This window comes from Anopheles arabiensis, chromosome X (genome assembly GCF_016920715.1).
Source record: "Anopheles arabiensis isolate DONGOLA chromosome X, AaraD3, whole genome shotgun sequence".
Lineage (NCBI taxonomy): Eukaryota > Metazoa > Arthropoda > Insecta > Diptera > Culicidae > Anopheles > Anopheles arabiensis.
Genome location: NC_053519.1, coordinates 21,692,650 through 21,755,874, shown reverse-complemented (window position 1 = coordinate 21,755,874; position 63,225 = coordinate 21,692,650). Strand labels below are relative to the sequence as shown.

At 41.7% G+C, this 63,225-nt stretch overlaps 3 protein-coding genes, 1 long non-coding RNA gene and 1 pseudogene across 9 annotated transcripts in view; 3 read left to right on the top strand and 2 right to left on the bottom strand.

Annotated features, from left to right (window-relative positions):
- Positions 1–21,970: 21,970 nt before the first annotated feature.
- LOC120906067 lies at positions 21,971–23,164 on the top strand. The gene is made up of 2 exons (XR_005740012.1): positions 21,971–22,062; positions 22,435–23,164. It is a non-coding gene; the product is annotated as an uncharacterized LOC120906067 (long non-coding RNA).
- Positions 23,165–24,451: 1,287 nt separating this feature from the next.
- On the top strand, positions 24,452–27,157 carry LOC120906434. 2 transcript variants are annotated; one of them, XM_040318117.1, is made up of 4 exons: positions 24,452–24,938; positions 25,011–25,425; positions 25,540–25,847; positions 25,903–27,157. In XM_040318117.1, exons 1-4 carry the CDS (start codon positions 24,758–24,760, stop codon positions 27,090–27,092), a joined length of 2,094 nt encoding a protein of 697 aa, XP_040174051.1. In that variant the 5' UTR covers positions 24,452–24,757; the 3' UTR covers positions 27,093–27,157. The 2 variants fall into 2 exon arrangements, with proteins under 2 accessions (XP_040174051.1, XP_040174050.1); XM_040318116.1 differs by having other exon boundaries at positions 25,008–25,425.
- On the bottom strand, positions 27,135–36,215 carry LOC120906435. 4 transcript variants are annotated; one of them, XM_040318119.1, is made up of 11 exons: positions 35,519–36,215; positions 29,237–29,347; positions 29,038–29,145; positions 28,925–28,978; positions 28,809–28,862; positions 28,636–28,749; positions 28,464–28,577; positions 28,292–28,405; positions 28,119–28,184; positions 27,882–27,938; positions 27,135–27,816 (listed from the first exon to the last, which is right to left on the bottom strand). In XM_040318119.1, exons 2-11 carry the CDS (start codon positions 29,343–29,345, stop codon positions 27,281–27,283), a joined length of 1,326 nt encoding a protein of 441 aa, XP_040174053.1. In that variant the 5' UTR covers positions 29,346–29,347; positions 35,519–36,215; the 3' UTR covers positions 27,135–27,280. The 4 variants fall into 4 exon arrangements, with proteins under 4 accessions (XP_040174053.1, XP_040174054.1, XP_040174052.1 ...); XM_040318120.1 differs by lacking the exon at positions 35,519–36,215 and adding an exon at positions 29,730–29,944; XM_040318118.1 differs by lacking the exon at positions 35,519–36,215 and adding an exon at positions 29,555–29,643.
- Positions 36,216–43,875: 7,660 nt separating this feature from the next.
- On the top strand, positions 43,876–45,798 carry LOC120906767 (annotated as a pseudogene).
- Positions 45,799–51,158: 5,360 nt separating this feature from the next.
- LOC120906133 (surfeit locus protein 4 homolog) overlaps positions 51,159–63,225 on the bottom strand; it is a 20,877-nt gene continuing 8,810 nt past the window's right edge. For both annotated transcript variants that reach the window (XM_040317598.1, XM_040317599.1), the window contains one exon: positions 51,159–52,179. In XM_040317598.1, coding sequence (XP_040173532.1) covers positions 51,418–52,179 — 762 coding nt within the window. In that variant the 3' untranslated portion in view covers positions 51,159–51,417. The remainder of the gene's footprint in view (positions 52,180–63,225) is intronic.

The following is a 63,225-nucleotide window of genomic DNA, read 5'->3' as shown; positions in this document are numbered from 1 at the left end:
GTCGCCAAAGGTTTCACACAGCGATATTGTTTCGACTTTTCGGAAACTTATGCACCTGTAGTAAAAATGTCGACTGTACGCTCAATGCTTGCCATAGCAAACCAATTTGATTATGCTGTTCATCAAATGGACGTAACATCTGCCTTTCTCAACGGAACATTGAAAGAAGAAATTTACATGCGCCAACCTAAAGGATTTGAGGAGGGGGATAAAGTATGTCGACTCAACAAATCCATTTACGGTCTAAAGCAAGCATCTAAGGCGTGGAATGAATGTTTCAATGAACACATTTCACGTTGTGGTTTTCGTCAATGCTTGGAAGATAGCTGTCTATATATACGAGAAAGCAAACTTGGTCCTGTCTACGTGTTGTTGTATGTTGACGACGTGCTTATCATTGCAAAGAACCTTCAGGCAATCAAAACCGTGAAACAAATGTTAATCAATCAATTCAAAATGCATGATCTAGATGAGGCTAAAATGTTCTTAGGCCTGTGCATTGAAAGACAGCCAATGAATGGAATCATGAAACTGAGTCAGCAGAAATACATCAATGCTGTATTGAAGCGTTTCGGAATGGAAGAGTGTAACCCAACATCTACTCCAATGGAACCGAACCTACAGCTGAAAAAGTCAGAAATCGATCAAAACCTAAACAAGCCGTACCAGGAGATGATCGGCTGTCTCACTTATTTGACAATAACTTCTCGTACTGACATAAGTGCTGCGGTTTCTTACTTCAGTCAGTTCCAGAGTAATCCCGGGGAAGAACATTGGAAACATGCTAAAAGGATTCTTCGCTACTTGAAGGGCACAATTGACTATGGGCTAATTTACAAGAAAAGCGATCCTACATGTCGTCAAATAAATGGATTTGCAGATGCGAATTGGGCAACAGATGTGATGGATAGGCGTTCCACCTCAGGTTGCTTAATTAATGTCGATGGGGCAACTACTGCTTGGAGCACTAAAAACCAGCGGACGGTAGCATTGTCATCAACTGAAGCAGAATGTTCAGCTCTATCCGACTGCATCTGTGAGGTACTGAGGACATGCAAACTATTCGAGGAGCTGAGCCTTCGAGATAATCTACCTGTAGAAGTCTTCGAAGACAATCAGTCTGCTATAGCTATAGCAAATTCGAATGGTTCGTCGAAAAGGCTCAAGAACATTGAAATCAAATTGCACTTTATAAAGCAGTGTGTCCATGAAGAAAGAGTGAAGCTGTGCTACATCCCAACCACTGATCAACCAGCAGACATTTTAACAAAGGGACTTCCTCAGGTATCGTGTATCAAACATCGAGCCGTCTTGGGAGTTGAACCGTTATATGTTTGAGGAGGGGTGTTAACGGACAAACATATAACGCACGTGTATTTACTTTGCTCCGCATAGCACATTTTCGTTCGCTCTGCTTTTATTCTCGAGCTGCAGCTCCAGCCATGAACGGATCTGACGACCGAACACTAATTTTGAAGGTGAAAATCCGGTGGCTGGGTGAATCATTTTACGGTATGAGAGCAGTATATTGCAAATTTCACTATGAATTTCCCCTCGATCACATTGTAGCGACATTAGTTTAGATTTCATTGTTTGTATAAATCTTTCAGTCTGTCCATTAGTGGCTGGATGGTACGGAGCACTAAGTTTATGAGCAATTCAGTTTAGTTTAAGAAATCTTGAAAATTCTGTAGAGGTAAATTGAGGTCACTCACAAAAACAGAAGGTAATCCATACTTACTTACTTACTTATTCGGCGCTACAACCGCTTTGCGGTCTTGGCCTGCCTCGGGAGTGTCCGAAACCGCTCACGGCCTCGCGCCTTCGTCTGCCAGTCCGTTATCCCGGCCCTAATGGCGGACGCCTCCACGCCATCTTGCCACCTCAATTTGGGCCTACCACGCCTCCTCTGTCCTTGTGGATGGCCTAAAAAGACTTTACGGGCTGGGTCGTCCGTTACCATGCGTATAACATGGCCAGCCCACCGGAGCCTGGCGGGCTTTATACGCTGTACGACAGTGAGGTCGCCGTACATCTCGTATAGCTCGTCATTATAGCAGCTCCTCCATTGTCCTTCCACACATACGGGTATCCTTCTGAGCATCTTCCTCTCGAACGCGGCTAAGAGGGTTTCGTCAGATTTGGACAGTGTCCATGTCTCAGAGGCGTATGTGAGTACTGGTACCGTATAGGTAGTATATAGTCCCAGCTTCGTCCGTCGCGACAGGTTCTTTGAGGTGAACTGCTTTTTCAGGCTGTAGAATGACCGGTTGGCAGCCAGCATCCTTGCGCGCAACTCAGCTTCCATGCTGTTGTCGTTTCTGACCTTTGACCCAAGATAGGTGAATTGTGGGACGACGAAGAAGGTAATCCATAAGTACTGAAAAACTCCCGACACAAACAAATTCACGTTTCCGTAGTCATGTTTTTCACAACGTAGACCATAGGCCACTCCGAGTATGCGTCAATGAATATGAGGTAGTAAAGTCCCATGAATGGGCCAGCATAGTCCGCATGAACACACTGAAACGGTTCCGTAGGTGTTTCCCAACAATGAAAAGTGGATTTGGGAGGATTAGCCTTTGCAGCCTGACAGGAGGCACAATCGTTGACCAGGTTTTCGATGTCTCTGTATATGCCTTCCCACCAACAATAACTCCGAGCAAGTGATTTGATTCGTGTTATAGCGAAATGTGTTGAATGGAGTTCTTCAAGCACCTTTCTTCGCAATGCAGGTGGTATGTATACTCGGCTACCACGCATCAAGCAATGTTTATGTAAGTTGAATTCTTCCTAATTCACACCAAATCTATGTTTCCCTTCAACTGAGTTTCCAGTTCTCAGGGCACGTAGCAATTCGCGAACATTTACATCCGCTAGGGTAGCTGCACTCAATTCATCTACAGTCAGTGGGAGTGTTTGTATTGCATTTACCTCGACTACCTCCGGTTCTTCAATTTCCGATTCAGGGTCAGTAGTTGAAACCGGTAAGCGAGACATAGCATCGGCATTGATATATTCCGACGAACGGCGATGTCGTATCTTGTAATCGAACGCCTGTAGGAATGCCGCGTAATGCTGCATGTGCATTGCGGACATAGTAGGAAGTCCTTTAGATTCCGAAAAGATCTGGCTGATAGGTTTATTGTCTGTTACCAGAATAAATTTGCGACCGTAAAGGTATTGATGAAACTTGTGAATACCAAATCTGATCGAGTAGGCTTCCTTATCGATCTGAGAATATTTTTGTTGCGTTCGAGTAAGGGTCTGAGAAGCGTACTGTAATGGCCGTTCAGTTCCATCAGGATAATGATGACTAAGAACTGCCCCAACCCCGTATGGGGACGCGTCAGTAGCTAAAACTACCGGAAGTGACGGGTCATAATGTACTAAGAACCTATCTGATTGCATCTCCCTTTTTACCAATGTAAACGATTTATCACAATCAGCACTCCACACAAATGGAACGTTATCTTTAAGTAAGTTGTTCATTGGGTACAAAATAGTAGAGGTTAAGGAAAAATCTACCATAGTAGTTAATGAGTCCAACAAAAGACCGTACTTGCTCCTTATTTTTAGGAATGGGCATGTTTTGTATTGCATCAATCTTTTCGCGAAGTTTGTGGATTCCTTGCTTGTCCACCATGCACCCGCAGAACTCAATTCGATCAGAGAAAAAGTCACACTTTGCTCTATTGACACGTAACCCATATTTATCTAATCTGTTAAGTACTTCCTCAAGTCTAAGTAAATGCATTTTTGTATCAGGACCAGTAACGCGAATGTCATCAATGATGACAGTAACGCCAGTGTAGTGAACTTGTCATCACTTAGTGCCGTTCCTGACTTAAGACGGATTGTATTTGCACTTTTATATAAACTCACTTTTATTTTGCCACTTTACTTGTACTTAATAGCGTGGTTGGCTTCTACGGATTTGCGAACTTATTTTTGCGCGGCGGACTGGACTGCGTGATTTTACTGATACAACAACTCTAGCTACGCGCGAGCTTCCTTTTATACGAAATAATTACATTGCGCTTATGGCAGTGGCGGATTTTCCTATAAGCGGACTGAGCGGCCGCGGGGGGCCCCGGCATAAAGGGGGCCCCGAGCTAATCCTCCACAAGTTAGTTCACTTTTATTAGCGATTGATGTTTTGTTAATAATGCACAAATGAACGGAAAACTAAATCATTCTCAAAGTAGAAAATTATTTAAAGTAAGTGTGTGGAATGTGTTGATAACGTTTCTAGCAATTAAAAGTTGTTACGATCTTTGGAGATAATTTTTGAAGGCCAAAACAAATTGTACATACTTTTGCACTCTTCCATATTAAAAACAATAAATCTTCTTCTGACAATAAGTCATAAAGCAGCTCCTAGAAGATGATTAATTTATATTATAATAATAATGTATAAGAAACGGTCTAAACGGTCTCGATTGCAAGGACGAAAAGACTACAAGTACGCAAGTGCAGGATAACCATTGTCGGACGCTTTGATTTCAGGCACATTTTTGTATCTGTAAAACAGGTAATCTCACAAGCTTTGTGTAGCGGTTTTCACTGCTCATGTACATGAATGAGCAAACAAATGTATTGCAAACTCTGCTCTAACAATACAAAAGTATAAATGGGTAAAATTCAGATTTTTTGACAGGTTTTCCAGATATGCCTTTATGTAGATATGCCTAGATCTGTACTGAAATTCGGAAAGTCTGGAGTTTTAATAACTACAGTTTATCATTTTATTGTTCATTGATTCATTTCAATATAAAAGACTCCTAGCTTAGAAAAACGACCTAATGCGAACTTGTGTTGAAAAACTACTACAGAAAATGAAATGCTTCTTTACACCAAACACTAGTAACTAGTTTAGCTAGTATTTGAATATAGTTTTGATTTTTGCACTACTGGAAACAACGATGATGCACATCCTAAAAATATGTAAAATATGTTAGCCTGATTACACGAAGACTGTAGATGCTTTTAAAATAGTTAACTAACTGCCATAAAAAATGACAAAATCAAATTAATCCCTAACGAAATCAGGATGACATGTTTAGTATTCGTAACAAGATATTCATAAAAATACGATATAATTTTTTGGACTTTTAGGCCCGTGTTTAAGAAACATGTTGCGGCAACATTTGTACAATGGCAACATTTATTGATTTTTCTGTTTATTTCAAAAATTGTGCACGTATTTCATCACATATTTTTTTCTAAATTAAGTTGAAATTATGTTTTATCCGTTTTGATATGCAAACAAGTCCGAAAATGTTCCTACAACACATAAACATGAAACAAATCGATTTGTTTCTCTTGCCACAAAAATGTTCCCGCAACATGAGTTTGACAGTTCGTCCATACGATTTGGCAACAAATGTTCCCGCAACATTTTCATAGACCTGGGCCTTAAGGAAATTAGGGTGTAGCATATCTGCTATACAGAACATATTGTAATACACACTATCAACCATAGACACATAGTAACACACTTTGGAAAGCCAAGTCACACCATTGTAACACATTCATTATAACACATTCAGTAAATCAGATCATACCATACACACCCGGAAGAGCTCAGGCCACACTGTTCATATAAAAACAATTGTGACACATTTAACAGAACCAACCGAAACGTACAACATAAGCAGGAACAGTTTATGCTTTATAACCCAAAGCAGGAACAGTAGAAGCATTAAACCCAAAACAGGAACTTAGTGACAAGAACCATTGTTCTTGTCAACAAAAGACAAACGTAACTAGCTTAGTGAAAACAATAACATTCCAACATACAACCCGGAACCAAATGTGAGAAACCCTTAACTTCATTTGAGTATAAATAAAACCAACTCCGATCATGGCAGGTCAGATTCGTTCGGACTGTCAGGATAGGACTATGCCCATCCTACATCTATCGAGTTCTCATTTAAAGAGTTTAGATATGTCCCCCTGCCCAAGGTAAGGCCTCTAAACTCCAACGTTTCCAGTAAGGGAAACCTCCTAAAGGTTTCTATGATCGCCTGGACGATCAAGTGTCGAACGTCCGCTTCGAAGCAGTATCCACCTCAGTTCTACTTAATTCGGCAAACGATGACGAAGGCCACCCTGACCAACGCGAGTTCAAAGTTACTACATGGCAACCGTCCCAAAATCGAACATACCGGGACTATCTCAAAACATACCACATGACGACCGTAACAGTCATCAAACATATTACAAGGGGCCCCAATTCTATCCCCCGCTTAGGGCCCCGAGATGGATAAATCCGCCTCTGGCTTATGGGCATATTTAGCTTATCCGCTCCGTTATGCATGATTACAATTTATTATCCTGCTCTATCTTCTGCATTATGCGTACGTGACTTTTTGCGTACATTAGGTAATATCGTCCTTCCATGTGTGTTATCCTACTGCGCAATTGGATGAACTCTATTAAATTTTCCCTATTTATCTAGTTGGTTCGGATTAGAACATATTGCACTTTTATGTATAATATTTGTGTGTATCTAATTACAGTAATTTATGTTACGATAATGTTTAATCTAAAATATTATACTTGTAAAAACTAATTCTTTTGAGTGTGTTGGTGAATACGATCACGCCACTTATCATGCTATTTCATTCTATCATTAGCTGTTTCATTCTAGCCTTAGTGCGGTTTGTGTCCAGGATGTAATGAATTTACTGCAGATTATTATAGCGGATGTTATACTAATAATTGTGTCTTTGCTATTCTAATCTAATTCTAATTTGTTAAGTCTAATAGTGTCGGGTGTCGAACCTATGCTACACCAGGTATACTCTGCAAAATTTCCTCCATCAGGCGTTGAAAAATTGCAGGTGCGGATGCAACTCCATACATGAGTCAAGTGGGACGAAACAAGCCTCTATGAGTGCTCAATGTAAGTAAGTCCCTATCCTCTTGTCGAACTTCGAGTTGTAAGAATGCTTGCAAAAGGTCCAATTTTGAGAATGTCTCCCCTCCTGAAACAGTAGCAAAAAGTTCTTCAACCGTCGGAAGAGGATGTTCATCCACAAGTAAATTTGGGTTAAGAGTAATTTTGTAATCGCCGCACAAGCGCACTCTGCCTCCAGCTTTCAGTAACAACAGGTTTTGCCCACTCTGAGTGGTCCACTTTTTCCCATATGCCTTCTTTCACGAAATGATCAATTTCCTTATCAACCGTACTGCGTACTGCAAATGCCACTGGCCTTGCTTTTATGTATACCGGTTTTGTATTTTTCCTAACAGTAAGTGTGGCTTGTATTCCTTCAATTTTACCTACACGTTCATCAAAGACACGTGAAAATTTTGTAAGTAAGTTATTCAATGCATTAGTGGTAGACTGATTTTTGCTACTACAGTAGGAAACTGATTGTGTACCTGGTTGGAATACACGATTGAAATCTAAATTCAAAGCAAGTAGCCAATCACGCCCTAACAACGGATGTCTACTAGATTCTGCGACATGTAGAGGCAATGTGAATTCCTCACCATTTGCAACTACTTTTACCGTTATTTTCCCAAGCACACCTATGTCATTATCGCAGTAACTCACGAGTCGAATGTTAGTAGGGGAAATGTCAAAATTGTTAAAGTATTTTCGTTTGTCTTGTAGGTTGATTAAGGATACGGGTGAACCAGTGTCGACCTCGAACGTTAGCTGTTTTTTATTTATCCACAGACTCAACAAAAACTTACCAGCAATACCTTGGATCGCGTTCAGGTGTAACACATCCTTCATAACATACGGCTGCTCCTCCAGGTGATTTGTGTCATCCGTCCCCTTATCGTTGGTCTTGGTGAGACACATCCTCTCAAGATGCCCCGTTTTCTTGCAGTATTTGCAGATCGTAGCTTTATGTTTGCATTTGTCTGCGTAGTGGTCAGGATCCCCGCAACGATAGCATCGTTTATTTCCACCATTCTGCTTGTTCGACAGGCGACCGGAACTTAGACTGGAACTGGCTTGGCTTGATGACTGGAGACTTTTTTTAGTTTTGTTTGCTCCATGCTCGATGTACTGAACCTCACTTTTTTATGTGAGTTGTGCATTTCATCGGTTCCACGATGAGACATTTCCATTCCACATGCGATCTCCTTTGCCTTTGTCAAGGTTAAATCGCGCACTTCCAGCAATCGAGACTGTATCACACGATTCTGGATGCCAAAGACGAACTGGTTCCGGAGGGCCTTGTCCATGTAGTCCCCGAAATTGCATGTTTTTTACGAGCTTCTCCAAATGCATCAGATAATCGCTTAGAGTTTCTTGTTCTAGCTGTTTACGGCTCGCGAATTTGAAATTCTATTTCCAGTATTTCCAAAGGAGTAGGACTGTAATGTTCCTTCAGTAGAGCTACAATCTCGTCGCACGTTTTCGTATGTGGCTCAGCATTTTTCAGCTTATTGCACAGCACATCGTATGTAGTGTAGCAGAAAATCGCGTTTATCGGCTTCACGCACGTGGTAAATCCGGAATGAAATTTGTAGTCCATTTAACCATCGGTCAAATTTAGATGTAGCGGGATTGTATGGCTCGAAATTAAATGTAACTGGTACGTGCGACGTAAAATACACGTGCGTTCGGTTCAGTTAACAAAACAAAGAGAAATATATTCTGTCAGATTGACATATTGGTGTATGGTATCATTTGTTGTGCAGGGTTCTTCGGTGTACAACTACGTCGTTCTATGTTTGTCCGTTAACACCCCTCCTCAAACATATAACGGTTCAACTCCCAAGACGGCTCGATGTTTGATACACGATACCTGAGGAAGTCCCTTTGTTAAAATGTCTGCTGGTTGATCAGTGGTTGGGATGTAGCACAGCTTCACTCTTTCTTCATGGACACACTGCTTTATAAAGTGCAATTTGATTTCAATGTTCTTGAGCCTTTTCGACGAACCATTCGAATTTGCTATAGCTATAGCAGACTGATTGTCTTCGAAGACTTCTACAGGTAGATTATCTCGAAGGCTCAGCTCCTCGAATAGTTTGCATGTCCTCAGTACCTCACAGATGCAGTCGGATAGAGCTGAACATTCTGCTTCAGTTGATGACAATGCTACCGTCCGCTGGTTTTTAGTGCTCCAAGCAGTAGTTGCCCCATCGACATTAATTAAGCAACCTGAGGTGGAACGCCTATCCATCACATCTGTTGCCCAATTCGCATCTGCAAATCCATTTATTTGACGACATGTAGGATCGCTTTTCTTGTAAATTAGCCCATAGTCAATTGTGCCCTTCAAGTAGCGAAGAATCCTTTTAGCATGTTTCCAATGTTCTTCCCCGGGATTACTCTGGAACTGACTGAAGTAAGAAACCGCAGCACTTATGTCAGTACGAGAAGTTATTGTCAAATAAGTGAGACAGCCGATCATCTCCTGGTACGGCTTGTTTAGGTTTTGATCGATTTCTGACTTTTTCAGCTGTAGGTTCGGTTCCATTGGAGTAGATGTTGGGTTACACTCTTCCATTCCGAAACGCTTCAATACAGCATTGATGTATTTCTGCTGACTCAGTTTCATGATTCCATTCATTGGCTGTCTTTCAATGCACAGGCCTAAGAACATTTTAGCCTCATCTAGATCATGCATTTTGAATTGATTGATTAACATTTGTTTCACGGTTTTGATTGCCTGAAGGTTCTTTGCAATGATAAGCACGTCGTCAACATACAACAACACGTAGACAGGACCAAGTTTGCTTTCTCGTATATATAGACAGCTATCTTCCAAGCATTGACGAAAACCACAACGTGAAATGTGTTCATTGAAACATTCATTCCACGCCTTAGATGCTTGCTTTAGACCGTAAATGGATTTGTTGAGTCGACATACTTTATCCCCCTCCTCAAATCCTTTAGGTTGGCGCATGTAAATTTCTTCTTTCAATGTTCCGTTGAGAAAGGCAGATGTTACGTCCATTTGATGAACAGCATAATCAAATTGGTTTGCTATGGCAAGCATTGAGCGTACAGTCGACATTTTTACTACAGGTGCATAAGTTTCCGAAAAGTCGAAACAATATCGCTGTGTGAAACCTTTGGCGACTAAACGTGCCTTTCGTTTTCCACGGTTCCATCCGGTCCAAATTTGAGACGAAAAACCCATTTACAATCCACTGGTTTGCGTCCGATTGGTAGGTCCACCAATTCCCACGTGTTACTTTCAGCAAGCGATTTTAGCTCTTTATCGATAGCTAGTTTCCATTCAGGCCAATCTGCTAGCTTTTTCAACTCATCAATACTGTCTGGAATATTTTCAACAAAATTTTCAGCATTCAATGCATAGGCAAAACACAAATAATCGTCCAATTTTGCAGGAGGTTTACAAACTCGACCACTGCGTCGAGGAAGATCGCTTTCTTCCTCTTCAAGAGGATCTTGGTTTACGTTGAATGAATTATTTTCTGCATCATCAAATGTATCTTCTCCCGTATCGATTTCTACTGGTGAGAACGGCAATGTTTGCTGAAATTCTACGTCACTTTCAGCGAGATCAATGTCAGTTGCGATTGGCATAACCGATGGTCGTTGAATGGATTCCATTACATTTTCAGCATGATTGGAGGCAGCCAAGGGGGTGTAAGGTCCAAGTAATTGACCATGATGGAGATTGACATTCTGATCTTGGGTATTATTGGCTTCATTGCTCATATGCCGCTGTTTAACTGATATTTCTTCGATAACAACATCTCTGGCGATAAATATTTGCTTACCATCCCATAAGCGATAATCACCACCGCCATAGCCAACAAAGTGACTGGTTTTGCTGCGAGGGTCCAGTTTGCTACGTTTTTCTTTCGGGATGTGGCAATAAGCTTTGCTTCCAAAAATACGAAATCGAGATACATCCGGCTTATGAACATACCAGAGTTCATACTGCGTTTTATCGGAATTCAGTGCTGCTGTGGGGCTTCGATTCAGGAGATAAACGGCCGTCAGAAACGCCTCGTTCCACATGTTTTCTTCAGATTCGAGTCAGCTATCATAGCTCTGGCTTTGTCAAGAATAGTACGGTTGAATCTTTCGCTGACCCCATTTTGCTGGAGAGTATATGGCACAGTAAATTCCATTTGTATGCCCTTCATACGGCAAAATTCCATAAATCTCTGACCCACATACTCTCCTCCGTTGTCACAACGTAAACGGCTAATGGTGCTGTCGAAATGAGCTTCTGCCATGGCAATATATGTTTGAAAACAATCTAATACATCGCTTTTCGCGCAGATGAAATAAACTACACAGGCATGTGTGAAATCATCCATAAATGTTACAAATGTACGTTTTCCGTTCCATGAGGTTGGGTTCATATAACCACACACATCCCTATGTATCAATTCAAGCGGTCGGGAACTACGCGACAGTTTATGCTCCTGGAAAGGTTGGCGCGTCTGTTTACCTTCCATGCAAGGACCGCATATACTACCCAGTCCATCTGTTGTGTTAATAGCCTCTTTCTTCAGTGACAATCCTCTGACCATTTCGTCAGAAATGACCTTCATTAAACCATGCTTGCCTATGTGTCCGTATCTTCTATGCCATAGCTGAGCATCATCCATTCCATTCTGCGACACTAGCGCTTTTGAATTACTTGGTTTCATAACCTCAACATCTAATTCATATAGACGGTTTAATCGGTTTCCCGTGCACAATTCATGCCCATCGCGCTTAATAACCACAACATTTTTCGTAAAAATTACTTCCAATCCAAGCTGTCCAACGCGAGGAATCGAAAAGAGATTATACTTCAAATTGGGGACATATAGAACATCGTCAACAACATAATGCATCTGACGATCGCCGATTTTTGCTAGTATGTCCACTTTTCCTTTACAGTTGCTCTGTATGATTTCACCCGATGCGACCTTAATCATAATCGGCTCATGCAGTGTTTTGACGTCTCGAAGAAATTCACAAGAATTGATCATATGATCGGAAGCGCCAGAATCTAGGATCCATTTGAAACCATTTCTATCGCTTTTCTTTGATAGGTTTTTGGAATCACTACATAAGAAAGTGACAGCTATTTCACTTACATTCGCTCTTTCGCTCTTGTTGTCAAACGACCTTCTATTGTTTTGCATCGCAGCAGTTCTTTCTTGCAATAGAGGACAATGAACTCGTCTGTGCCCAAACTTTTTACAGTAAAAACACTTCATCTTCGGTTTGGCACCTGTTCCAGCAAACGCCATGGAATTCATGCTGTCTCTCATTTCATCAATATTCTCACGTTTCATACTTTCACTTAGAAGACGTGCCTTGACAAAGTCGAGCGTGCATTGCTCCGGTGCCAGCGTTTCTAGAACTGTTACAAGCTGACCATACGAGTTCGGCATTGTTTGTAGCAAATAAAATACGATCAAGCTTTCTTGCAGCTTTATGCCAGTAGCTTCCAGATCCCGCACCATCCGCTCGAACTCGAGTAGGTGCGCCTGGAGAGAACCGGACTTACATTTCACGTCTCTCTTCTTTCTATCTTTCAGTTTAATCTCCTTAGCCAGCCGTACTGCATCCGAGTGACCAAAACCTGATAATCTTCTACCTTTTCCGCTTCCTCACGAACACAATCTAAAAGATCCAGTACCTCCAGGAGCACTTCCATTCGGAAGCTCCAATTGTTGAAGTTCACACCATCAAACAGATATACCTTCTTTTCCTCGTCCATTCTACTTTCTCCGAACGAGCTTAGAACAGCTACAACAAGAAAGAAAAATTAATCGCTTATAGGGTAAACGTACCTATAGTGGTGCTAGTACCAATAGTTGTGGTATTGCACTAAAATGCGTCTCATACGATAAATTAACAGTAGTTAAGTTATTTATGATAGTGTGAAATGTTCTCTAGCCTTTTACAAAAGATTTTAAAATGAAATGGGGCCATTCCGTTTCTTAGTGACTGAAAAATCCATTATTTTGTGAAAGGTATCAACATTTTTCCAAAATCCTTAGGATTTCATAACGATGCTCATATATTTGTTAACGTTCTAAATGACCACATAACAACGCAATTATTATTTTTTAACATAATTGTTATCAAATGATATTGTTTTATTCAAATTCATTGGCTTTTGACCATATTAACGTATTTTTAAGTGTTGAAAACTCGTGAGTGCCCAACAATCTGCCAGGTCACAGCGCGAAAGAGGAATTAGAAAGATGAAGAAAGAGTGAGAGGGAAGTCAAGCGAGCGAGAGGAAAGATAGGGAAATCGATAAGTTTGGCGATAAAAGAGCAGGATGCGCCTGTACTCGCTCTTTTAGTTGAAACGGAAACCTGTAACAGTGGATTAATTTTTTGATTTCACCATCAGCACAATAAAAGCACAGTGTTATCTAAAAAAATCCACACCGTTTTCAACATTAAGTGTTTTTTACGATAGTGCCATTATAGGTACACCAAACAGGCATGTTCTTATAGTGGTCCTGGTTCTAAAATCAATAAAAACAGCTAATTTTAGATTTTTTCGACGACATTTTTGACATGTCGTACTGTTTTTATTAAAATAAGCAACAAAAATTAGTTTTCGGTAAGTAATTTATCAAACAAAGGCCAATATTCGCTTATCTGGCTGAGTGAAAAATCGACTTCAAATCAAGCAAACTCTTCTGGGTATGGGTGGACGACAGGTGTTATTCAAAACTTCAGTCAATATTTTCATCAACCTAATTCATACATTTTTTTACGATCAAATTACGAAAGATATCATTATTATGGCAGTAATCCATGCTATTCATACGAAAACATTTTCAAAACTAAGCTATATTGATATTATACACTGTTTTGAGGCATCTTTGTTTACCACCTCTATAGGAACATGTAGTATCGTGATAAAACACGTCTTGACTCCTCGTAGTTCCACATGCGATTGCTCTTTATTGTTTATCCATCTTTCATCGGTCAAGCAACATAACAAGGTTTATATATACAACGTATCTATAAGGTTGCTATACTACATTCACTTTCCTTTTTTATAGATAATGTATTGCTTACTAATTAATGGATTTCTAACTGCTAATATAGTCGTTTAAGTAATTTGGTTTTTGAATAGTTCTTTTAGATCTTGTGGTCTCATTACTTGGCTTATAGCTAAGACTTCTATCAGTTAATTTGCTTGTGGTATATTTGCAAGTAACATTCTTTTCTTTGTTATTTGGATCTACCATTTCGTTGTCTACTGATTCTGGTGCAAGGGGATTACCTTCTTCTGTAGAAACTTTAAGCAAATGAGATACGTGCCTCCGGTATTTCAAACTGGATTCTTTTGGTGCTATTAATACATCTCCTCCTTTCCTTTCAACCACCTTAAAAACTTTTGTCCCAAAGTTAGATGATAGTTTGTTGGTTTTACGCATTCGTTTGACCAGAACTTCGTCACCCGGGCATATTGAGCTAACTTTTGCGTTTCTTCGTTTATCTGAATACATTTTACCTTTGTGTTTAGCTTCCTTATCTCTGTCTGCCACTTCTTCATGTTCAACTATTGGATTAAATATAGATGGTAATTTATCTCTTATGTTATAATTAAAAAGCATCTCCGACGGTGTTTTCTTAGTGACTGAATGAGGAGAAGATCGATACATTAATAGGTATTTGTTAAGCTCTTCGATCAAATTTGCATTCATTGATTGACTGATGGCAAGTCGTTGAAGAAGGGATCGGTTTTGTCTTTCGACTTCACCATTTTGTTGCGGCCAGTATGGGGTGGTACTGATCAATTTAATGTTATTGGTGGTGCAAATCTGTAGGAACTCTTCGCTGGAGAACTGCGGTCCATTATCTGCAGTAATAGATAGAGGTAGTCCGAATCGTGCAAAAATTGAGTTTAACCGTCCTATAGTCTGTATAGAATCTGTCTTTTTCATAATTTCTACTTCTATGTAGCGACTTAAATAATCGACTACTACTAACAACGAATGGCCTGATGGGAGAGGTCCTAGAAAGTCAATGGCCACGTGTTGCCATGGTGCTGATGGCAATTCTCTTCGCTTCATTGGTTTTGGAGCGGGCGCTGCAGAGACCAGCATACATCCCCGGCAATTCCTGACGTATTGTTCTACTTGTAAGTCAAGTTTTGGCCACCATACTTTGGCCTTTAATCGCTGTTTCATAATGCTCATACCTGGGTGACCTTCATGGGCTAGATGTAAGGTCCTTTCTCTTAATGAAGCAGGCATAACTATTCTGTTTCCTCGCAACAGTATGTTGTTAGCAAAGCATAGTTCAGTAGAAAATATTTTGAATGTCGAAGTATCTTCGGTCCATTCATTCTTTTCGATTCCCTGACGAACCGCTTGAATAGTTCTATCGGCTTCTGAAGCTTTTTCTATCTCTGTAAGCTTTAGCGCTACTGGTGATGCATTGGAAATAATCCATGCCACATACTGTTCAGAAAACTCATCTGTCTCTGTGATCGCGAGGCGTGAAAGAGGATCAGCAATATTGGATTTACCTGGTCTATAAATAACAGATGCTTTGTAAGATTGCAGCCGAATTACCCATCTCTCGATCCTGGCACATGGTTTCGATTTTGTACTAAATATTTTTTCTAATGGTTTATGATCTGTTATACACCTGTTCTCACTTTCCTCTGAATCGTTATCCGGTTGCTATAGATCGCAATCCATGAGAATGGATCGCAATCAACTACGTCTGAATCGTTGTCAGCTACGTTTGGATCGTTTTCAGCTACGTTTGGATCGCTCTCAGCTACCTTTGGATTTTGCGGTAGCTCGCGCAAATTTCATTGCAGCGCAACCGTTTATTCAGTGACCGCGGGACACATTTGCATTCCAAGGAAAGAATTTAATAATTAATGCATTCAATTGTAAAATCTAATCACTTTTTTATGTGAAGCTTACATCACCATTCATACTTTATTGATTATTTGACCAAACTTTTCCAAACAAACATGCACAATCTTCTTTTTGGCGTGACGACATACGTAGTCATTCAGTCCTGTTTAGGCTTTCGAGATTTAGCCGGATATTCCTTCTTTGCTATGGAGGGACGGTCTGGTTGGGAATCTATTCTGATGCATAGAAGCCGATAAATCTGTCAAATGTTATTCATTGCTTAAAAATGGGGTTTCAGAATTCAATGAGAAGCTCTCAATTGGGTTCAAACATAGAACAATATGAAATTGTTGCTTTTCATATCGTCTGTTATGATGTGAATCGTGAGGTACGCTAAGCGGTCACTAAATAAACTATGCGCCGCAACAAAATTTGCGCGAGCTACCGCAAAATCCAAAGGTAGCTGAGAGCGATCCAAACGTAGCTGAAAACGATCCAAACGTAGCTGAAAACGATTCAGACGTAGTTGATTGCGATCCATTCTCATGGATTGCGATCCATAGCAACCGGATAACGATTCAGAGGAAAGTGAGAACAGGTGTAAGTTCAAATTGACGACCATATAGATAAAAATGGAAGCGTTCTACTGCCCAGACAAGCGCTAGGGCCTCTTTTTCAATTTGTGCATAGCGTTTTTCTGTATTAGATAGACTTTTGCTTGCGTATGCAATTACTCTCGGATTTCCCTTTGAATTTATCTGTATTAATACCGCTCCTAACCCAACAGGACTTGCGTCAGCAATTAACTGTGTTCTATCTCCAATATCAAAAAAACCTAGTGTTGATGGGCTTATCATAAACGATTTGAGTTTCTCAAACGCTGAATGATGCTCTGATTTCCATACAAATTTTTCCTTTTCAACTGTTAGTTGTCGTAATGGATGTGTAATGGTTGCCATATCAGGGATACATTTTCCTACATAATTTACTAAATCTAAAAAACTTCGAACATCTTCTGCTAATTTTGGTGCCCTGAAGTTTCGTATCGCATTTCGTTCATCTTTGTCTTTTTTACTCCTTCTGCAGATATAACATGCCCTAAAATTCTCATTTCTGATACCCCGTAAACGCATTTATCTGCATTGAGCACCACGTTCCACTCTTTGAGCCTTTAGAGAACCTTTGTCAGTCTTTTGTCATGTTCATCTCTATGCGATCCGTATACAATAATGTCATCGATGTAATTCAAGCATCCTTCACAGCCTGTAAGAATTTGTTCCATAGTTTTCTGGAACAGCTCTGGTGCACAGTTTATCCCAAACATAAGTCTGGTGTAACGGAACAACCCTCTACGTGTGATGAACGTAGTAATCCCCCGAGATTGTTTTGAAATTTTTACCTAAAATGAAACTCATTAGGATTAGTTTCTGATATAATATATTTCGATTGAGTTATAAGCAACGTAATTCAAATAGATTAGGTTAACAAAAGAATTTAAATCGCAATCAATCCTTAATCAACCTTCGTTTGCACTAACCTGGTGGAAAGCATTTTTAATGTCCAGACGGGAAAATACCTTTGCCTTAGCTATATGTGGTAAGAAGTCCTCAAAAGTAGGTAGTGGATGATTTTCTCTCTCAACCGCCTCGTTAGCGCGCCGCATATCTACACATATGCGAACATCGTTGTTTCCTTTAGGGACAACTACTACAGGTGATACCCACTTAGATGGCTCATTTACTTGCTCGATAACTCCCTGAATCAGTAGTTCATCCAGCTTTTATCGACTAGCTTTTCCAGGGCAACCGGTATTCGACGGTATGGCTGAGCGACAGCTACTGAACCTGATTTTATTGGTATATCTACCACAACATTCTTCAAGGTCGACAGTTTATGGTTTTCGTTGTCAACCGTATTTACAGGAACGGTAATTTTCAACGCTCCCATGAGAGTAGCCGTATCACGCCCAATTAAAGTTTTGCCATCACCCTTCACAACATGGAAATCGGCAGTAGTTTCTGCTGAGCCTAAAGTGACTGTAGCAGTAAACACACCTACGAGCGGCAGTACCTGTCCGCCATATGCCTTGAGTGTAATTGTGGCATCACGGTGTTGATTTGATACAACAACATGTTGGGACTTTAGTTGCTCCCAGACAATTTGGCTGATTAAGTTGTATTTTGATCCCGAATCGTTCATAGCGTTTATAGGGATACCACCTATTTTACAACACATTTCGCTGCTGTTATCATATGGCGTGAGATGGAAGACGTATTCCGTGGTATTGTTATCAATATGTTTCACTGTGTCATGTTTGTACTCTCTATTTCCAGCTTCTGTTGCCTCTCGTCGATATTTCTTGGTACAGTATCGGACATTAAGATAGAACCCTGGTGTTTTCAACGCACCGTGCTCTTGTTTTGCCACGTTACTTGTGTTTGTGTGTGTGTATGTATGTATGTGTGTGTGTGTGTGTGTGTGTGTGTGTGTGTAGTAGTAGTAGTATTATTATTATTATTATTATTATTATTATTAGTAGTAGTAGTAGTAGTAGTAGTAGTAGTAGTAGTAGTAGTAGTAGTAGTAGTAGTAGTAGAAAGAGAGTATGCTTTTTAATGTGTATTTGCAAGTGCCCGGGTTTGTGTCTGAAAAACGTTGCTTGCCATGTTGTCATATTGCGTTGAAAGTATTCTGATAATGTGTGTTATCATGTGAAACATCGTGCGTTTACACTTGGATAAAAACTCAAGTTTGCATCGACAGCAGCGCTTGTTCCTCGGACGACAACGCAGGTGTGCTGTTTCATGAATGTGAATGCGACACCGGTGCGAAATGGACACGCGCTCAATAGCAATGAACTCGGCATTCCCTCACAGGTGTTTCTTCAGTGCACGCCATTGAAAGGCCTTCGTGCATCTCTGCGTTGAACCTTGTGGGCGCATGGAAAACTTGGTGCGTGCATTGAGCTGGTGCGCAGTTATTCTTTTCAATGGGCGTTTTGTTTCATGAGCGCGGCAGTATTCTGTTCTCGATTTTGAAGGGAAGACGCTTACTCGCGTACTCGTTGATAGTTTTTATCCATGCGATGTTTTCGCTGCTCGACAACGATGTAATTCATCGTGTATAGAAGTAGAATGCAGGCAGAGCACGGGATCAGCCGTGTCCAAGTTTTTAACCACCCCTTTCTTGACGGTCCAAGCAAGCAATGTTAATAACAATGGGTCGAGGTAAACATTGTACCGATTATCAGCGCCATATGATAAAGCGAATGGCGGCTGCTGACATTAAGCGCAAAACGATCGAGGTCGTAATGGAACGATCGCGCACTTTTGTGGCAAACGCGCTTCGGTCAACTGAAACGTGCTTAGACAAACGAAACGCGCTTGGACAACCGAAACGCGCAAGTCAACCGGACGTCTTCAGAAGACCACAGTGAAAGAAGACCGTAAAATTGTTATTATATCGAAAAAACACTGATCGCGAGGGCAGTGGTCCTGCTTATTACATCAAAAACCTAACCCAAAACACAAAAAACTACTTACAAAACTATCCGAAACGACCTACTTGTGAAACAAACACACACACCAATACACATTCACACATACATACACACACATGCACACACACACATGCACACACACACACATGAACACACACACACACACACATACACACACACACACACACACACACACACACACACACACACACACACACACACACACACACACACACACACACACACACACACACACACACACACACACACACACACACACACACACACACACACACACACACACACACACACAAACACATAAACCACACATAAACCTGTCCCAACGGGTGCATGCTGCGTTGAAAACACTAGGGTCCTATCATTCTGTCTGATACTGTACCAATATGGGTTACTATCACCGATTGCGTACTATCACGGGCTACTATCACCTGCTTCGATGTAAACAACTTTTCTAAATACATTGCGAATAAATTGCGAAGGAAGTGTCAGGCAACATTTTGTGAGAATTATTGGACAAAACACCTGGGAAAATCTTTTTATAAGTTTCCAAATCAATGCAAAAGATGTGAGAAGTAAATTAAACAATGCGCATTGGAATTTAAAGAAAAACAAAAAAGAAGTTCAGCAGTTTCTCGTCTGTGTCAGTGTAGTAAGCGAATCATTATAGAGATGGCGCTAGTGTTTAACGTATTTTCATTTGAAGGAGGAGACAACTTTTGAAGCTCATTTTGTTCGAAGTGTCAGAGCGTTTCTACATACACCGAGACTGCAGCTGAGAAAAAAGCTGACAGCATGCTTTGACAGCGAGTGACTGCATTTTCGGTGAGAGAAATCTCCTCAGCATGCAAAGAACGATGGAGCTGAGAAAAAATTTAATTCGCAGTTTATGGCGAACGATCAATTATAGTTTGCATTTTTGCAGTGTAATAATCGTGGAAATATTACTAAAAAGTAAAAGAATTTTTTTTTACTTCATTTTAGCGATTCAAATAGATTTTTTGAACATAATTTTAAAAGTCTCATCTCGGCGCTTTCCGGAGCTTCTACACACACCGGCGTGAGAAACCGGTTGTCAATTCTCTCACAGCCATCTCTCAGCTGCAGTCTCGGTATATGTAGAAACGCTCTCACGTCGGTTTGTCGGTGCTACTATTACCTTACGCCTCTTTGGAGACCATGATTCAATTTCTTTGGCAGCACTGGCAAAGAAACGCATTTCCTCACTGCCCTCATCATTAATTGAATTCAACAGAGTTTGTGATACTGTTGAAACTGTTTTTAGGGTCTGAAGGACTTCTTCATTATACGTCCAATTGGCCTCTACCCGACGCTTCCTCGTTTTTCCAGCCTATTGGTGAGGCGTAATTGCGGGCAAAGGTGGCTCAGGGACAGCGGTTTGCTCATTGTTGGCTGGTGACGAGGGTGACGACTCGTTGGCCGTTTGTGGGTCCTGAATAGCCGAACTCGAACGATGCAATGAGTCTTGCGTGTTGGTCTATTTGTTTATTGAAGATCTCCTCTGTATATATTCCTTTCACTCACTTTCGTACCCCTTGGACTGCAAGTTGGATCATTCTCATCAGAAGGTAAACAAACGGTTTTCAAAAAAATATGCTTTTTTCAACTAATTTATGTATTAAACAGCTTGGAGAATGATTATTAGCTACTTTTAGGACTTTTAAGAATGAAAAATTGAACCCTGCGGCACACTGTGTAAACAAAACAAATGACAGCTCTACAGTATAACCGAACATGTCTACACCTACTTCCGAACAATTCTATATCTCGCTGAAAGAGTCTATTATATGCCTGAACGAATCTACAACTCGCTGAACATGTCTATATAATCCCCTGTATGCTTCTTGTCGTTGTTGATGCCAACGGTAATTTTTTGTTTGCCGATGTTGGTGCAAAGGGAAGAATTTCGGATAGTGGAGCGTTAAAGCATTCTCGGCTATATGAGCTCTTAGAAAAAAGAATGCTACATATACCTGAACCGCGACCAATACGAGAAGGAGAACATGTAAGTGTGCCTTTTATGTTACTCGGTGAAGGTGCGTTTGCTTTCACAGATTATTGTATAAGACCTTTTGGAGGCGACCCAGAACGACACAATCATACTCAGCGGAAATTTAACGAACGGCATTCCAGAGCTCGTCGCGTTGGAGAAAGAGCATTAGGGATTCTTAGCGCAAGATTTAGGGTATTAAGAAAGGCTATTGAGTTGGAACCTGGCATAGCCAGCAAAGTAACGCTAGCGGCAGTTTACCTGCATAACTTCATCCGAAGAGAAGCATCAATTAGGACTAGTGATAATTTAGTATTTACTAGACCGGATGCAGACAATCAGCTCACAAATTTAAGAAGTATAAGAGTAAGACATAGTGACCGACTAAATGATATAAAAATGTATCTAGCAAATAGTTTTTTGTCTGTATCATAATATTAAACGTAATGATTTTATGGATTATTCACGAAATGAATTCACTCTATGAATATGTAAAGCAAACCAGCTGGACTGTCACTACTTGAGTAATAAAATAAATATATAAATTCAAAACATACAGCAAGTGTATACCAATAAGATAAACGATTTCTCGCCTTAAGAACATACCCGTCGTGATTTCGGACATAGCCTCATTCGGATCGTTTACCCGTAGCAAATACTACCTATCCGACTGCTTAGACCTATCCGACGCTGAATGGAGAGGGAGAAAGGATAACATCACACCGTGAAATGTAAGTGTAAAAGTATGTGCATATCTAGAACGATTCAGCGTATCCGTTAACCTATGAAAAAGCTCTCATTTCTTTTTTAGTTCTGCCTTCTTTTTTAAAATAAATACCAAAAAGATTGATTTTATATACATACCAACGTATCTACTGTAGTTCCACATTCGTTGGTCACCGACATGAAACTCATTGCATCATATGCAAACCATTTTTTCCTATTGGGTTGCGCAGCTAAAATAAAATAAAATAATAATATTAGTTTTAAACATCGTCTACGAAGCTGAATAGAAATTGCTTATTTCATTAAAACATTGTTTCTATCATTTAGATACATTATGCGTAATGGTGTGCATCCTTTCCTTATCCTTTGATGCCTAGGAGACGTCATAATATATGCTCCAAGTACAGCTACGTTCCCAACTTTAGTTTCGAATCGTTCGACCTGGACGACGAGAGGGAGGAATGCGAGACTGATCATCTACTGAAGGGCGGGAAGCTGCGTCTGGAGGAAGCATCCGGTAGGAATCCGTGTGCCGGGCAACGGTACGGGGGCAGCCACGAGTTTATCGCTTAATACAATTAAGCTTTTTCTCCCACTTTTCTACACTGTTAATTTCTTGGTAGGTTAGAATAGAATTACCATAACGGTTTGTGTTATAAGCTACACTTCTGGCATCACTGGAGCTGTCATACGCTATTCCCCATACACACCGTGGTATGCAAAGTGGGTTTATTATACAGGTGGGCTTATCCCGAACAAATTGACAGCCGTACTGTAGAAAAATTAAAACGAAATGACAGGAGGGGATTCGATCATTTGTTGATGCATGCGTGTGAATTCCAATGGCTATTTTGGTTGATGTGTCGTAGTTTGGGTGAAAAACTACGTATCACAATCGAATCCCCTCCTGTCATTCGTTCGTACAATATGGCCTTCCCGCCAAACCTATAAGCCCACCTAGTCTCTATACCCACTTTGGTGGTATGTGTTAACGGACAAACATAGAAGGACGTAGTTGTACACCGAAGAACCCTGCACAGCAAATGACACCATACACCAATATGTCAATCTGACGAAATATATTTTTCTTTGCTTTTGTTAACTGAACCGAACGCACGTGTATTTACTTTGCTCCGCATATCACATTTTCCTTCGCTCTGCTTTTAGGTTATGGGCCCAGGATAACCCAAATCACTTAGGGTAAATGTACCAATAGTGGTGCAATTTGTGGTGGTACAGATGTATTTTAATGGATTTAAAGTGTCAGGAACGACAATTTCTGAATATTTCAACACATAACAGTTGGAATATGTTTTATCTTCGCAACCATCATAACCATTTTTACCATGAAACACATCAAATTTACGAAAAAATACATATTTTTGTGATTGCTTCGATGTACCTATAATGGTGGTATGGTTTCTATAGTCGTCGTATTGTGTTCTGTAGTATAGCAACCTTATAGATACGTTGTATATATAAACCTTGTTATGTTGCTTGACAGATGACAGATGGATAAACAATAACCGTATTAATCAAAGTGGGTTTATTATACAGGTGGGCTTATCCCGAACAATTTGACAGTCGTGCTGTAGAAAAATGAAAACGAAATGACAGGAGGGGATTCGATCATTTGTTGATTTATGCGTGTGAATTCCAATGGCTGTTTTGGTTGATGTGTCGTAGTTTGGGTGAAAAACTACGTATCACAATCGAATCCCCTCCTGTCATTCGTTCGTCCAATATGGCCTTCCCGCCAAACCTATAAGCCCACCTAGTCCCTATACCCAATTGGTATTAATACACGATGCGCAATCTCAGATTGCGCATATATTCGTTTTATCAAAACATATGTCATTTCGCGTAGCCAACCCTAAGCTACAAACCAAGGATAATATATTTAGAAGGTTGATTTTTATCGATTTTGCTGGGCGACATTGTGGGGGACATCTGTCAATCTCTGCATACAAATTTCATTACCCCGCACCAGCCCTCCCCGATTTTTATACCGGAGCCCCCGGAAGAGAAATGTCAAGTCGAGAAATGTCATTTTGCTCTGAACAACTTAACCTTGTCATTTATAACACCCTGCTACAAACCAAGGATAATATATTTAGAAGGTTGATTTTTATCGATTTTGCTGGGCGACATTGTGGGGGACATCTGTCAATCTCTGCATACAAATTTCATTACCCCTCACCAGCCCTCCCCGATTTTTATACCGGAGCCCCCGGAAGAGAAATGTCAAGTCGAGAAATGTCATTTTGCTCTAAACAACTTAACCTTGTCACCTTAACCTTATAACACCTTGCTACAAACGTCATTTCCATACAATTTCAGATTGCGCCCAAGGTGGATTAAAAATATCAGGTGGTGGATAAGGGCCTTTGGGGGGTCGCCACACCAGCAGCACCGAAGCTGTCAAAACACAGATTTGTGAGCCTTTCTGTCTGAAACAGTGTCGAAATCCAACAAAATCATACACTTTTCAGAGCTTTGTGCAAAGTCCGATAGGTGACGCTACTGAGAAACTTGGCAGCAAAGGAAGAGGGAGAATATGTTTGGAAGAGAAGAAGGAAAAAATCAAAACATTTTTCGTAGCGTCTTTTGCATGTTTGTGGTTCGCAGCTTCGTGGCGTCTTTCGCAGCATTTTAGCAACCTTGTACGCATTTGTGTTGATATTTAAGTTAGTTTTCTTTATGAAAATGGACTCAAATGAGAAAAAACTCTCGGTTATAAACAAATTGTGTGGCAAAAATCGCCATTTGCAGGCTCTGCGTAAGTCTGGCGTTTTATACCGAAGAGCCGCAAAACTGTTAAAGCAGTATAAAGAATCGGTGGAAGATATTGTGAATGTGGTATCGCCATCAGAACTACAAGGTAAGTATTCTAATGTAACAGCTATTAAGTTTACAGTTCTATAATTAGCATTTCTTGTTGGCTTTGTAGCAGCGTCGACTTCACCGGAGCTGTTCGATGGCGAGAATACCGATATGGAATCATCAGTTGATCCCGAACTCATGCTTTTTCAAGAAACTCAGGATTTGGAACTGAACCTAAGTGAATCGGAAGATGAAGCATCGATGGACGACGATCAGGACATAGCATCTGAGGACGATGAAAACGATCCTGACTACACCAAAATGACAAGCGAAGAGGGCTTACGGTATTGGGCGCTAGCTCGATCAGAATCGCACGCATCTTTAAAAAGTTTGTTAAAATATCTTCGAGCCAACACAGATCTCCGTGTGCCTAAAGATCCAAGGACATTGCTGCGGACACGACGAAATCCTGCTATCCTTTCGTCCTTAGGAAATGGCAAATTTTGGTATAATGGAATACGCCACTGCTTGACAAGTGAAATGCGGTAAGTAAATCTACATTGCTTATGAATACGAATATATGCATTTGTTTAGAAGGCTCTCGAAAAGCTGATGTGAGAATACTAAGTAATAATTTAAATAACCTTCTCTTTTAAAAGAAAACATACTGCAGTGCCACAGACGCTTCAGTACGATCTTAACATCGATGGCCTTCCTCTTCATACGCGATCTAAAACACAGTTCTGGCCAATTTTGTTGAAGATTGTTGACCAGCCGGATTGGCCAGTGATGATCGTGGCTATCTATTGCGGACCAACAAAACCGGAAAGTAATGAGCTTTATCTGCGGCAGCTAGTCGATGAGATAAATTTATTATCGAGCACTGGACTGATGGTGGGAGAAAATGCCATCACGTTAAAATTACGAGCCATCATCGCAGATACACCAGCACGAGCTTTCATTAAAGGTAAAATATAAGCATTTATGACAGGTAAAATTTTCTAAATGTTGTTTCTTTGCAGGTGTCCAAGGTCATACTGGAAGACACTCCTGTTTAAAATGTTGCTGTGAAGGAGAATCGGTGTCACAACGAATGGTCTTTTTGGATACGTCTGCGGCAAAGCGCACTCACAAAGGATTTTTAGATGGAGATTATATTCTGCATTGTACGGGGTCTACGCCGTTGATTGATTTGGACGAATTTGACATCATTCTGGATATGATTGTTGTTGATCGTCTCCATCAAATAGACATTGGTCTTACAAAAAAACTACTTCACATTTGGTACATGGGAGTGTTAAAAGAATGGAAAAGATGGAATCGCCAGCAACGTGAAGAATTTAAACAAAGACTCCTAAAACAAAAACTCCCCTTTGAAACGAACCAAAAAATGCGCCCGATTGACGACCTAGCATATTGGAAAGGATCAGATTGCAAAACGTTTCTCCATTACGTGGCTCCCGTAGTATTGGAAGGATTGTTGAGTGAGCAGGAATATAAGCATTTTATGCTTTATTTCTGTGCTATAACGATATTTTCATCAACCGAACATAAAGAACACTGGAAAGCTGCTGGTACTATGCTAAAAACTTTTGTAGAAACATTTGCCGATGTATATCATAAAAAAGCTGTTACGTCCAATGTACATAGTCTAATCCACCTCGAAGAAGAAGTAGAGCGGTTTGGTCCTCTGGACTATCACTCAACATATGCATATGAACGCAAGCTAGGAAATATAAAAAACAGGCTCATTAGAACTAACTATAGATGTTTAGAACAGGCAATTCGTAGAATATCGGAATTTGAAAATTTTACAGGAGCTCAACAAAACGATCAACCATTTCGTCAGCCGTTTTATACGCAAAGAGGGCAAACTATTACTATGAATGTGAGGAAAAATTTAAAGCTGCGAAATGATGATGTCAACGATTTGTTTATGACCAACAAAAACGTAATTTTAAAATTTGTTTCAGTAAGACAAGAGCAGGATAAGTTGATGATAGTTGGAAAAATGTTTTCCCGTATTTTCGAATATTTTGACGAGCACATTTCTTCCACAAAGCTACATATATACTCTGTTTATAAAGATGATTTGAAAAATGACGAGGTTTTATTAGAATGCTCCGATGTCAAACTTAAATTTGCTAGAACTATCAAAGAAGCTGATGGAAATATGGTATTATTTCCATTATTAAATACACTCAATGACTAATACAAAATAACTTGATGAGTGAATAATAAAAACTATTATAACTTGTTAACAAAACATCGATTTCATTTATTTTGTACTGCATTGTATTGTATATATAAGAGTTCTAAGATATCACATGAATTAAGAGGCGAAATTCAATGAAGTGTAAAGTCAAAGGCTTTTAAACCTCAATTAAACATAAAGATTCCTCAACGATTTGTTTGGTTGCATTCCTGCCGGCTTAGATAGTATGTAGCGTATCTCAATTTAAGGATGAAGAAATCTGCAACTTCACGGTCCCCTACTTTGGAAAGTTCAGTACTTCCTACAGTTTTAAACAAGTCTATTATTCCTTTATAATTTGACAGAGTGTACATTGCTCTTTTTCCTCTTCCACTCCATGTCAGAAGGCAAAGAAATTTGGGTGTAAATAACGCTTTGAGCAGTTTCGACATCCTTTTTGTACTTATTGGAACGTTAATGTACCTTTGAACCCATGCAACAAACGTATTTTTATACTGATCATCGTTTTTAAGTCGCTCGTCAAGTTCAGTCAATGCTTCGCCACTGTCGATGGTATCAAACTCGAAATTTTCCAACACTTTTGGATCAACATTCGTTTGATTGGTCTGTGACGAGATTTGATTATACAGTGAAGCAAAAGTCGCTTCCATTCCGGCCATGCGTCGAAACATTGGTTCCATGAAACTATCCCTTTGTTCCTGGAGTACGCTAGTAACTTCATCTAAAATCACAAATAAAAAACAAATTACCATATATTCAAGTCACCCTTCGGACCCATATAAGTACCACGAATAAGCTGTCGTAATATGTTCTTGGTGATTAAGAATGGAGTATCGTCGGGATCTGAAATAAAGATGGAAGAACAAACCAAATATTAAAAATAAAACAAATATATTTAACACATGCCTTATTTGGTTTTTTGTTTCTACGCTCTGAATATGTTTGCTCATAATAAGTTGTATTGGCTGCTGTACAACAAGTTGATTAGGTCTATGAACTAAATTTTAATTCTTTTTCACTCACCAAGCAAACCACCAGATAGTTCGGTATTAACCATCGGTTGTTCTTGCAGACTCGGTTTGCTCGGACCTGTAAAATGAGATAGATTACCACAATTATAATTAAAACATGTTTCAATTTGCTTACCCCCCCCCCCCAATTACAAAGCGTACGAAATTGGTTAAAATAAAACTTACTCGGCGTAGCTCCAGCAGTCTTTGAAAAAATAGTTTGCTGTGTTTGTGTGACGGGACCTGGTTTTCCAGCAGACTTTTTAACATCTAATGGCTGTTGTACAGGTTTGCTAGTACCTGCAAAAAAGATAACGATTATTAAAAAGGTTGAGGGAAGGGTGTTCATGAATCTCACTTGGAGTAGCTCCGGCAGTCTTTAAAAAAATAGTTTGCTGTGTTTGTGTAACGGGATGTGGCTTTCCAGCAGACTTTTTAACATCTAATGGCTGTTGTACAGGTTTGCTAGTACCTGCAAAAAAGATAACGATTATTAAAAAGGTTGAGGGAAGGGTGTTCATGAATCTCACTTGGAGTAGCTCCAGCAGTCTTTAAAAAAATAGTTTGCTGTGTATGTGTAACGGGATGTGGCTTTCCAGCAGTCTTTTTAACATCTAATGGCTGTTGTACAGGTTTGCTAGTACCTGCGAAAAAGATAACGATTATTTCAAAAGGTTGAGGGAAGGGTGTTCATGAATCTCACATGGAGTAGCTCCAGCAGTTTTTAAAAAAATAGTTTGCTGTGTTTGTGTGGAGCCTGTAAGAAAAAAAAAGTACTGTTAATAACGAAGTAACATAAAGGATCTTGAAATAACTCACTCGGATTAGCATCTAATGGTTTCGCACATACAGTTTGATCCAGATTGACAGCACCTGCATGGAAACGATAAAATTACTCATGAACGTAAGAACGAATTCTCCATTACACTCACCACAAATAGTGCCACGAATTTCTAGTTTTTGTCCATTTGGAAAAACAATATAATTCTTCATTGTCCCAGATGGTTGCTCTTTTTGCTGCTTTTTAGCGTTTCCAGAATCTGTATAAAAGCAACATCGAAGCAACATAACGCAAATTAATTACAAAGTTTAAGAATGGTGAAAATCGAACTATAACATTTAAATACATACCAAGTGTTGTTTCTTCTTCTTTTTCAAAATTTCTTAGCATGCTTAAGGGCCGCTTACCAGGATTCCCATTTTCGTCTACGATGCTTACGTTTTTGTTTTTGTTTTCCATATCTATGAACAATAATGAAACATTACCATCGCATCATGAAAGTGGTAAACACAATATTAATTTCTATATGTAGCAATGTAACACACTCGTATTCGATCCAGACCAATAGATAAATGAGAACGCCGACTGTAGCGAAAGGCCCTACTTGATGTCGTCGATGAATCGAATACCAGCAGCGCCACGGTAAGTTTAATTAAAAAAAGTCTAACCTCTCTCTCTCTTCTCTCACACAGGCCAAGTATCAAAAGAGTACGAGAGTACACGATGGCATACGAATACACACAACACGCAATGGCACACAACGGGAGCACACGGTGGAATACCAATACACAACAACAACACGAAATGAAATGGTACACAAGTGTGGGGGACAATATCACCTACTTTTTTTTAGCCAAACGATCCACAGTCAAATAGGGCTTCTTTCACCCACATTTTTGACAGCAAGCGCTCCCCCGCCCTTCGTTATGAATGTCAATTTGGACTGTTTTTCCACACTCACTCCACACTCACAGTGAGGGCTCAGATGACACTCGGGTGAGCCTGAATTTTGACACTGGTGCTGCTGGTGCATAGTTGAGGGACTTTACTCAAGGTGTTATAAATGACAAGGTGAAGTTGTTCAGAGCAAAATGACATTTGTCGACTTGACATAACTGTTCCGGGGGCTCCGGTATAAAAATTGTGGAGGGCCGGTGCGGGGTAATGACATTTGTATGCAGAGAGTGACAGATGTCTTCCACAATGTCGCCCAATAAAAGAGATAAAAATCAACCTTCTAAATACATTATCCTTGGACTTTATTATCATTTTAGAACCGTTAACCATTGGTTTCCGCACACAAAGCTTAGCAAATAGAACAGATTTCTTTGTTATTATGTGCATTTTTGTGTGTCTATTGATTTTATCGAAAAAATGAGACATATTAACAAAAGATTTGATGATTTGTTTATGCACGAAATTTAAAATCATGTGAGTAAGAGTTCTAATCTCACGTAAATTGTCCATGCGGCTCGTAGATAATGAGGAATTAATGTGAAAATTGAAAAAAAATAATGCTTTCTTAATTTTTATCATCAAAAATGTCGAAAACACAATGAATTATAGAATAAATTCACGGAATAACATAAAATAACACACTTTAATCCATGTTTTAATGTTAAATAAGAACTTGCGAAGTCCAAAATATATTTTTAAAGAATGTTTAATAAAAAAATGGGGTAGATAAATTATATGATCAAATTTAATACATATAAACAAAGTTTGAATCCTGGGGACCTTACGTCAAGTGACGAATTGTCAAAATGCACTAGAGTCCACCACCTGATATTTTTAAATCCACCTTGGATTGCGCCAAGATTGCGCATACATTTTCAAGATTATATGTCCGAGATATATAAATATTTTTTGACAGATAAATATATCAAACCGATCCGTTAGACAGATAAATATATGCGCAATCTGAGATTGCGCATCGTCTATTGCTACGGTAAAAAGAGCAATCGCATGTGGAACTAAGAGGAGTCAAGACGTGTTTTATCACGATACTACATTTGGCGACGAGTAAAAATAAACAAAGTAGTGATGGGAATAGTTCCGAAAATTGAGGAACGGAACGAACCTGCCAATCTGGAGAAAAAGAACGGAACGCGGAACGCAGGTTCAAGATGACCGGCGATGGTTACGCTTTTTTCAGTTGCTCACTTTATATATGGTGAACTTGAAAGTAGTCATTGAATATTGTGTAATATATTTTTTGTGCAGTACTCACACAGTTTCAATTAAACAAAGCTAAATAATAGTTTACTGAATGTGTAAAACTATTATTCTACTAAAATATAAACGCTTAACTTAAATTTTGTTGTTTTTGTTTTTACTAAAGTTAATCATTATTCCCTTTTTATACTTCTAAATAAAGAAGTAAATCAGAAATTTGTTGCAACGCATATGAAATTTTGATGCAAAATCAAAAAGCTTATAAGTTTAATCGGATTTTTAAATTTCGTATGTACGGATGTACGGTGAACTACCGGTGTGAAAGTGCCCGGCAGTGCACTTTAATTGTCCATATGAATAGCGCTGTTTCATGGGGCGATAAATGGCGTTAAAGAAATTATTGCGGAAGGCTAAACGTGTCATGCACCCTCAATATTTAGTTGCACAAAGACGATTTCAGGTAAAAATTCGACCTAGTTCATTGGAAATGCATGCGCATCGAAGCAGCTTAGCACCAGACACATAGCAATTCATCGACTACCACAATGCAGTCCAAATAACGCACCTATACTGATAACATCCATATGGCAGAAGAGAAACATTTCATTCATTGCGCTTACCGCTAGTGCAGGATTGTCTCTTTAAATTTTGGCGATTAGCTTCCCACCAATCACAAATCTCTATCCTTCTCTGGCTTCACGGTTCAGGTGTTGTACCGTTATCTCTTTGACTGAGAGAGTATGGCTTGCGCTGTTATCACTCATATAGACAGAATGTGTGTGTGTGTGTGTCCATACTAGAAAGAAGCAAAATCGAAGAGAACGCCGTTCTTTACCGGAACGAAAAGAACGCTGAGAGAAACAGGTTCAGACTTTACCTGCTTTCTTTGTACGTACCAAATCGGCCCATCGTATGAAAGAGAGCAGATGATCGTGCGTTCCAGACTGGATCGAAAAGAACGCTGCGAGAAACAGGTTTAAATTGAACCGGCAAACCGGCTCATCAATACAAAGAGAGTAGAATGTCTTGCGTTCTAGGCCGGATCGCAATAAGCACTGAGAGCAACCGGCCCAGCATAAATAGCCGAGAACGCTGAGAGCAGCCGGTTCAGATCGGATCGATAAGATCGTTGATAACAGTCGGTTCAGGTCGGATCGCAAAGAACGGTGGGAGCAACAGGTTCAGTTTGAACCTGCTTGGGTTAAAAATAAGGATCGCGGTCCGGATGCTTGCATGCTGGAACGGATCGCACCTGGCAGGTTCGGAACGCAACGCGCATCACTAAAACAAAGAGAACTAGCAGTGGAACAAAATCAGACGGCAAGATACAATGAATACAATTGGTAAGCTTACTTCGTTTTGTTACTCCGGAAATGTGAAAGAAGGAAAATGTGATTGAAAGTACATTTGTATTGCAATTTGCTTAAATGCAGTGAACCCCGATTCAATTCGGCCTTGCGTAAAAGCTGATGAAAAATGAAGCCAATTGAAAATTTGCTTAAATGCAGGACTATCCAAGTGAAAAGTGTGGTTAAAAAAATGAACATTGCTCCCTTGTTAATTTGCTTTAATGCAGAATACGGTAAACGTGTTGAAACAAGTTTCGCTTAAACGCCGAATCTATGTGTAACAAAGAATGAGTATTGTTCCTTTGTTTGCTTGAATGCAGAACTCGGAAAACATGTTGGAACAGGTATTGCTTCAATGCGGAATCCATATGTGAGTGTTTGGCACAAAGTCGAGTATTAATACATGCAAGGATGGCTTATGTATGAGTGCGCGTCTTTGTCAAAATGGAGGATGAAACGCAGAAAAACGGAAAGACATGTGAATTATAAAAAAAAGCAAATCAATCAAATGTGCGTGATGGGATTTTTCCTGAAAATTGCTTAAACGCTGAATAATAATAAAAAAAAATTAAAAAAAATAATAATAATAATAAGATGATTGAAAGATCGAGTGTTCTACAATAAGTATTATGTTATTGCACCAGTGTTAGTGTGATGCAGTGTTGTCAAACTCATAATGCATAATGCAGAGCTGCATGTTTGGATGTGTGAATAAACACAATCCTAATGTATTTTGACTATTTACATGAATTTCACAGACGCACACGTCTGATTTCTTCTGAATGACTAAATTCTGTTGTATTATTTTTACAGATCTATTTCGTTTCCCAGGGCTGACGCCTCAACCGTTTAATTATGAGGGTCACCGAGAAAACCTTGGAAATGAGTGGAAAAAATGGATTAAATCTTTCGAAATCATGCTTCGAGCATCTCGAATTGATGATGAGGTGTGGAAGAAAGACCTACTATTGCATTTTGTGGGACCAAAGGTCCAACAAATTTATGAAACTCTGCCAGAACTACCAAGCATTGAGAAACGAGGACCTCTTTCAAATATTGAACAATATACTCCCAATATGAATAGCTACGAAGAGGCCGTAGCAAAATTAAATAATTTCTTCTTGCCGAGACAAAACCCCACCTATGAACGACACCTATTGCGGCAAATTAAACAACAACCAGGAGAGAATTTTGACACTTTTATAGTGAAATTACGCATACAAGCAGAAAGATGCGGCTATGGCGACAAGACAGAAGAAAATATTAGAGATCATATTATTGAAAACTGTCAGTCAGCTGCATTGCGTGAGAGTTATTGAGACTAGGCGACGCTAATCTCGATAAAATATTAAGTGTAGCAAAAATTCTTGAAACAGTTGCTCATCAAGAAAAATCGGTCATAGGAAGTCAGCATCAAGTTGACGATGTTAATAAAATTGATGGATATTCTGTTCATAAAAAGAGAATTTTTGCTGAAACAAATCAAATGCAATGCCATCGTTGTGGGTATATGGGACATCTCGCCAAAGACGAGAAATGCCCAGCCAAAGGAAAAACGTGTAGTAAATGCGGCGGCATGAATCTTTTCACTAAGAGGTGTCGCACTAAAAACCCAGAACAAAGGACTTTCAAGGGTACAGTATCGGACAGAATGATAGGACCCTAGTGTTTTCAACGCAGCATGCACCCGTTGGGACAGGTTTATGGTTTGTGTGTTTGTGTTTGTGTGTGTGTGTGCATGTGTGTGCATGTGTGTGTGTGTTCATGTGTGTGTGTGTGCATGTGTGTGTGTGTGTGTGTGTGTGTGTGTGTGTGTGTGTGTGTGTGTGTGTGTGTATGTATGTGTGAATGTGTATTGGTGTGTGTGTTTGTTTCACAAGTAGGTCGTTTCGGATAGTTTTGTTAGTAGTTTTTTGTGTTTTGGGTTAGGTTTTTGATGTAATAAGCAGGACCACTGCCCTCGCGATCAGTGTTTTTTCGATATAATAACAATTTTACGGTCTTCTTTCACTGTGGTCTTCTGAAGACGTCCGGTTGACTTGCGCGTTTCGGATGTCCAAGCGCGTTTCGGTTGTCTAAGCACGTTTCAGTTGACCGAAGCGCGTTTGCCACAAAAGTGCGCGATCATTCCATTACGAACTCGATCGTTTTGCGCTTAATGTCAGCAGCCGCCATTCGCTTTATCATATGGCGCTGATAATCGGTACAATGTTTACCTCGACCCATTGTAACTAAAATTGCTTGCTCGGACCGTCAAGAACGCGCTGATTAAAAACTTGGACACGGCTGATCCCGTGCTCTGCCTGCGTTCTACTTCTATACGCGATGAATTACATCGTTGTCGAGCAGCGAAAACATCGCATGGATAAAAACTATCAACGAGTACGCGAGTAAGCGTCTACCCTTCAAAATCGAGTACAGAATACTGCCGCGCTCATGAAACAAAACGCCCATTGAAAAGAACAACTGCGCACCAGCTCAAACGCACCAAGTTTTCCATGCGCACACAAGGTTCAACGCAGAGATGCACGAAGGCCTTTCAATGGCGTGCACTGAAGAAACATCTGTGAGGGAATGCCGAGTTCATTGCTATTGAGCGCGTGTCCATTTCGCACCGGTGTCGCATTCACATTCATGAAACAGCACACCTGCGTTGTCGTCCGAGGAACAAGCGCTGCTGTCGATGCAAACTTGAGTTTTTATCCAAGTGTAAACGCACGATGTTTCACATGATAACACACATGATCAGAATACTTTCAACGCAATATGACATCATGGCAAGCTACGTTTTTCAGACACAAACCCGCGCACTTGCAAATACACATTAAAAAGCACACTCTCTTTCTACTACTACACTACTACTACTACTACTACTACTACTACTACTACTACTACTACTACTACTACTACTACTACTACTACCACTACTACTACTACTACTACTACTACTACTACTACTACACACACACACACACACACACACACACACACACACAAACACAAGTAACGTGGCAAAACAAGTGCACGGTGCGTTGAAAACACCAGGGTTCTATCTTAATGTCCGATACTGTACCCAACACAATAATCCCCACAATAATCCATACTCACCTGCATATATCCATGAACCCGCACGAACACAAACCGAACAATCACCAACCGATATGAATTGCACTCTCCCTTCACCCACTCTTCCGTCCACGTCACGTTCAAAAACACTTCAAACTACACTGGTTCAGTTTTTTCCGAAGTAACCGCACTACAGCAGCGCATCCATATTTTGCGCATACGGCTCGAGCTAATCCTTCGATAACAAACACAATACACTCACCTTCTACGATAAGCTCGCTCAATTGCAACACCACAGCGCCTACTAACACTATGCAACAAGCACCCACTGATCGAGCGGCTTGTATCACTGTGTACTATCAGAATGTGCGTAGCCTGCGTTCTAAAGCCGATGAGTTCCGTTTGTCGGTTCTTGAGACGGAATACGATGTATTGGTACTCACTGAAACTTGGCTTGATCCCTGTATTCCCACCGCTCTCCTTCTAGGAGATGAGTATCGTGTTTACCGCTGCATCCCGGCCAATAACAGCTCTCACTCTCGTGTGGGTGGTGTTTTAATTGCATGCAACGTTTCTCTTCTCTCTTATGTGCTTCCTACGTTACCGCAACTGTTAGAACTCACTTGCGTATGTATTCAGTTATGCGACCACCGTTTGTTTATTGCCGCTGCCTACCTGCCTCCTAACCATAGCATGAATGAGGAGAAAATAAGTGCATTGATCGACTTCGTTGCTAATATGCAGTAGTGCAGACTCTTGGTCCGAGAGACAGGTTCATGCTTACAGGGTTTCGAATCATATAATGGACTACTTGATCCCCTCGGTGGAATGTTTGAAATGGTTAGGGGATGTTTGCAACGTTGCTATGGAGGTTTGCATGCATATAGGGGAATATGTCAAATGCTTAGGAGAAGTGTACAAAACAGCTATGGAGTTTTGCATCCAGCTATGGAGCGCTCGGTTGTAGCGCTGTAGAAATTTATCAAAAAAAAATAAATTAAAAGCACTGCGTGATGATTTAAATGTTTGGGGTGATTAAACATATGTTTCTGGTATTGTCATGCAACATAATAATTAAGTTTTAAATTGAATTTGCTATTTAAACAATATTCTTTGTTACATTCTCTACTCTACTATTTCTTCTTTGCGGCAACATTTTTCCTCATAGTTAAACATGAATTTTTAAATAATGTTCATCATAGTTCTCCTACCTAGTAATCAAATTACCCCCTTCTATAATCACCCGCGTTAAATTTAGAACCAACTAAGAACCAGCATGAAATTCCAGAAAATAGTAAAAACTATGTCAAACGATTTCTTGCAAAACTTTGACAATACCCTCAAGAATCATCATTGTTAAATACGTATGAAAATTTTGATGATGTAAAAAATAGTAGAATTGGGTGTTAAATCGGATAGGACGTAGTGAAAATTAAGTCCGAGTAAATATTATTACGGATTAACCACTATTTCGTTCTGATGATCCTAAAACATGTGTTTAATCACCCAAATATTTAAATCATCACGCGGTGCTTTTAAATATTTTTTTGGATAAATTTCTACAGCGCTACATTCGAGCGCTCCATAGCTGGATGCAACACTCCATAGCTGTTTTGCACACTTCTCCTAAGTGTTTGACAGATTCCCCTATATGCATACAAACCTCCATAGCAACGTTGCAAACATCCCTTTACCATTTCAAACATTCCACCGAGTGGATCAAGTAGTCCATTATATGATTCGAAACCCTGTATTGGTGATTTCAACCAGTCTACGTTATCCTGGACATCGGCGTCAGAGGAAAATGGAGCTGCTTTTGATTTCTATGAGCCTCATGCACGCTCCGCGCGCAGTGTCCAGTTCGTTGATGGTTTGCATCAGAGTGGACTATACCAGATTAACTTCAATACTAACTCATCGGGGCGAATACTTGACCTAATTTACGCAAATTGGCCAGCTGCATCTACATGTTCTTCAATACGTGTCTGTGAATATCCCCTTACTACTATCGACGAACACCATCCTCCGCTTGACTTTGATTTGGACAACGTAGCCCCAGTTACGATCGTTACAGCCATTGATGCTGATAAAAGGCTGAATTATGCTCGTGTTGACCTTCCAAAATTGGAGCGATTGATTTTATTTTTTGACAATTCTTTTAACTGTTCGGACTATTCAACCATTGACGATGCCACAGAGGCTTTTTGTGAGTTCATGAGATCTGCTATATGTGAATGCACTCCTGTTAAAATTCCTCGTCGTGGACCACCATGGGCTGATCGCACACTAAATGTATTAAAAAAAGAAAAAAGAAAAGCCTATTCTGATCAACGAGCAGAACGAAACAGCACGTCACGTCTTTATTACAACAGAGTTCATTCTCTCTATCGCCGATATAATAGATCCTGTCACCGAAGTTATTTGAAACAAACTGCACGTTCCCTCAGCAAGTACCCTAGGCGCTTTTGGAGTTATATGGACAAAAAACGGAAATCTGCTGGGCTACCAAGCATTATACGTTATGACGGTGGCAGTGCCTGTACCCTGCCAGAAATGTGTAAATTGTTTGCCTTGCGCTTCAAGGACAACTTCGCTTCTCAAACTACTGGTTCAGAAGATGTGGCCGATGCTCTCTCTAACACACCTGTTGGTGCACTGCTCCCTATGCTACCAGTCATCACTGTCGATACGATCACCTATGCCATCAAACGTGTCAAATCCTCATATACCCCTGGCCCAGATGGTATACCGGCCGTTATCCTAAAGTGGTGTGCTTCTGCGCTTGCTCCCTCGCTGATGAAGATTTTTAAGGAGTCCCTGAGATGTGGAACCTTTCCTGCCACTTGGAAATCTTCCTGGATGACACCCATCTACAAGAAGGGCTGTAAGAATGATGCTGTAAACTATCGTGGCATAACCTCACTCAGCGTGTGTGCAAAGGTGTTCGAAATGCTAATCTACGAGCCATTGTTGGCCTCGGCCTGTAACTATATTAGTGTGAATCAACATGGTTTTGTACCCAGGCGATCTACAACGACTAATCTACTAGAATTTGTTAGCAAATGCCATAAATCTATCGATAACGGTTTACAACTAGATGCTATTTATACGGATATCAAGGCAGCATTCGACAGTGTATTGCACTCCATCTTGCTAGCGAAACTCGACATACTTGGTCTCCCAAACTCTATGATAATGTGGCTTAGATCGTACCTTACAGATCGTCAATATTCTGTGAAGTTAGGCCCGTACATGTCAGGTCCAGTGCATGCATCTTCTGGAGTCCCGCAGGGCAGCAACCTGGGTCCTTTGCTGTTCCTTCTTTTCATCAACGACGCGACATTGATCCTTCCGGCTGATAATCATCTACTGTACGCAGATGACGCGAAAAATTTTCGTGTTATTCGTGAACCAGAAGACCACGCCCGACTGCAAACTTCCTTGCATGAGTTCCAGTGTTGGTGCAACCGTAATGCTTTATCCCTATGCACACATAAATGTGAAGTCATCACTTTCAGTCGTTCTCGCTGCCCATCATTGTATGAATATGCGCTTGATGGACAGTCCTTGGTGCGAAAACTATGTGTTAAGGATCTAGGTGTTTTGCTCGATACAAAACTATCATTTAAGGATCAGCTGGATCACGTAGTAGCCACCAGCAATAGAATGCTAGGACTAGTTATCAATATGACTCGCGAGCTTAACGATATACCTTGCACCAAGGCGCTCTATTGCTCACTTATCCGGTCGTTGATGGAATATGCAAATATCGTATGGTGGCCAACTGCAGCGCGTCCGTTAGCTCGATTGGAATCAATCCAGCGCAAAATTTCACGATTTGCACTTCGCTCATGGAACCAAAGGCTCGATTACCGGACTAGGTGTTTACTACTCGGGCTACCCACCCTAAGTGAGCGAATACGAAAAGCCAGGTTGTCGTTCATCACGGGACTTCTCGACGGCCGTATTGACTCTCCGTCACTACTGGCTGCCATCAACCTGTACGTTCCGGCCAGGCCGCTCCGGACTCGGGCAATGTTGGCCCTCGACGACCGTAGAACGCAATTTGGCTCCTCTGACCCGTTCCTACTTATGTGCCGTGCTTTCAACGCAGTCAGCGACGCTTTTGAGCCGAGGATTTTGCCAACTGAGTTTAATGATCGTGTTTCTGTGTTAAATTTGGTTCCATAGTGCACATTTTTATGTTCTATGTTATTGCAATCCATTGTAAAGAACTCATTGTAAAACATTACTAAAATGGTTCGAGAGGGCATTATTGTCCATCGATAGACAAATAAACATAAACATAAACATAAACACACCAGCTACAAGGCCTGTTATCAACCCTTCGTTAAATGTTCTCGGTCTAAAGAGTACAACTTGATGTCTGGGGTTAGCATTCCGTAATCGACAGCATCATGTTTATCCTCCGTCGGAAATGTGACCTAAAAATAATTAAATATCATTGCTGTCCGTCAAATATATTACGAATTGAGTCTTGTGAGCCAAGTAGAATTTCATTCACTACAAGATGATGATGGTTTCAATTGGTATATTGTTATTCTCTGATATTTTAGATCCACATATTTCTTTTAACAAGTAAACCCTCAACGTTATACATTCAAAAATTCAACAATTTCAACAGATTAATTTGCTAACAAGAATGTTTGTCCCACGACCAAGAGAAGTTGAGAGTTAATTGCTTGAGTTTGCCAAACATCAACGACTGCTTCGATCATTTGTGCTCCTCCCAGTCCACACAACTTCGCGAATTCCACCACCCGTTTCACATAGTTGGAATCTGACTCGTTGGGGTTTTGAGTAATCGACCGCAACCTTTGTTTTTGTAGAAAAACATAGTCTCTGGAACTATAAAATTGTCCCAGGCACTCTATTGCGTTTGAATATGGAGCATGATTTGGGTCCGGAGCAGTGTCGTTATTGGATAATCCATCTAACAAGTCGATCAATTTGTTTCCAGCCTTCATCTTGAATGCGTTCATTTTCATTGGCTCTTCACAAATGCCCGCAAACTCCATTGCAGCCTCAAAAAGATGCTTCCAACGTTCAAAGGACTTTTTGTCTATCTCATCCTCCCCTTCTCTAGGATTGCATGTTGGTATTTGCATGCACATTGAACATGCGATGCATTACTCAGAAGTGTTTACACTTTATGAAGCCACAAAAGTTTTTTTTTTAGAATGTAAGTTATTTCAACAACCTTCCTATTCCGTCACGTTGTAGGGATATGAGTATTCGTTCAAAAGTGCATAAATCATATCTATTCCCTCGCGTCGAAAACCCTCCAATTCGTGATAATAATACGCATTAGATTCGATTTTCCACTAACTGTCTAATACCTGTCCACTCAGGGAATAAGCTACCATTCAGTTCTCTTCGCCGTCCTCTCGGAGACGTGAGTTAGTATACTCACCCACTCAGGGGTACCAAAATACTCTAACATTTTAACATTTTCCACTCAGGGAATAAGCTACCGCTCAGTTATTTCTTTGCCGTCCTCTCGGGGACGGGAGTTTGTATATTCACCCACTCAGAGGTACCAATATATTTTAAATCACATTTTCCACTCAGGGAATTAGCTACCGCTCAGTTATCTCTTTGCCGTCCTCTCGGGGACGGGAGTTTGTATATTCACCCACTCAGAGGTACCAATATATTTTAAATCACATTTTCCACTCAGGGAATTAGCTACCGCTCAGTTATCTCTTTGCCGTCCTCTCGGGGACGCGAGTTTGTATATTCACCCACTCAGAGGTACCAATATACTTTAACTCACATTTTCCACTCAGGGAATACGCTATCACTCAGTTATCTCTTGGGCGTCCTCTCGGGGACGCGAGTTTGTATATTTACCCACTCAGAGGTACCAATATAATCAAACTCACATTTTCCACTCAGGAATAATTATCGCTCAGTTATCCTTTTGCCGTCCTCTCGGGGACGCTATTTTGTATATTTACCCACACAGAGGTACCAATATACTCTAACTCACATGTTCCAGTCAGGTAATAAGCTAACAATCAGTTGTTTCTTTGCAGCCCTTTCGTGGACACGAAGCAGAATATTCACCCACTCAGGAGTACCAATATACTCTAACGATCCGATTTGGTTGAGAATTGCGACCGAGAATTGCGGTTGAGAATTGCGAGAATGTGTGTGTACATGTGTGTGTGTGTGTGTGTGTGTGTGTGTGTGTGTGTGTGTGTGTGTGTGTGTGTGTGTGTGTGTGTGTGTGTGTGTGTGTGTGTGTGTGTGTGTGTGCATGTGTGTGTGTGTGTATGTATGTTTGAATTTGTATTGGTGTGTGTGTTTGTTTCACAAGTATGTCGTTTCGGATATATTTGTTAGTAGTTTTTTTGTGTTTTGGGTTAGGTTTTTGTTGTAATTAGCAGGACCACCGCCCTCGCGAGCAGTGATCCCTATTCAAAAATGCAATAAGCTCAGTTTTTGATCTTATTGCCGTCGCCCACGATGACATTTATCATGCGTTGACGCATCGACATCACCAGATTCTGGATCGTTTCAGGTGGAATTTTGCTCCACACCTCTTGCATGTGATCGAAGAGGTGATCCAGATCTTCCGGTATATTTTACCCAGCCTCTTCTTGAATATTGCCCAGAGGTTCTCAATGGGATTGAGATCCGGGCTAAGGGCAGGCCACTTCATTGTTTTGACATTGTTGTCAGCAAGCCAAGTTTGGACAGTCCCGGAAGTATGCTTAGAATCGTTGTCTTGCATAAACATCCAAGACCGAGGAAGGTTCTTCCTAGCATGCGATAGCAAATGAGTATCAAGAATGTCTCGATAGCCAAAACGATTTAAATTACCGAAGCGCGTTTGCCACAAAGGTGCGCGATCGTTCCATCACGAACTCGTTGTCGAGCAGCAAAAAAGCGTATTGATAAAAACTATCAATGAGTAAGCGAGTGAGCATCTACCCATTCAAAACCAGAACAGAATACTGCCGCGGTCATGAAACAAAACGCCCATTGAAAAGAACACCTGCGCTCTTGCTCAATGCACACACAAAGTTTCCCATGCGCACACTACGTTCAACGCAGAGATGCACGCATGCCTTTCAATGGCGTGCACTGGAGAAACACCTGTGAGGGAATGCCGAGTTCATTGGTATTGTGCGCGTTTTCATTTCGCACCGGTGTCGTATTCACATTCATGAAACAGCACACCTGCGTTCTCGTCCGAGGAACAAGCGCTGCTGTCGATGCAAACTTTAGCTTTTATCCAAGTGTAAACACACGCGGTTTCAAATGATAACACACATAAACAGAATGCTTTAAACGCAATATGAAACCATGTCAAGCTACGTTTCTTCAGACAAAAACCCAAACACACACACACACACAAACACACAGACACAGACAGAAACACACACACACACACACACACACACACACACACACACACACACACACACACACACACACACACACACACACACACACACACACACACACACACACACACACACACACACACACACACACACACACACACACACACACACACACACACACACACACACACACACACACACACACACACACACACACACACACACACACACACACACACACACACACACACACACACACACACACACACACACACACACACACACACACACACACACACACACACACACACACACACACACACACACACACACACACACACACACACACACACACACACACACACACACACACACACACACACACACACATGACGACACGGCTGCGAGCGGAAAGGGCTGAAAAGTCCCTAAAAGAGGCGCTAGAAGGCTGCTCCCAAACCGAGACGCCAGTGAATGGTAAACGAGGCAGAAATTTGAGGTCGCCTGAGGAAGCGGACGATGCTAAGAGAGCAAAAAATGATGCCCCCTCTGGCAGAGTGCCGGTTGTGGCCCCGAAATGAACGAGACAGAGGGGTCGTGGAGCACGGTCGTGCGGAAAAATCGCCGGAAGCCGAAGGAAAGTGTCATTCCGGATGGCACCTGCGCAAAGCAAGTTCACCCTGCATCTACTCGGGAGGCGCTTCCGCCGAGGCGTCCAAAAACCGAAGCCGTACTAGTGGCGCCGGGCGAAAATGTTACCCATGTGGAAATCCTCCGCAAGCTAAAAGCAGATCCTGAGCTTCAAGCTTTCGGTAAGAAAGTAGTGCGAATTCGAGGAACAAAAAATGGAGGCTTGCTATTCGAACTGGGCAAAAGCGATGATGATTGCGGAGTCGACTACGCCAAGGTGGTTCAGAATTCCATTGGCAGCAATGGGACAGTAAAGACCTTAGGCCAAATGGAAACGGTGGAAATTCGATACATCGACGCAGAGACGCAGACCAGCGACGTTGAAAAAGATCTTCGGGATTTGTTCACCGAGCTGGACGCGGTAACTTTCGAGAAAAAGATGACCAAATCCTTCAACGGAATGCAGACCGCTTCAGTGAAGCTCCCGACGAAACTAGCAACGCTAGTGGCAGCACGTGGCAAGATTAGGATTGGATGGTCAATCTGCCCGGTAAAAATACAAATACCGAACAGGATGTGTTTCAAATGCTGGGAGACGGGCCATTTCTCCCGCGATTGCAAAGGCCCAGATAGGATCGACTGCTGTCTGCGATGCGGTGAAACAGGGCATTTTGCCAAAACATGCGTCAATCCTCCCAGATGTGTCCTTTGTCCACCGGGTACAAACATGCATCATACCAGCGGCGTTTTCTGTCCAGCGAGCAAGCAGAAATCGACATGGAGATAGTTCAGTTGAACCTGAACCACTGTGAAGAGGTCCAAGACATGCTTGGGCAATTGCTTATAGAGGAGAAGGGAGATGTGGCAATGCTGTCCGAGCCGTATCGCTGTCCTAGCGGCGTAAACAATTGGGTTTCTGACTCTACAGGGACCGCTGCTATTTGGGCTTCTGGTAGATTTCCGATCCAGCAGATCATTTCAAGGCACGGCGAGGGGTATGTGATTGCAGTCATCAACAAAATAACCTTCTGCAGCTGCTACGCTCCGCCAAGATGGGATCTAGAGAAATTCGAAGAAATGCTTAAGAGGATTTCAGATGAGGTCTACGATGTTAATCCTATCATCATTTCAGGAGATTTTAACGCTTGGGCCACGGAATGGGGCAGTAAAAGCACAAACGCCAGAGGAAACGCCGTGTTGGAGCACTTTTCTAGACTGAACTTAGCACTGGTAAATGTTGGCTCCTGTCCCACATTTGTAAGGAATAGCAGAACTTCCATTATAGACCTTACGTTCTGTAGTCCAGCATTGGCTTCTTCCATGAACTGGAGGGTAAGCAACGCCTACACCCTCAGCGACCACCGAGTGATACGCTACACGGCAGGAAGCAAGTGCCACAGGGTTGCCCAGGGCTCCGGTTTTCCAGCCTGGAAAACACAATGCTTCAACGAAGAACTGTTTATTGAGGCATTGAGGTTTGGTGATTTCTCAAACACCTCGTCAGCGTTGGAGCTAGCGTCAGCGATCGCCAACGCCTGTGACACCTCTATGCCACGAAGGAAAGGGGGACCTTACCCACGACGGAGAGCTTACTGGTGGACTACCGAAATAGCCCAGTGCCGAAGCCATTGCATCGAAGCACGCAGAAAGATGAATCGAGCCAAATCCTCGGAACAAAGGGAGGATCTGAGACGTTTGTACATCCTGGCACGATCAAATCTAAAACGGAAGTTCAAGGCAAGTAAAAGGAGATGCTTTTTGGCCCTATGCGATGAGGTTGAAAACAACCCGTTTGGTGCTTACCGAACGCTAATGGGTAAGATGGTCGGCCAAGACCTACCTAGGGAAAGGAAACCAACCGTGCTCAAGACTATCATTGAACAGTTGTTTCCTAACCATGAGCCACAAACTCCACGTGATATACCCCGCAATCCTGATGTTGAATCTGTGTCAATATCCGCTGATGAACTATAGAAGGCTGCAGACCATCTCAAACTGGGGAAGGCACCTGGTCCGGACGGTATCCCCATTGAAGCGATGAAAGCAGCTATCAAAGCGTACCCAGAAGCTTTTTTATCAGTGTTCCAGAACTGCTTCGATACTGGTTGTTGGATTTGTAACAAATATCCGCCTGCAGATATGCAACCTGCAGGACTACCAATCGAAGCGAAAATTAACATCATGGCAGATTACCACTGTTCCATCGATAAGGAGCCATGATGTAATTTGTAACCTTGTAATCAAATGTAACAATCGCTAGAAGCGCATGTCTGTGTTTAGTCCATAGGATGCGCAGAAATAAATCCAAATGAGATTAGAGAGAAAAGGCAAATTGTTCGGAGTCGAAATTTATTTCATATCCTCAACTCGACACAGCCATAGAATCCTTCGGTAGTCCTTGGCGGGTAGCTACAGCTGGACACTCTTGGGCGCTCTCTGGCGCAGTTGGTCAATTTGCTTACTCCCCCCTTGGCCCCTCCTCACCCTCTCACCTTGACTCGATCAGTTCGGCATAGTCCAACGATCAGTCGCTTCCTCTCCTTTTCCCACCCTCGACTCGATCAGTTCGGCATAGTCCAACGATCAGTCGCTTCCTCTCCTTTTCCCACCCTCGACCTGATCAGTTCGGCTTAGTCCAACGATCAGTCGCTTCCTCCCCCTCCCTCGACCTGGTTAGTTCGGCACGTCCAACAACCAGTCAGGTTCTATTCCTTCCCTTTCCTGTGGCAATTCCGGTCGAATTTTTCACCGGTTTGTTCCTCCTTCCCCTTCCTCCATCCTTGGCCAAGTCGCGGTGGCAGTTGCACCCTCTGCCGCCCCCTCCCCCACCACTGGTTTTTTTCCGATACCCTGGAAGCGACAAAAACTCGTTCTTCTACCAAAGCCTGGGAAGCCCCCCGGCGACGCATCAGCACTAAGGCCTTTAGGATTGATAGACAATTTCGCCAAGATACTAGAAATCCTAATACTCAACCGATTAGTTGTCTATACAGAAGGCGAACACGGACTGTCGGACAGACAGTTTGGGTTTAGAAAGGGGCGGTCTACTGGTGAAGCGATCGCAGCTGTTTTAAAGAAAGGACGAAGCGCCTTGCTAAAAAAGAGGACAGGAAACAGATACTGCGCGATCGTTACGATTGACGTAAAGAATGCTTTCAACAGTGCCAACTGGGAGGCCATACATGCAGCTCTCTCCAAGATGATGGTTCCACCGTACCTCTGTAGGCTGCTGAAAAGCTATTTGGATCACCGTATGCTTTTATACGACACAGATCTGGGAATCAAAAAAATGAGCATCACCGCTGGCGTTCCTCAAGGTTCTATTTTGGGTCCAACTCTCTGGAATGTTATGTACAACGGAGTTTTGACCCTAGGGCTTCCTCCAGGAGCTGAAGTGATAGGTTTTGCTGATGATATTGCTCTTACTGTCCTTGGTGAGTCAATAGAAGAGATTGAACTCCTCACATCCGACTCCGTAAGCAGAATCGAGTCGTGGATGCAGCAAATGAGGCTAGAAATCGCCCATAAAAAGACGGAATTCCTCATCATAAGTAGCCACAAGACAGTGCAGTCAGGTAGCATCCAGGTCGGTGATGAACGTATTGAGTCGATACGTCATCTAAAATATCTTGGTGTGATCATCGATGACCGCTTAAGTTTCCGGAAGCATGTCGAGTACGCCTGTAACAACGGCTTTAAGGCAGCAAACTCGTTGACACAAATAATGCCAAACATTGGAGGGCCCAAGAGTAGCTACAGGCGACTTCTAGCTGACGTGGCCATCTCACGGTTGCGTTATAACACTGCGATCTGGGCACATGTTCTGGTGCTAAAGGAAAACCGACAGTTGGTGAACAGAGTGCACCGATTGCTAGCTATGAGAGTTGTTTGTGCCTACAAAACAATATCACACGTGGCAGTTTGTGTTATCGCAAGCATGGTTCCCATCTGCCTCATATTAGCAGAGGATTCTGAGTGTTGCAGTTTCTCCGGAGTTTCAAACGCGGGATTATCCAGATCCTCAGCAAAACAACTCTCTATGAGAAAGTGGCAGTCTGAATGGGATTGTTCAACAAAGGGGCGTACGACACATGCACTGATCCCGAACATCTCTGCATGGATGAGCAGAAAACACGGCGAAGTGAACTTCTACATAACTCAGTTCCTCTCCGGCCATGGGTGTTTCCGGAGTTACCTTCACAAGTACCGTCACGCAAGCTCGCCAGACTGCCCAGCGTGTGTGAGCATCGTGGAGTCAGCAGAACACGTGCTTTTTCATTGCCCTCGTTTTGCTGAGAAACGTCATGAAATCACCGTGAAGTGCGGAACAACAATCAACGGAACAAACCTGACCGAGGTGATGTTAAAGAATGCTGAAACATGGGAAGTCATAGCAAACGGCATGCGATCAATACTGATGAAGCTGCTGGCCTTATGGAAAGCGGATCAACGACTTGGGCGTTCGTAAATAGTGTTGTGCGTATTGTGAAAGTGTTTAGTGTAGTGTATCTGTGCACGAATTGAAGTGAGCCTGTAACTCAAGTGAATGCGTACTTTCTGTGCTTTTGTGTGGTATTACGAGTGTCTCCAAGACTGTCATTCTGTCTCGCGAATGTGGTCCATGTTGCAATAGCGAGATGTAATGCGAATGCATAGCCCTTCCCCAAGAAGCATACCGAAAGGTGAACCCATGGGGAAGGGTAGATGGCCCAAGGAGGGGGTTTACTGGGTAAAAATCCTATGTCAACACCCGTGCGACAACGGGAGTCTTTCGAAGATTCCCCCTCCTTGTAAAACAAAAAACAAAAAAACACACACACACACACACCCACACACATAAACACAAATAACGTGGCAAAACAAGTTTATTTCTTTTGTTTTTTTGTTTCCCGTTTCGCATTTTAACACAACACAACACAAATTATCATTTTCTTCAGCGGCATTTGTTCATCAATATATATATATATATATATATATATATATATATATATATATATATATATATATATATATATATATATATATATATATATATATATATATATATATATATATATATATATATATATATATATATTGCCGCTATCACTGAGTCGCGCCCGCCTAGCGTTCACCTTATATGACAGGTCCGGCCTTTCCCATTTTTTCTTTGTTTGTTATCTTAAAGGACAATCGCGGGAATCGACTAGATCACTCGATTTCCCTCTGCATAACGCTCTTAATTCGCTTACCGATTTGCGCCATTGTGGTGATTTCTGCTCGCCGAATTATGCATTTATTGGTTTTGCTGCTTTCTTGTTGAGATCAATAACAAGACTGACGATCCGGTCCCCGTTTCCTTTTTTACATGTTTTCTCGCCCCTTTTTCGTTTCCGCTCTTGCTTGATTTATTTTTCTTTGTTACTATTATCTTGCATTATCGGTACTCAAATTGAACGTTAACGTAGATGATTTTGACGAATCCTACCGCTTTACTCCCTAATTTCATTTTTTTTTCATATTTTTAATGTTTTTTCCTCTTTTTTATTATTCCTGGGTCCTATTCCTGATCTCTACACTCCCCAGATGATCTGAATCACCGGCAAGCAAATACTTCGTCTTCGTCGCATTGATTCTCGATTCAATTCTTCCTGCTTCGCGTTTGATTCGGATGTACGCCTGACACACCTTCGCTGACATAGTCAAGAAAATGGAGGGAACGGTAGAGGATCGTGCCACGGATGTCGTTGTCTAGCCCCGCGCTTTGAATGACACCTTCCAGGGCGATGTTAAATAGCAGACAGGAGAGTCCGTCACCTTGCCTCAGACCCCTGTGAGATTCGAACGATTCCGACGTCAAGTTCAATACTCTCACCTTGTACTGCACCTCATTCATGGTGGCCTCTAACAGCCGAATCAACTTCCCATGGAAGTGGTACCGCTGCATGATTTTCCATAGCTTATTCCGGTCTATGGGGTCGGCTGGCTTCTGGTGGGTCTGGTGCTCTCAGCGATTCAAGAGGATCTGCCGTAGAGTAAAAATTTGGTCCCTTGTTTTCCCTTGGTCGTGAAAGGGTTAAGGTGAAATCTTGCACTCATGTTGAAGAAGGGTATTGCCGATCGAACTGAACTGACTGAACAGCTGATAACAGAAAGTGGTTATTAAATTAAGCAGAGTCTTCGGCGGAATCTGCTAATGGGGAGAAACACAAGTGATCTACATGTCTGAAACTAGTGAACTATCTCACAGTTTTTATTAACCTTTATTTATGACCAATTCTTGAACAGTGATGGCTTTTTACAATTATTTTATGTTTACGACTAGGATTGGTATATTTTCATTATGCGGTTACTAACCTTCCTGTTATGAGGTTTGTTCATCAAAATATAAAGTCAATGCCACGGTGTTTGTTTGTCATTTAGTGTTCTTCTATTTGGCGTAACGTCCTACGCAGACATGCCGACCTATACAGGCTTTCAAGACTTTATTCAATATCACGTAGCCGGAAAGCCAGTCCTTACTACGGGGAGACGGTCCATTCCGGACTTAACCCATTACGAACGTGTTTTATTGAGTCTTTCGAGTTAACGAATGTACCACGGGACCGCCCCCTTAATGTTATTGTTGCGAAATCGTTTTGCAGCCGTTCTGGTTGCGAAGCGCGTTTCATACTACCGTCGCGAAATGTTTTTATACACTTTATAAATCGGTGTGAGTCAATCGCAAGACTGCGGAACGATACGTGTAAACGTTGGCGATACCGGCATTTGAGGATTTGTATCGCAAGACTACGGCACACCTTTTCGGGCACACTATCGCACCCCAGGACATATAACTTGATAGCCTAAATTTAGTCTTCTGGATCTCAGCAGTCGGTGAAGCCCATAGTATACACTATCCCTATGCACAATGCAACTCGAAATTTTGCTGCTGGTGTCTTTGTCCGAAGTAACGTCCATCCCAAGATCACCGCAGGAAATGTGAGATCGCACATTGATTCGCCCACTGGTCTATGCCTGGTCTATAGAATGGTCTATGGTCACGTGCAGTGTTGTTAATTATCGACATGATATTCGATATTGTTCATGATATTCACGGTTACCATGACACGACTTTCCAAGAGCGGCAATCATTTGTGTAATATCAGTCAGCGCTTTGACATTTTTAAATTGAAGCTAGAACCGCTTAATCGTGCATTTACCGATATTTATAAATGATGTCCACTAACAAGAGTATAGAAATACGCGCGGAAACACGAAAAAAGGAACCTAGTTCACGTGACGTACAGAAAAATCAATAAGTCAAATGATTGTACCAAAAAATATCATCGTGTCAAATGACATTTTTTCCGTGATTGTCGAATGAAAACGTGAATCTAGAATGCAATGTTTTAAAAAGTATAATTTTTTAAAATTTTGAGTCGATGATTATCACCGTTCGCAATACTGATCACGCGTCTTGGGCGCTCTAGGCGTGTTTGAGTGACGCGATAAAAAGTACTTATAATCCACGTAGGATGTAAGTCTTAAAATTGCATGCCAAATGACTGAACATATTGCCTGGATAGGGCTTTTACGGACGATAAAAATAAACTCACTATAATAAATCACTGGTTTTTACAATGACGTAAATTTCTCAAGTACTCCATGTCTGGCTAAAAACACATTCATAAATTAGAAATGATATTGAAACATTGTTCTTTTTTGCTGGTTTGTCACGGTATATATTTATTTGTAATTGCTATTGCTGTTTTCATAGAACATACATCGTATAATTGGAATGATTAACATAGCTAGAAAGATTTTTTCCATTTACTCGTTCCTATTCATACCAGAAAAACTTGTTGTGCAATATAAAACTTGGTTTTGTCTCAATCTGCCTGTATGCAAAAAAAAAGAATGTAATTGATTTTTAATTAAATTTTAACGACTGTTTTGATTTTGTTTTAAGCCTGTTCACCATTTTTTCTTGTGCTCATCCATAGAAACACCGCCTGGCCCTAGTGATACAATCATTAATAAGCCACCAATAACAGAGAGCGTCTGAAAGAAGTCATATTTAAGAAAATCGCGAAGAGGTTTGTATGACGGTATAGTCCACCAAGCATTGTGGTATAAGTTAAGAATAGTAAGCAGGGCAACTAAAATAAGAGATGAGAGCTTTGTTTTATATCCAATTGTTACTAACACCATCAATATGGATCCTACAATATCTTGCAGTATTTGCATGAAACTGAGTTCGAAGCGGATCAAAGTGATAAACATGAATGCAAGAAGAATTCGTCCCGCTAACTGCATGAAACTCTTAGGTTTGTTTTCCCCGAGCGATGGAATACCTGCGAAAAGCGACCGAGCTTCACCTCGTGACTCCGCTAGAACGAGTAAGAGTGCACCAATTAAGGCGAGATTACGCAACAGGAACTGTATATCCCATAGAACAGAATAAGCTATTGTTTGTAGGATGACAATGGCAAACAGAATCCAGCAGGCAATGCTGACCTTCAGTTGTCCTAGAACCATAACGCATCCTCCTATCTGTCCTAATAGATTAATAAGAACAAAAGTTGTGGCCAAAAATTTTCCACAGCCCCAGTTCATATCCATGTATTCGCGCTGCTCGTTCCATTGCACCCACATCCGGATACCATCCTCAAGGAATGTTGCTATCAGGCATAACCGGGCGACATGTGGGAGGACATGTTTGCCTTTTCTAATTACCTGCAAAAATAATTAAATAACAAAATTTATTAAAAACAGAACTTTGAAATGAATAAAACCATACTAAAACTATCAAATTATTTATTCTGAAAAACAGTTCTTTCTATAATCCTGGTTTTAATATGTCTTACTGTTCATTAAATAATGTGCCAACTGATATAAAGAATTATGAAACACTTAAGTTTACCATTTACTTACACATCACCTGAATCGTTTGAAGTGTTTCTAAAGGTTTGGCAAACAAACAGCGTTGAATATTACGTTTTTCGATCCATACTGATGATTATTTGATTTCAGATACAGGGTTTCACACTTTATCTCAAGACTGCGGGACCCCTTCCCGAATCTGTCTTAGCCAAAGCCAAGACTGCGGTATGATGCTTGAAAACGTTGATGATACCTGAATTCACCGGATGCAATGCTGAATCTGCGGCACATTTCTAGAACACACTGTTCCGCGCCGAGGACATGCGATCGAATATTTTTTTACACGTATAACCTTTGTGCACATCAGTGTACTCAAAACACCTAAATATTATTTTCGTGTTTTAACCAAAACAAGACAATTTAATAAAATGAGTGAATGCATATTTGTTTAATTAAAATATTTACAAGTGTTAAGAAAGTAGTTTGAACTGTTCAAATACTCTTTTTTGATAAAAACACGAAAAAAATAATGAGGTGTGTCCAGTACACTAATATACACAAAGGTTATAGGTGTAAAAAATTATTCCTCGGCGCGGAACAGTGTGTTCGAGAAATGTACGGCAGATTCAGCATTGCATCCGGTGAATTCAGGTATCATCAACGTTTGCAAGCATCATACCGCAGTCTTGGCATTGACTAAGACAGATTCGGGAAGGGGTCCCGCGGTCTTGAGATAAAGTGTGAAACCCTATAACAGTTTTTTTTTCTGAAAAGAATGTGTGAATAAATGGTAGCCTATTGTGTCTTAAAAATGACGCATTGATTGCAATCACTAACGAACATAATCGGAGAACAAATTGCAAGTTTGAATTTTTCACTTTTATCATGTGGAATCTAAGCTATCCGTAAAATAATTTTTCATTAGTTGATTAGCATCCGCAGCCACTTTTTCCAGCATGCACGCCGCCTTAGCTACATCTGAAGATACCCTAGGGGTGTTTCAATGCCCAAATCGACAACGTTCTGATAGACAGAATGCACTTCTCGGATGTTATCGACGTCAAAATATATTGAAGCGCATACGTCGACTCGGACTATTTCCTGATAATGATAACGCTGGTCCAGAAATTCTCCGTGGTTAACAACCAACGGAGTCACCCTACCCCAAGACTCAACCTGGACCGTTTGAAGTGTGCTAAGCTAATGTGCCGGAGGGGTACGCGACAGCGCTCGGAAAAGCATTTCCAGCCGACAACAACATCGCCTCGATGCTCTTTGCAGACCACTGGCGTATGGTGAAACGAAGCATCAGCACTACAGCTGAATCAAAGATTGGCCGTTTACCTCGTCGAGAGAAAAAGGAATGGTTCGACGAAAAGTGCAGAGGCGCGCTATTCGAGCAGAATGCAGCACTCGCCCGCACGTGAAACCCAACAGAACGCGGAAAACTACAAACGATTGAGGAAACAGCAAACCCTGCTCTTCCAAGCCAAGCAGCGCCGTTTTGCAGAGTCGGACGAACAGCTGTTGGAGCGGCTAGCCCAGTTGGGAAACACCCGCTTGTTTTATAGAAGATTGAAGGAGGAACTGGGCGAGTTTACTCGTAAATGCCATCAAGCAGCTTAAGAGCAATGAGTCTGCTGGCAGCGATGGTCTGGCGGCCGAGCTCTTCAAGATGGGACCGGGGAGGCTTAACGTCGAAATGCAACAACTGATCGTGAGAAACTAAGAGTAGGAAAAACTACCAGGGAATTTGAAGCTGGTTATCATTCATCGAGTCTAAAAAAAGCGTTATTTTTTTCTCTACGACAAACCAGAGAGGCGTATGGACCGACACGAAAGTTTTACCAAGTGATAGCAGATGGGTGGGTCGCGGTGGGCTCAATACTTTGATGAATTACAGCAATTATCCGCAGTAAGCGATACTCGATATACGCGAATTCGCAGTACGCGACATTCGATATACGCGAATTCGCAGTACGCGATTCCTCTAATTTTGACAGCTCCATGTGTTTTTTGCAAATACTTTAATCCTTTGAACTATATTATGCTCTTTTTGAATTTCTGTAATGTTCTCAATGCATTTTGCATTAAATTTTTGAATAAGATACCTGTTTTATAACAAAAAACTTAAATGCAAATGTTAATAATTATTAACAACCGATTCGCACAGAAGGTGTTGTTCCCGGTAATTGCCGACAGAGGGCGACGCGGTAAATGATTAGTGTGGACAACGTCCAACACTGATCGGGACGAGTACTCCCGAAGGCTCACGATCGGGGCTACGGGAGAGAAGAAAGTTCACTCTTTCGCCTTAGCCCGAGACAGGTAACGGATTTTTTAGCGTCTCTCAATAAAATTCTGACTAAAAGATTACGCTTGAAAACGCTTGTTTTTATTAATAATAATTTACTGCGGGCGAAAGAAAGAGTGCTGTTGATAACGTCTCAACAGCAAAACTCTGTGGCGATATTTTTCAACCCTCGAACCGGTAGTGTAAACTATTTTTCCATAGGAATCCGCATTACCCGAAAACTCGAGATACGCTATTGCGCTCGGTCCCGTACGATAGCGTATATCGGATAATGACTGTACTCAACGACCAACAGCTAGAGGCTCTACTAGTAGAAAGCATCATACTATTGCCACCTAGCATCGACGAAACTTAAAAAGCTATCCCTCGGCTGAAAAATAACAAGCCACCCGGAACCGACAGAATTGTAACTGACTAGTCAAGAATGGAGGAGCACGACTATGAAACGAGATTCTTTGAATTGTTTTTGAGGTGTTCGATAGCGAATCGATGCCTTGTGATAGGAATCAGGGCATCATCTACCCCATATACAAGAAAGGAGATATAACGTTATTACGGTGACATAGAAGAAAGTCCTAATTTATTTTTTTTCTTTTTTTTATGTCAATTATCCGCGTAAAGCCTAACAACATTTGACTAACAATACTTGGCTTAACAATATTTGGCAAAGGCACTGGTCTAATCTTGTTGCGCGCAACATTTCCAAACCAATTTGATTTTTGTCTGGCAACATTTTCTATGTACAGTATCGGACAGAATGAAAGGACCCTAGTGTTTTCAACGCAGCATGCACCCGTTGGGACAGGTTTATGTGTGGTTTATGTGTTTGTGTGTGTGTGCATGTGTGTACATGTGTGTGTGTGCATGTGTGTGTGTGTATGTATGTGTGAATGTGTATTGGTGTGTGTGTTTGTTTCACAAGTAGGTCGTTTCGGATAGTTTTGTTAGTAGTTTTTTTGTGTTTTGGGTTAGGTTTTTGATGTAATAAGCAGGACCACTGCCCTCGCGATCAGTGTTTTTTCGATATATTAACAATTTTACGGTCTTCTTTCGCCGTGATCTTCTGAAGACGTCCGGTTGACTTGCGCGTTTCGGTTGTCCAAGCGCGTTTCGGTTGTCTAAGCACGTTTCGGTTGTCCGAAGCGCGTTTGCCACAAAAGTGCGCGATCGTTCCATTACGAACTCGATCGTTTTGCGCTTAATGTCAGCAGCCGCCATTCCCTTAATGATATGGCGCTGATAATCGGTACAATGTTTACCTCGACCCATTGTTACTAAAATTGCTTGCTTGGACCGTCAAGAACGCGCTGATTAAAAACTTGGACACGGCTGATCCCGTGCTCTGCCTGCGTTCTACTTCTATACGCGATGAATTACATCGTTGTCGAGCAGCGAAAACATCGCATGGATAAAACTATCAACGAGTACGCGAGTAAGCGTCTACCCTTCAAAATCGAGAACAGAATACTGCCGCGCTCATGAAACAAAACGCCCATTGAAAAGAACAACAAACCCGCGCACTTGCAAATACACATTAAAAAGCACACTCCCTTGCTACTACTACTACACACACACACACACACACACACACACACACACACACACACACACACACACACACACACACACACTCACACAAACACACAAACACAAGTAACGTGGCAAAACAAGTGCACGGTGCGTTGAAAAAACCAGGGTCCTATCTTAATGTCCGATACTGTACCTTGGTCATGATAAGCGGGTGTATGAAATGACACAGCAGCAGTGGGCGTTTTGTTGACATCCGCTAAATTTGGATTTTAAGCATTTATAATACATTTTTTGGTGAATATTTTGTTTTTTCAACACTTTATTCAACAAGTGAATGATAAAAAATAAACTCTGAGCTATTAATTGGCAATTTTTTTACGCTAAACAATGTCAAAGCGAAATGTTGCCAGCAACATTCATAGACCACCTCAGCGATATGTTTCCGAGCAACAGTGTTGCGCGCAACAACATTAGACCGCTGCCTAAGGAGAAGAAGGAATGTAAACGGGTGTACGAATGATGAAGTGGGAAGGTGGAAGCAGAATCCGTAAGGGTGGGACATAAAGGGGTATACGCGATAAAAGAGATGAGAAATCAAGGACAGAGAGGAGACTGGCCACAAACTGGGATTAGATGATGGAGTGTCTGATTTGAACAGGCTCCAAACTAAGTAGACGATAACGGACATGGTATGGAGGAATAGACGACTAATTGGGAAGGAAGAGGCGAATGGCGATACGGGTAAACTTGCGTTCGACTTTACTTTGCCATGTAAGTGATACCAGATGGAGACCAAACGACTGCAGCGTATTCACGAGACGGACCCAACAACAGTTCAAGGACATATCGGATCTCTTATCTTGGAAGCTAAACGAAGGATTAATCCAGTAGCTTTGTTGGCTTTTTTAAGATGAAGTCGACACGTACGTTAAACAGTATTTTTTCATCCAACTATTCTTTGATATTCTACCGAGGTCTTTGATAACTGAGACTCGAGCAAGTTCAGAATCACAAATGTAGTAGTTCCAGAGGACTTTGTGGAATGAAAGACCAAACGATATGACAAATCATTTACGAAGATTTAAACGGAGACCATTGAAACAACATCAATCAGAAAATTTGTCCAGCACATTCTACGAATGTTTCGAATAATATCGGTATATATGGCTTCGATTTGGCTTGCGAATCAAAGAGCTGGGAATATAACAAATAATAGACACTAGGTTAATGAAGTAGGTGCTTACAAACTAGTGATGTGCTGTATGGAGCGCACCCACGACTCCGATCCGACTCCGACTATTGTTAGTTCGATTCCGACTCCGGCAAAATGGAACCACTAGATCCGCCCGGAGTCGGAGTCGTTCGGAGTCGTCCGTAGTCGACCGGAGTCGTCCGGAGTCGACGACTCCGAACGACTCCGAACGACTCCGAACGACTCCAACTCCGGGCGACTCCGGACGACTCCGACGACTCCGAACGACTCCGAACGACTCCGAACGACTCTGAGCGACTCCGGATGACTCCGACTCCGGACGACTCCGACGACTCCGAACGACTCCGAACGACTCCGGATGACTCCGACTCTGGGCGACTCCGGGCGACTCCGTACGGCTCCGGACGATTCCGAACGACTCCGGATATTGCAGCGCGGACCTATCTTCCGGAGTCGATTCCGAATTTATCGGAGTCGGATCGGAGTCGACTCCGGATTTTTGCCAACTTTACCCATCACTATTACAAACTACAGGACGTTACATTTAATTAAATTGACGAACACGCAAACGCTCACGGAACCCAGATTGAGACACACTAAATTAATATGAATTGTAAACTTATCTGAAGGCGACTTCCATTATGTTTATCGGATCTGACCGACCGAAAGTGACGATAATGTGACACACGTATTATTTGATTTTGCCTTAGAGTCCCATGCGGAGCAGTGAAGTTTACAGCGCTGAGTAGATTGGGCGCATCAATTTTGCCACAAATCCAAATTCGCAGAAAGAGACGTTGATTGAGCGTTCCCACTTCAAGATGAGGGTCGCAGACCCTAACCGCAGACATCGACAGACGTAATTTGAACAAACGTCGCCATGTATCCATGGGAGGTACCTTATAGCAAGTATTATAGCATTGCCAGGTTAAAACTATTCGACGCTATTTTGGAATACCGGTCAAACTGATAAGGCTAGTTAGAATGACTATGACCAACGTCATTTACCGGGTGAAGGTGAATGAAAAATTCTCAGCGACTTTTGCTACCACCAAAGATCTGCGCCTATTTCACTGGGCTCTACAGAGGGCCATCCGATAGGCGAGAAACAATCTTGTATGATATTGCCATACGCTGATGATATAGACATCATTGGACTGTTGCCAAACGGTCATCCCTGTGCCAAACGGAGAAAGCAGTTCACCACAAAGAACCTATCGCGACGGGCGAAGCTTGGACTATCAGGCATATTTTATCGCGTTCGACATTCGAGAAGATTGATTCACACGTTCATTATGTTCATTTTGGTATCGTTTTGCTAGCGACGTTCCCCTTCGAGTAACTCGTCAACAAGTTCGAGTCGACTAAGAAAAAATTGGTATCGTATTGTTCGAACAGAAAGGTGCATTCGAAAGATTTTCCGCCGACAGCTCAAGCTGTCGGGAACGCGCAAATTCAACACAAATAATTTAAGCGACTTCAAATCGCAAAAACGATACCAATTTTTCTCCCGCTCGATTCGAGTTCTTCAACTGGAATCGAATGTCATTCTAGTAAAACAATGCATTATGCAATAATGGCACCTATATAGTACAGGTTCTCACATACAGTATCGGACATTAAGATAGAACCCTGGTGTTTTCGACGCACCGTGCACTTGTTTTGCCAAGTTACTTGTGTGTGTGTGTGTGTGTGTGTGTGTGTGTGTGTGTGTGTGTGTGTGTGTGTGTGTGTGTGTGTGTGTGTGTGTGTGTGTGTGTGTGTGTGTGTGTGTGTGTGTGTGTGTGTGTGTGTGTGTGTGTGTGTGTGTGTGTGTGTGTGTGTGTGTGGCTCCGGTAAGCTGATCATGTTATATACATAAACACGAACGACCCAGCCCGTAAAATCTTTTTAGGCTGTCCACAAGGTACAGAGGTAGGCCCACATTGAGAAGGCAAGATGGCGTGGAGGTGTCTGCATTTAAAGACGGAATAACGGATTGGCAGACGAAGGCGTGAGACCGTGAGCGGTTTCGGACACTCCTGAGGTAATCCAAGACCTTAACGCGGTTGCAGCTATCCAGCGGTCAAAGGAGGCTTCAGAGATGTTTCACAAGGGATGCACAATCTACTATGAAGCCCGCTCCATCGAGTGGCATAGTGAGTGCTTTTGCGCAAGTGTTAGTAAAATGTGCAAGCTGCGAAAATTGCAATGGTAGTGGTGTGTGCGATAGTATGCCCAAAAAATGTGGCGTGAGACCATGAGCGGTTTCGGACACTCCTGAGGTAATCCAAGACCTTAACGCGGTTGCAGCTATCCAGCGGTCAAAGGAGGCTTCAGAGAGGTTTCACAAGGGATGCACAATCTACTATGAAGCCCGCTCCATCGAGTGGCATAGTGAGTGCTTTTGCGCAAGTGTTAGTAAAATGTGCAAGCTGCGAAAATTGCGATGGTAGTGGTGTGTGCGATAGTATGCCCAAAAAATGTGCCGCAATCTTGCGATACAAATCCGCAGATCCCGGTATTGTCGAAGTTTTCAAGTTACGTTCCGCAGTCTTGCGATAGACTCCCGCATATTCATCGAAGTGTCCCGAGGTCTTGAGTTCTATCGGAAAACCCTGTATGACAAGCATTGTTTCTAATCTGGCTGATCCACCTCGTTGATTCGAAGATAGCTAATGAGATAGATATTGAGGTGCCAACTAATAAACAACTCATCTGAAAAGTTGTTTTCGAACCAGTCAAGTTCCTTATTTTTCTTATATTCAGTACAAACATTTTTTAGTACCAAAGATTCAGCAATTTAGATATATATGCGGTACCCAAGATACTCGGTTAATGGGGACCGAGAACGGCCGAAAAATACCGAGTATCTCGAATTTCTGCGTAAGTCGAGCCTCTTAATTTTTAGCCAAAATATCACTAATTTCGTGTAATTTTGCAAGGGGGTGGTTTTAGCCACGTAATCTATTATTTGATATGAGTCTGATTAAATTTAACAGTTTTAATCCTGTTGATTTGGTTTTAAACATTCGATGAAAAGGGAAATTATTTTGCATTTGACATAAATTGATGTGTCAAATCGGTACAATTTGCTCAAAGAACTGTCATATTTAGAATCTCCTATTCCGCGTATTAGAGGTACCGTATATCTCAGGGACTTCCTGTGTGTGTGTGTGTGTGTGTGTGTGTGTGTGTGTGTGTGTGTGTGTGTGTGTGTGTGTGTGTGTGTGTGTGTGTGTGTGTGTGTGTGTGTGTGTGTGTGTGTGTGTGTGTGTGTGTGTGTGTGTGTGTGTGTGTGTGTGTGTGTGTGTGTGTGTGTGTGTGTGTGTGTGTGTGTGTGTGTGTGTGTGTGTGTGTGTGTGTGTGTGTGTGTGTGTGTGTGTGTGTGTGTGTGTGTGTGTGTGTGTGTGTGTGTGTGTGTGTGTGTGTGTGTGTGTGTGTGTGTGTGTGTGTGTGTGTGTGTGTGTGTGTGTGTGTGTGTGTGTGTGTGTGTGTGTGTGTGTGTGTGTGTGTGTGTGTGTGTGTGTGTGTGTGTGTGTGTGTGTGTGTGTGTGTGTGTGTGTGTGTGTGTGTGTGTGTGTGTGTGTGTGTGTGTTGTAGTTGTAGTAGCAGAAAGAGAGTGTGCCTTTTAATGTGTATTTGCAAGTGCGCGGGTTTGGGTCTGAAAAACGTAGCTTGCCATGATGTCATATTGCGTTGAAAGTATTCTGATAATGTGTGTTATCATTTGAATTATCGTGCGTTTACACATTGATATAAACTAAAGTTTGCATCGACAGCAGCGCTTGTTCCTCGGGCGAGAACGCAGGTGTGCTGTTTCATGAATGTGAATGCGACACCGGTGCGAAATGGACACGCGCTCAATAGCAATGAACTCGGCATTCCCTCACAGGTGTTTCTCCAGTGCACGCCATTGAAAGGCCTTCGTGCATCTCTGCTTTGAACGTTGTGTGCGCATGGAAAACTTGGTGCGTGCATTGAGCTGGTGCGCAGTTGTTCTTTTCAATGGGCGTTTTGTTTCATGAGCGCGGCAGTATTCTGTTCTCGATTTTGAAAGGAAGACGCTTACTCGCGTACTCGTTGATAGTTTTTATCCATGCGATGTTTTCGCTGCTCGACAACGATGTAATTCATCGCGTATGTAATTCATCGCAAAACGATCGAGTTCGTAATGGAACGATCGCGCACTTTTGTGGCAAACGCGCTTCGGACAACCGAAACGTGCTTAGACAACCGAAACGCGCTTGGACAACCGAAACGCGCAAGTCAACCGGACGTCTTCAGAAGACCACAGTGAAAGAAGACCGTAAAATTGTTATTATATCGAAAAAACACTGATCGCGAGGGCAGTGGTCCTGCTTATTACATCAAAACCTAACCCAAAACACAAAAACTACTAACAAAACTATCCGAAACGACCTACTTGTGAAACAAACACACACACCAACACACATACATGCACACACACACATGCACACACACACACACACAAACACAAACACACAAACCACACATAAACCTGTCCCAACGGGTGCATGCTGCGTTGAAAACACTAGGGTCCTATCATTCTGTCCGATACTGTACGCCTCTGAGACATGGACACGAGTGAGTTGCGTACGAAAGAAAGATGCTCAGAAGGATTCTCGGCCCCGTATGAATGAAATTAAAATTAAGGAGCCGTTATAATTACGAGCTATACGAGATATACGGCGACCTCACTGTCGTGCAGCGTACCAAGTTCGCCAGGCTCCGGTAAGCTGATCATGTTATATACATAAACACGAACGACCCAGCCCGTAAAATCTTTTTAGGCTGTCCACAAGGTACAGAGGTAGGCCCACATTGAGAAGGCAAGATGGCGTGGAGGTGTCTGCATTTAAAGACGGAATAACGGATTGGCAGACGAAGGCGTGAGACCGTGAGCGGTTTCGGACACTCCTGAGGTAATCCAAGACCTTAACGCGGTTGCAGCTATCCAGCGGTCAAAGGAGGCTTCAGAGATGTTTCACAAGGGATGCACAATCTACTATGAAGCCCGCTCCATCGAGTGGCATAGTGAGTGCTTTTGCGCAAGTGTTAGTAAAATGTGCAAGCTGCGAAAATTGCAATGGTAGTGGTGTGTGCGATAGTATGCCCAAAAAATGTGGCGTGAGACCATGAGCGGTTTCGGACACTCCTGAGGTAATCCAAGACCTTAACGCGGTTGCAGCTATCCAGCGGTCAAAGGAGGCTTCAGAGAGGTTTCACAAGGGATGCACAATCTACTATAAAGCCCGCTCCATCGAGTGGCATAGTGAGTGCTTTTGCGCAAGTGTTAGTAAAATGTGCAAGCTGCGAAAATTGCGATGGTAGTGGTGTGTGCGATAGTATGCCCAAAAAATGTGCCGCAATCTTGCGATACAAATCCGCAGATCCCGGTATTGTCGAAGTTTTCAAGTTACGTTCCGCAGTCTTGCGATAGACTCCCGCATATTCATCGAAGTGTCCCGAGGTCTTGAGTTCTATCGGAAAACCCTGTATGACAAGCATTGTTTCTAATCTGGCTGATCCACCTCGTTGATTCGAAGATAGCTAATGAGATAGATATTGAGGTGCCAACTAATAAACAACTCATCTGAAAAGTTGTTTTCGAACCAGTCAAGTTCCTTATTTTTCTTATATTCAGTACAAACATTTTTTAGTACCAAAGATTCAGCAATTTTGATATATATGCGGTACCCAAGATACTCGGTTAATGGGGACCGAGAACGGCCGAAAAATACCGAGTATCTCGAATTTCTGCGTAAGTCGAGCCTCTTAATTTTTAGCCAAAATATCACTAATTTCGTGTAATTTTGCAAGGGGGTGGTTTTAGCCACGT

What these genes read in the sequence shown, in the direction of transcription:
- LOC120906435 (XM_040318119.1), bottom strand. Translation starts at nt 29,345, where the DNA reads ATGGAAAACAAAAACAAAAACGTAAGCATCGTAGACGAAAATGGGAAT. An exon ending in AGAAGAAGAAACAACACTTG is followed by an intron (nt 29,146 to 29,236) that starts GTATGTATTTAA and finishes GCTTTTATACAG; the next exon opens with ATTCTGGAAACGCTAAAAAG. An exon ending in ATTACGACAGCTTATTCGTG is followed by an intron (nt 27,817 to 27,881) that starts GTACTTATATGG and finishes TTGTGATTTTAG; the next exon opens with ATGAAGTTACTAGCGTACTC.
- LOC120906434 (XM_040318116.1), top strand. Translation starts at nt 24,758, where the DNA reads ATGAAAATGGACTCAAATGAGAAAAAACTCTCGGTTATAAACAAATTG. An exon ending in ATCGCCATCAGAACTACAAG is followed by an intron (nt 24,939 to 25,007) that starts GTAAGTATTCTA and finishes TTGGCTTTGTAG; the next exon opens with CAGCGTCGACTTCACCGGAG. An exon ending in AGCACGAGCTTTCATTAAAG is followed by an intron (nt 25,848 to 25,902) that starts GTAAAATATAAG and finishes GTTTCTTTGCAG; the next exon opens with GTGTCCAAGGTCATACTGGA.